The sequence below is a fragment of the Pleurodeles waltl genome, chromosome 7 (assembly GCF_031143425.1).
Source record: "Pleurodeles waltl isolate 20211129_DDA chromosome 7, aPleWal1.hap1.20221129, whole genome shotgun sequence".
Taxonomy (NCBI): Eukaryota; Metazoa; Chordata; class Amphibia; order Caudata; family Salamandridae; genus Pleurodeles; species Pleurodeles waltl.
The window spans coordinates 70,321,653-70,393,741 of record NC_090446.1 but is presented as its reverse complement, the minus strand read 5'-3'; positions in this window follow the sequence as shown (position 1 = coordinate 70,393,741).

Here is a 72,089-nt window from a genome sequence, read left to right as displayed (position 1 = left end):
AGCAGCTCTGTTGACAGTGAACCTGATGACCAGCCCGGACCATCGGGGACCTCTGGGCAGTCGGTTCCCCTCACCCAGACACAGGCCACACCAGACCCGACCCCCTCTGCCGACACCAGCACAGCTCCCACCCAGCGGGCCCATGCCTCTGTCTCTAGGACAGCTCAATCAGCGGTGTGTCTGCCACTACAGGGCACCCAGGCTAACCCGACACCCCAACAACAACAGGGACCTGGGGGCAGTGGGAGCGGGCACACCGGCCAGGGGACAGAGGCCGGGGGAAACCGGGCAGCTCGGAGGGCTGCTGTGCGACAGGGGGGGGAGGAGAGGCCCAGGGAACCCACTCTCCAAGAGGCCCTCACCACCCTCATGGGGGCCTACCACCACTCCCAAGAAACGATGGCGACGGTACTGGCCAGGTTCACTGAGATCCAGGCACAGCAGGAGGAACGCTACATGGGGTTCAGGGAGGAGCTGAGAATCATCGGGACCGCAATGGGGACCATCGTCCTGGCCCTCCACAGGATAGAGGACGCGTTGCGGGACCATGGTGCACCACACAGGGCCCCTGTCACTAGGCCGGACCAGGAACAGCCTACCACCTCCGCCGGCGCTAGTGGACAGGAGGTCCCAACACCTCGACAGCCCCCCAGAACCCCACCTCCTGCTGAAGAACAACCACCCCGTAAGAGGAGCCTGAGACCAAAGAAAAAGACAGAGTAGGATGTCAAGACCCCCGCCAGCAGGACATACCCCCTCAAGTCTTCCCACTGTCCCACATTGCCACCCTGTCCAACCATGAACTGCCTATGCTCCATCCTTCCACAGGCAAAAGAACTATGCACCTGTGAGACTGAGAACTGGACTCTGCCATGGATATTCCTCCCCCCCCACCCATCACCCTTAGAATCACATGTACCGGTATCTAGCACTGTAAATAAATCACATTTTGCACACAAACCTGTTTTGAGTCATGCTGTATTATTAACAAAGGGATAACATATTACTGTTCAATTTCTGTTCTGTCAATTAGTCATGACAACATACCAATGTCAATACGCTGTATTTCATGGGCGAACCAAGCAGAAGTCAGGTACTGAGTCAGACAGCACTGAGAAGGGAAGGGAAAGGCATAAATTAATAAAAAACATCTGTGGGGAACTACAGAAAGTATAGATGCAGGAGGCTAGAAGCAATTGTGAAATGGCGTGGGTGATTCTTACCTGGGTGTTACTGGAAATACTGTTGTATCACTCTGTCCCTATTGTCTGTGTCGTCCTCAGAGTCTTCCTCCTCTTCACTCTCCACAGGCTCCACGGCTTCTACAACACCACCATCTGGACCATCCTCCTGCAGGAAAGGCACCTGGCGTCGCAAAGCCAGGTTGTGAAGCATACAGCACGCCACGATGATATGGCACACCTTCTTTGGTGAGTACATTAGGGATCCACCAGTCATATGCAGGCACCTAAACCTGGCCTTCAGGAGGCCAAAGGTTTGCTCAATCACCCTCCTTGTACGCCCATGGGCCTCATTGTAGCGTTCTTCTGCCCTTGTCCGGGGATTCCTTACTGGGGTCAGTAGCCACGGCAGGTTGGGGTAACCAGAGTCACCTATTAGCCACACACGTTGTCTCTGTAGCTGCTCCATCACATAGGGGATGCTGCTATTTCGCATCACATACGCGTCATGCACTGACCCTGGGAACTTGGCATTTACATGGGAGATGTACTGGTCAGCCAAACAGACCACCTGGACATTCATCGAATGATAATTCTTTCTGTTTCGGTACACCTGCTCATCGTCTTTTGGGGGTACCAAAGCCACATGGGTCCCATCAATGGCACCAATGATGTTGGGGATATGTCCAAGGGCATAGAAATCACCCTTCACTGTGGGCAAGTCACCCTCCTCGGGGAAAATGATGTAGCTCCGCATGAGTTTCATCAGGGCAGACAACACTCTGCTCAAAATCTTAGAAAACATAGGCTGAGACATTCCAGATGACATGGCCACTGTGGTCTGGAATGACCCACTGGCCAAAAAATGGAGGACTGACAAAACCTGCACCAGAGGGGGAATCCCTGTGGGTTGGCGGATGGGGGACATCAGGGCTGGCTCCAGCTGGGCACACAGTTCATGGATAGTGGCACGGTCAAGTCGGTATTGAAGGATTATATGGCGTTCTTCCATTGTCGACAGGTCCACCAGCGGTCGGTACACGCGAGGATTCCTCCTTCTCGTCCCAGCGGACGGTGCCTAGGAAGGACAACATGGAGCACAGAGTCAGCCAAACCACAGGTACGTACAGACAGCTTGCACAGTTAAAGAATGGCAATGGGTTGAAAGGCGTGTATGTGTGGCAATGCAAGGCCTAGGCCTGTGTGTCGCAGTCAAAATTAAGCCATGTGGGCCCTTGAAATGGCGGCTGCCTGACCTGTGAAGTGGGACAATGGGATGTGAGGTCACTGCGCTGGCGGGGCACACCGTGGCGGTAGGCGGTCGAAGACCGCGGCGCAAAGCCGCATTGGTTAACATTGAAGCCTATGGGTTTCAGGAGCCAATAACGAAGTGCGCCGGCGGTCGCGGTACGCACCGCCGCGGACGTGACCGCCATTTTCTATCTGCTTAATCACTCGAGACCTGATCATCCACAGGAGAGGACCTATACTGCAAGTGCTGCTGTGACCTTGGTCTGGAAGATACAATGGCTGCTGTGACTGGGGAAAGGGCCCCTGCCTTCACGTCTGAAGAATTGGACAAGCTCGTGGATGGGGTCCTCCCCCAGTATGCGCTACTCTACGGTCCTCCAGACCAACAAGTGAGTACCCCGGGTGCTAATGGAATGGGCTATGCCTGTGTGGATTGGGGTGGATGTAAGTTGGTGGGGTGGGGGGCGAATGAGGAGTGCAACGCCCGACAGATGAGAGCATGTGCCATATGGCAAAGTGGGTGGGGGGGGGCCAATTACATCTAACATGCAGGCCATTGATGATTTCCTCCTTTCCACCCTGTACATGTCTAATAGGTCAGCGCCCATCAGAAGATCGAGATTTGGCGTGCCATCGCCAAGGAAGTCCGGACCTTGGGGGTCCAAAACAGACGGGGCACCCACTGCCGCAAGAGGTGGGAGGACATCCGCCGTGGAACAAGGAAGACCGCAGAAACACTGCTGGGGATGGCCTCCCAACCTAGGAGGGGTGCCAGTCGCACCATGACCCCCCTGATGTCCCGGATCCTGGCGGTGGCCTACCCTGAATTGGATGGGCGCTTTAAGACATCACAGCAGACACAAGGGGGTGAGTATCAGCACATTCTCCTATCTTTCTGCGCAGTGGAGGCGTCTGGTTGGGGGAGGAGGGCTGTGGGTGACATTAGGCCAGGGTGCTTTCTGTAGTGTAGTCCTCTCCCTTAGGCATGGCCCTGTGCCCCCGGCCCCCACCTCTGTAGGGTGACAAGTACAGCCATTGAAGGTCCAGCATCTCCCATGTGCGCGTTTGACGTCTCTTGGCCTGTTGTCTTAGTCAGTAGTACTGAGTAGTGTACCCCGAATGCGCGGCTTAGTGCATTAGGCACCTGTGTCTGTCCTCTCCGCCAACGGTGTTGCCATTGCATGCACTCAACCTGGTCTTCTTTTTTCTCCCCCCACCCTTTCTCTTCATCTTCTTGTGCATGTGTGCATTAGCATCATCAGGCGGAGGAGATATGGCATCGGAGCACGAGGGAGCTGCAGGACACAAGGCCCCGGTGGGCCCAGGAACAGACACCGAGGGCACCAGTGATCCGGAGGGCGAGGGGAGCACCACGACGGGGACCGCTGGTGAGAGCAGCGAAAGCGACACGTCCTCGGATGGGAGCTCCCTAGGGGTGGCGGCAACATCCGTGCCCCCCGCCTCTACAGGTACAGCCGCCACCCAGCGCACCAGCCCGCCCTCCCAGCAGCCCCTCAGTCTTCGCTCCGTGCCGGTTCGCCCAGGAAGGCGCGCGTCTCCTTCGCCAGGCACCTCAGCCCCTGCCCCTGTTGCCCCTGCTGCCCTCAGTGCGGAGCTCATTGACCTGGTAAGGACGCTCATTGTTGGGCAGACGACCCTTCTGAATGCCATCCAGGGTGTGCAAAGGGAGGTGCAACAGAGCAATGCGTACCTGGAGGGCATTCATTCGGGTCAGGCTGCCCATCAACAAGCGTTCACTGCTCTGGCCTCAGCACTGACGGCAGCCATTGTCCCTGTTTCCAGCCTCCCTCTTCTGACTGCCTCCAGCCTGTCTCTGTCTCCTGTTCCTCAGCCTATCCCATCCACACCATCAGACCAGCCTGCACACACCTCAACACCCAAGAGCAGCTCATCCAAACACAAGCACCACAGATCCCGCAAACACTCACCCGAGCAACACCCAGATGCAGACATGCCAACAGCCACTGCCACCCCTGTGTCCCCCTCCTCCTCGTCTCCCTCCTCCCTCCCTGTGACGTCTACACTCACACCTGCATGCACCCCAACATCAGCCAGTGCTTCCATCACCACCTCACCCTCCAGTACAGTCCACACTCGTGCAGTCACCACCCCCACTGCCATGTACACGTCCCCTGTGTCCTCTCCCACTGTGTCTGTCACCCCCTCTTCCAAGACACACAAACGCAGGCAGCCACCCACCCAACAGCCATCCACCTCACGACAGCCTACAGCACCAGCACCTTCACCCAATGACAGCACACCTGACTCTCCTACAACCACCTCCTCTACCTCCACTTCCATCTCCACTTCTCCTACCCTTTACCTTGGCCCTAAAAAACTTTTCCTGGCTAACCTTAACCTCTTACCCCCCGATGACCTCCCCCATCCATCTTCAAAGAGTCCCAAGAGCACCGCAGCCACCACCAGCCCAGCTTCGGGTGTCACTGTTGTGCCTGGGTTCTGGAGCCCACCCTTTGCCAGCAGTGACACATCGATCAGCAGCAAGGACACGTCCAGCCCCCCCCCCGGCAAGAGGACCCGCAAAACCAAGGACCGCCGTGCGAGGACCGACAGGGCTGCCCCCAAGGAGCAATGTGCGGCCACTTCACCACCCACACCATCTGGGGGAGGCAAGGGCCCGAGAGCCCCATCAAAGGAGCGGAAGGGCAGCAGGAGCGCGGAGAAGGTGGACCCCACATGCCACATCCCAGCTGGGAAGGAGGACACTAAGGAGGCCAGGAGTCCGTCCCCGAAGGGTCCAGAAACGTCACGGTCCGAGGGCGACTGAACAGGGAGTCCAGGCCAGGTCTGGCTCCCTTGACCTGCTGGATGAGCACCGCTGAACAGGGCCCGCGGTGCAGAAGAGTACCGCTGAACAGGGCCCCGCCGTGGAGGTAGGCACCGCTGAACAGGGCCCGCGGTGCAGAAGAGCACCGCTGAACAGGTCCCCGCCGTGGAGATAGGCACCGCTGAACAGGGCCCGCGGTGCAGAAGAGTACCGCTGAACAGGGCCCCGCCGTGGAGATAGGCACCGCTGAACAGGGCCCGCGGTGCAGAAGAGTACCGCTGAACAGGGCCCCGCCGTCTCAAGCACCGCTCCGCTGGACCCTTCCTCTCAAGCACCGCTCCGCTGGGCCCTTCCTGTCAAGCACCGCTCCGCTGGGCCCCGCCGTCTCAAGCACCGCTCCGCTGGGCCCTTCCTCTCAAGCACCGCTCCGCTGGGCCCCGCCATCTCAAGCACCGCTCCGCTGGACCCTTCCTCTCAAGCACCGCTCCGCTGGGCCCTTCCTGTCAAGCACCGCTCCGCTGGGCCCCGCCGTCTCAAGCACCGCTCCGCTGGGCCCTTCCACTCAAGCACCGCTCCGCTGGGCCCTTCCTCTCAAGCACCGCTCCGCTGGGCCCTTCCTCTCACGCACCGCTCCGCTGGGCCCCGCCGTCTCAAGCACCGCTGAACAGGGCACCGCCGTCTCAAGCACCGTTGATGGTTCATTGTGCCCACCATGCCTCCTCCTTGACCAGTGGAGACTGTCATCCACCTGATGGACTGTGGCTTTGCACTCCCCAGGATGGTCCAGTGGGCCATCCACCCACTGCAGAGACTTGAGAGACTGTGGCTTTGCACTCCCCAGGATGGCCCAGTGGGCAGCCCACCCACTGTAGAGACATTGAGAGACTGTGGCTTTGCACTCCCCAGGATGGTCCAGTGGGCAATCCACCCACTGCAGAGACTTGAGAGACTGTGGCTTTGCACTCCCCAGGATGGCGCAGTGGGCAGCCCACCCACTGTAGAGACATTGAGAGACTGTGGCTTTGCACTCCCCAGGATGGTCCAGTGGGCAATCCACCCACTGCAGAGACTTGAGAGACTGTGGCTTTGCACTCCCCAGGATGGCCCAGTGGGCAGCCCACCCACTGTAGAGACATTGAGAGACTGTGGCTTTGCACTCCCCAGGATGGTCCAGTGGGCAGCCCACCCACTGTAGAGACATTGAGAGACTGTGGCTTTGCACTCCCCAGGATGGTCCCGTGGGCATGGTGGCTCCTCGTGGATCTGGCGTCGTGGACTCATGTGGCTGTGGTGCCCCCCCCTTCCCTTCCCCCTGAGGTGCCTGTAGTTTTTACATCTGATGCCCCTGCAGTGTTCTCTCCAAAGGACTCAGGTCTCCTGTGTGGGCTTTGCCCTTGTTTTTCAAGACTTTGGCCCACGGACATGCTGAATTCGTAGGATGTGCAGGACTTGGTACTTCAGTTATACACTGATGTGTATGTCATTTGTTTTGTTGTGGATATCTTTCATGGTTGTACGCTAATTTTCTGGACCTTTTTGGTACATAAATATTTATTCCAAATATGATTATGTCCTAGCATTTTTCAGGGGTGTTTGGGTGGTGTCACTGTGACTTGGTGCTCTGCATTGGTGAGTACATGATTGGGGGGGGGGGGGTCGCATATGTGTGTGCCCGTAACCTTTCGTCCTCCCCCTCCTGTGTGTCGTAGGTGCAGTACTCACCGTTGTCGTCTGCGCCGGACTTCGTACTCGTGGTAGATGAGAAGGTAGACGAGAGCAGGTAGGATGTTTAATTCGGGTTCCATGCTGTCCTCCGTACTCGTGGAGTGTGTTTTGGTGAGCGTTTTCCCGTTCGTAGTCTGTTTCCGCCGTGTTTTTATCGGCGGTGCTCCCGCCCCGGAGAAGGTGGCGGATTGGTGAGTTATGATAGTGTGGGCGGTACATTGTCTGCCGCCTGCCTGTTGGCGGTGACCGCCGCGCTGTTTGTCTGTACCGCCGCGGCGGTCGGAGTGTTAAGTTGGCGGGCTGTGTTGGCGGTTCCCGCCAGGGTCAGAATTCCATTTTTTGGACCGCCAGCCTGTTGGCGGGTTGGCCGCCGCTTTAACACCGACCGCCAGGGTTAGAATCACCCCCAAAGTCATTACAAACAAAAGAAAATACATATTACATTGAAAGGGACCAAATACAGCAAAGGAACAACCAAGATGAAGGTATGAAGCGTAAACACATAACATGGAAGTGAGTAACACAAGAGAGCAGTGAGTGGCTAACTCTGGGAGGTGAAAAGCAAGACCAAGACCAAAGTTTTACAAAGTATTACAGATGCACAGCAGGCAGAATCAGGCATCTGAAAACGAAAAAGGCTAAAGACATAAAAAAATAAATTTCACTGATGGCTACAGCACGGCTGTGTGAACTTTTGCTAAAGAAACAATTTTTTAGAATTCACGACTCCTAATTATAACCTCTGGATGCAAGCAAAGTTGGTCACAAACCTTTTTCCACATCCTCTAGTTCCTTATCTTCACACAGTTTCCTACAGTGCTTCATATGTGCGGGGGGGGTCATAACTTTTCTAAGAAGCCCTCAACTGTTAAATACCAAGGCTGCCTTGTCTTGATTCCACCTCCTGCCACTTTCTTCCACTTCCCCACACTTTCTGTCAGTTTGTCCCACTCTTGAGGATCCCTCTCCGTCCCTGCTTTCACCCTTGGTCACATTTTTCCCATCATCTTCCTACTTCTTTCTCTTTAATAGCTGTCTCTTTCATGCTCTGGGTAAAAGTTTGACAATGAAAAATAAAACCCAGATCCTCAAAACGAACCGCTGATGTCCACCACTAACAACCACAATTAAATCGAACGTGCCGTATAATTTGGTCCTCTCCTGCTGCATAATGCCAGTGGCCCTGGGTAGATCTTGCACTTCAGGTGAGAGTATCTAGAGAGTTTAATCTAAAAGTTTTTGACATTTGTATTATACTGGCGAAATACAAAATTCTCAAGGCAGTCCCATTGTTGGTATCTCAAGTGACTTTTAAACATAGGGTGCGCTCTTGCATTCAAATTTCATGCAAGATATTGTGAAATTACTTTAAAATATTTTTATGTAATACTTTCAAAGTTTCACAAAATTTGGCAAAAAAATGCAGTTTAATGCAACTCTAGTTTAATGAAGAAGGGTTACATGTTATGAATCAGCAGCTGGTTCTGAAGAATATTTTTGTAAAAAGAGAGTGTGACTCTTTCAAAGTAGCATTTGTGCACCTGAATATGAAGAAGTGTTGTAAGGCCATCTCCAAGATGAGCTGAAGGTGTAACAATCAACCGGTGGTGAAGATTAGGTCCTACTTTCAGTATCACTAACTGCTTCTCTGTTGAGATTGAACAGAAAAGGGATTTACTCATTTGTGGTAATTTGTGTGTTGGAGCAGTGTTGGATACTGTGCCACATGTGTCAGCCTGTGCTCTCCAGAGTTTAGGTATAGGGTTCTACACAGATCTAATTAAAATACATATAACATAGAGAGGTTTAGTTTCACTCCAGGGTTATTCATTAAATAGCCTCCCAACTGTGGAGCACATGACTCTGATTTAACCAGTTTCCTAAATCTAAGCTAATCTTCAAGACATTAAAGTATGTCTGCCCATCAGAATTTTCTTTTTCCAAACTGAGAATCCCTTGCTGAATGATGAGGTTTCTTTTAGGGAGGGAGATGTTTGAGCCTTTATCTCAAAAGACCTTATGGACTACTGTCTGCACTTTGGACTGCATTCACTACACCAGCAGTACCCAGTGTAGGCCTCCCAGGTCAGGATTGATTCAGTCTCTGGACTTTCACTGTGGAAGGGTGCTGACCGCCTGTTTTTTGACCCGCTGTGCTCTTTGCATCAGATAGGCAGGTGAACGAGTAACAGAGAATGGGCACAGCCGCGCCATGCCAGGACAACTGGCCTTATAAATAAAGGTCTTGTGATTGTGATTAATTGGTTTACAGTGAATAATATTCCTTTCAAGTCTGTAATGCTATTTGCTGCATTGAAATTACATTCATCCACAACCAGTTGCTATTGTAAAAGACATAAAGGTTCTTTGCCACTGTGGTTTTCACACTTGTTTAATCCAAAAACTGCAGACAAGGGAAAGGGAGGGTGATGAAGAATCTGGATCCAGAACCAACACTTTCACTTAGTCCCCTTCAATGTAAATTTACTCTCCCACATCCACACATATAAGTCACCAAGATGTTGTGAATGGGTCATCGCCCCCAATACCATTTGTCTCACCAGCAGGGTAACTTCAGCAGATAAAGTATAATCCAGATGGTGTCCTGAGAAGAATCCAGCTGGTGGTGGCATATATACATTATGGAATAAAAGGGAGATCTCTGACCATTGTGGAGCACCATACTCCACTGAGCTGATCGTTGAAAGGTACATCACCAATTGACTTGCTGCATTATATTTTGCATGATGAGTTTTACCCATTCCATGGTCTCCTCAGGAGTGCAGAAAGACACTAAAACCTCCCAATTAACGAATCATGCTGAAGCCTACAGGCCTAACAAGACCAGACTAATGTCAGCTCTCTATCTCTTTCCCAAGACAGGATTATCCCTAATGACTACATCAGCTTCCTTTTTATAACATGTGTGACGTTCAAGGGGATCCATGCATTCTTTATACTATATTTTCTCATCCTCTAAAAACGTGTAATTGGGTAAACAGGGCACTCCTATATACCATCAATATCACATGGGCTGCTTTAACACCATGTACCTGATGATTACATTATTTTATTTTGATGAAGTTACCAGTTATAGTTAGAATTACCGCAAGTAACTATAACTCATGCCCTAAGGTAACTGTAATTCGCGCCCCCGCCATACACAGTTTTTTCGTCAAAAAGTTTACTGCAAATATTGCATTGATATTATCGATGATGTTATCAAAGATGTCATGAGTGCCGTAATTTGTGGTGTAATTAGCAGTGCATGACAAGGGTGCGAGTTAGTTACCTTAGGGCACGAGTTATAGTTACTTGAAGTAACCTTTGTTTTTTTAAGTGAATTTCTATGTTTTTTTTAACGTATACTAATTTTCATTACTATACGTTAATCCAACCACCAAGGGGAATAGCCTGCGACCAGGCCCTTGGGCCACCCCCCAATAAACACCCAACCTTGCACCATGCACAGCCATAGCCCGTGTGCAGTGGAGGTTGCCTGCAAGACCTGACCTGCAGCCAGACCCTACAGCCAACCCCCCTAACCACCCAACCCCATGCTGTGCACGGCGCTTGGACCGTGCGCAGCGGGAGTTGGCCACAGCCTCTCTGGGTGTGAGAATAGGTGTGAGAGGGTGTATCTTGGGGTGAGTGGCTGTGAGAATGTCTGGGTGTGAGAGTGCTTACATTAGTGTTTTGGTCTCTGCTTCAGTGTGTGCCCGGGTCTGTGAGTGGGTGGATGTGAGAGTCTGAGTGGTTCTGAGAGTGGGTGCATAACTATCTGAGTGGGTCTGTGAGTGAGTGTGTGAGTGGGAGAAAGATTGAAAGAGAGAGAGAGAGACAGAGAGAGAAAGAGAGTGAGAGGGGAGAGATATGGGTTATATTAGGCTATGAGGTATGATATACTTAGAATGAGATGTTTCTGCACGGTTTGAATAGAAACATTTATTTGTCATTTAAAAACAGTAAGATCGGCCTTCACTATGAGCCTGAAAAATTTGCACTTAAAAAAATAATAAAGTTGGGTAACGACTCCTGCTGGACTTGAACTTTCAACGCTCAGTGTTAAAGTATGTGACCTTCTCACTTGAGCTATTCTTTTTTTTTTAGCCCTTTATAGGCTATCTGGGGTTGTGGGGGGGGGGGGGGGGCTCTAGGCACCCCCCGCAGTCCCCAACTCTTCTTCTTCTTCTTATATTATTCCATGCCCTTTATGGGCTATCTGGGACTTTGGGGGGGGAGCCTCAAAGCCTCTCCCACGGTCCCATTGCTCCAGCAACCAAGGAGATGCTTTAAGTAGCAGCTTCCTGGTTGCTGAAGCAAAGCTTTCATTTCTGTTCCCTGCACGCACATCTGCGTGCAGGCAACAGAGATGAAAACTCTGCTTCTTGACAGCAGGACCTGTTTGACAGGTCCTGCTGTCAAAAAGCGGAGTGTTTGCTGTGACTTGGCTGCAGTTGTCAAAGCTGCACCCAGGCACAGCAAAGAGCTATGTCCCAGGGGTGGGCACCCAGGGACATATCAGGACCCAGCCCTGGGGGGTGGTGGTCCTCAGGGCCATCATTGGCTCCTTGAGGTGGGCCACGCAGCCTTCCTCCAACAAAAATAACCCCAGAGAGGCGGTGGTACCACAGTTTTTAGAGGGCTGCAATGGTCTGTGGGTTGAATGTGGGCCTATACAGTGATGTCCTTTGTTTGTGTTTGTTATTATTTAAACATATGTTTTTCATTCCCACTCCATCCGTGAGCAAGGCTATGGCAAAACGCGTTGGATGGGAAATCTATTCCTGAATGAATGAATTTACAGCATGACGACGGTGTCTCGGCTTTCCTTATACGTAAGGAAATATATTACTGTTGTTGGAGTTTCCAAAACCCGGCTGGGACTCCTGCGCCATAGCTTCCACATTGCACTTTGGCATATATATGTATGTATATATATATATATATACATATATATATATATAACCTAGTGGCGGTCACCACTAGGTATTTATAGTTAGGACCATGTTTCCATAGAAAAAGCATTTTTTGACTTTCCTATATCTTTGGCACCGTGATTCTTGTTGCGCATGGAAAGTTTCCGGGTGATCCGTCAAGCGGGGGCAGAGAAAAAGACAGCTCAAAAGACATTGCATTTCCCATGTTAATTCCCATAGGATTCTTTAGACACGACTACAGGCCGAACCAATGGACGGAATTACACCAAATTTGGCAGAAAGTTAGCTGTTGGTACGCAGATTACGTTTGTGCTTATTTGGTGTGAGTCTGTTCAGTAGTTTTGAGATATTGAAGGGAAAATACGTTTGTATATCTTTGGCCCCGAATAATTCACGAAATGTGCAAATGTTTCACAAATATGCGTGTGAAAAGAAGCGCTGCAATTGACTTACTGCAACCTGACTACAGAGTTGCGCCCGCCATTTTATTTCACGAGACTCCGTTCCTGGGGGTGAGTATCCAAACTGAAAGTGGCGTAAGGGGTCAGGGTGAAGGTTCCCTGACCCCAGCGATGTGATATAGGTGTGTTTTTGGTGCAAATTATGGGTTTAAAACAATTTTGTATCACCATGCACGATGTTCGTGAATATGGAAATATTTGAAAGAAAAACCACAGACTCATTCATACACTAATTCATTCACTCATACATGCACTCAGAGACTCATGCATCCACACACCCACTCATGCACCCCCTCACACCCACTCAGACTCACACATCCACTTTCAGACCCACTCAAACACTCATGCACTCATGCACAGATCCACTGACACCCTAAGGTAACTATAACGTGCGCCTTCACCATGCACAGATAATTACTCTACATGTTATCTCACTGATGAGATCTTGTATGGCATTGTTGGTATTATCACTGCAACATTTGAAATAAAATTACTGATAAGAAAACTGTGCATGGCAAGGGTGCAGGCTATAGTCACCTTAGGATGCCTTAGGATGCAAGATTTAGTTACTTAAATGAACTCTCACTATAACTGCTGAATTTCTATGGTTTTGTGCGAGTAAATTCAGAACCTAACTATAACGTCCCTGTAACCTTTGTTTTTTCAGTGAATATATATATATATATATACATATTTTAGAGGGGTGTGGAATTTAATAGTATATATACTTGTCCATGGGACAGGTTGCTTTATAAATCTACTTGCCCTCTAAAAAAAATCCACTTGTCCCTCTGGTGCCACGTAGTGGAGCGACAAATTATGTCAGCAATTTCTTTATATAAGAGCTTTGATTATAGCATCTCTGATTATGCCAGGGCTCATACTATAGTAGAGTTTAAAACTAGCAATTCCCTTACATTGCCATCTTTCCTACTGGGGCTGGACACAGTGGTAACTAATAGTTCCAGGATTGGGGTGCCCTCTTGTGTCTGTGCAAACCTGCTATCTTGCATGTTTTAGGGGTTTTCACCAGCGCTTCTCTAATCTTTTTCCATACTTAGAAAAGTTGGAAATTTACTGCTGACAAGGGCAGCCAACGTTTCTTCCACTGTTGAGGAAAAAGTGGTTGGAGAGAAAGGGAACTTGTAAACACTCAACAGATTTTCCCTTAATCAAATCTACATATGCATATTTGCTCATACTAAAATGCATCTCCCAAATATTTTGTAGGAGTATGATTTCCTGGCCTACTTCTGTAAATTCTTGTCAATTTGTGAAAGCTGTAAACCTGCCCTAATGGAAGAACATAAACCATGGGTGCACTTTTGTGGCATTCTTTAAGAAGTGGGCCCATAATTAGGTCTGGCTTCATTCAAGACCTTTTTTTAAAATCAAAATTCTATTTCTTTCTTGAAATCTCTATCAGCTGGCTTCACTGTGAGTGACAGAACTCTACTCTTTCACGAAGAACATGTTCCTGGCAATGTTCCCAGCAATGTTCCAGCAATGTTCCTGGGATATTCATTGACAGGAACATTGTGGTAATGTGTACTTTTTGAGAACAATTTCTGTTTTTTTTTTATAATGCTTTTATAGTCTTGATAGCCCGACATCTCCCACAGCTATAATGTTGTACAAAACCCATACCAAAACAAGACCCGCTTTGACAAAACCAAAACGCTGACCACCAATGGCAGAACTATTGGCTTTGCTAATGCTTGTTTATCTCCATGTTTTCTATAATCCTATTGAGAGTTGTTACCCTAATTTTACATTTTGAATGTTTTTGAAAATACAAGCATATATTAGCACATTATACTAAATGATGATTCGAAGAAATGGTATTTAACATTTTGCAGTAGTTTAGCAAAACATTTTTTTCCTAGTTGCATTTTTGTATACAATTTATTTTGAAAGAAAGAATCATCAATCTTGCTTTCAAGATTCTGTAAATAATTGCATCTAATCAGAGAGTATTATCTGTAGCCTCATATTGTTAAACTTTGCAAATGTGTGTTCACTTTTATTTTACTGGAACCACTGTCAGTAGTGCAGTCCGAGCTTACAACATTTCCTCAGAGCACTCACCGTAATAATAAAGGCTTTGCATTAATGAACCATAAATACAAGTTTGAATAACATTTACATATGAATACAAATATTACCTTAACTGCAGACAGTGCCCTTCCCTGATCCATGTTGTACTTTAAACTGGCAGACAAAAGGTTTGTGCTTCACGGGCTTGAGCCTACTTGTTCCAAGGACAAAATAGACATGAAAACCTGTTGTCCTTGACCCCCAAACAATATGTCCTGAGAGATGGGCTATAGGAATTCCACATTCCAGATATGTATATATATACAGTATATCTACAAAACAACAGATGATGGATGTGATGCTGAACAATGTAAAAAGTTTATCCCCAGTCACAGATTAGGGTTTAAATCCATTTTCTTTGCTCGCCAAGCCATTCCAATTTGGGCCCAACCATATGCATATCAGTATTGACCCTGTTCCCCATGGGAACAGTCCAGCCCAAACTGCCAAGCTAGGTCCCCTCTGGACCAGAAACAAGCATCCTGGGACATGTTTTGGGATATCATCAAACTGGGTTGTCGTGGTGGGCAAAACAATTATGGATTGGGATGCGGCCCAAGCGATTGTCAGTGGCTGACATTAATTCAATAATTCCATCATTCCATCAATAACCTTGTTTTTGCATGTATTATATATATATAAATATATATATATGTATATCAGGAATCATTTGCTTTCATGCCGCCACATAGTCGGGTCTTGGGGGGAGGACCCAATGAGAGACCTGTTCTTTTTGAAGAAAAAAATTATTATATATATATATATATATATATATATATATATATATATATATATATACATATATACATACATACACATATATATCAAGGCACTTAGATGCGGGGTTGAGACTTCTAATCAATAGTTACTAATGTAAACTTACCTCCCCAATATTTGTGTTGTCAATATTTTTGCTACGATATTTCTGTAATTGATATTCTTACATGCAACCATATATTGGGACAGTCTGACCTCTGAAGCAACCAAATTACAACCAAATTCTGCAGTCTCGCAAGACTGTGTATCTACAGACTTCTCTTGCTTGTACTTTTCAGCTGATATCATTGTTCAGTCGTACTGCTTGTGAGAGCCCACCATTGCAAAGCTTAGGAATATAGTCAAGAACAAATCATGCAATGTAGTGCTTAATCTGCAAAATAATAAGTGCAGGCCGCAGGTTATGTGACGAGGCTGCTGCAGCTTGCAAAAGTAACTGCCCATGTCAACACTGGCAAATGCCAGCGCTCCCTACTTACCATCACACGTCAACAAATGTGAAAATTTGGAGTACACAATGCGAGGCACAAGTCCTTAAAAAAACTTAGTGGGGGGACTAACCAAGTTAGGCAATATGAAAGTGACATCATTGCATGTGACATCACAGCACATGACATCGCATGTGGCGTCACAGGAAGTGCCATTATAACCCATGACCTCAGAGGAAGTGACATCACAAGAAGTGATATCAGATCTTAAGGCCTCGCACATATATTTAGCAGGTCAATTATGAGGACATTTGCGCACAATGCAATATTTACCAAATTAGATTTGCGCTGGAGTTGTGCCAAAATAAATGACGCAACCCTGCCACAAATTCTGGGCCTCAATATATACACTTATTTTTTAAAACTCTGCCACAAAGAAATTGGCAACAAGGAGAAACACAGCAGTATATCTGTTTTGCTTCATTGGTTGAAAAGTATGCATTTTAAAATCTCTTATGGGGTTAAGGCACCTGCTGCATAGATCTTTGTGTGCCCAATAAATCTCAGGGCTTATTAATAATATTAATAATAATAACAACAGTAAGATAATTCTGTAGTTTAATGCACTTGCTGGAGAGATCTGTGTTTTATCTAGTCTTAGTTTTGAATTAAAGTAGAATAGAGGGATATTATGTATCCTGCATAGCACATCTTGTGACACACAAATTAAAGATTTTCATTTTGTGTAGATGGGTAAGTGGGTTACTGCTTTTAACACAGAGATCTTTTTGTTATTTTCATTTTATAAACTGTAATCCTTCGAATATAGCATAGTGAGCTATGAAGGATATGTGACTCCTACACCTTGTAACCCTCAATTATGTAGTTCATACATCCTGTACGTTGATTTAAATACATATGATTTGTTGTCAATGTAAAATGTGTATGCATGATGGAAAACGCTCCAACACTCTGGATTGGGATGAATACCTCTAAAAAATAAATAAAATAAAATAGTGGTATTTAAAATATTTGTGTAAATACTGGACAGACCAACACATCTGACAATATTACAGTGTCATGCATATGTCTTATATACAGGGACTGAACAAAGCCAAAAGCATGGCTGTTAGAAAAAGGGTCTTTGATTGGCAGTCATATTACCCCCTGTTCAAGCAAGGACCCTCACTCTAGTCAGGGTAAGTCACACACAATCCAAATTATCCTGTGCCCACCCTCTGGTAGCTTGGCACTGAGCAGTCAGCCTTAACTTAGAAGACAGTGTGTAAAGTATTTGTGAAATAAATCATGCAATAACACAGTATAATCACCACAAAATAACACCACACAGATTGAGAAAAAATATAGAATATTTATCTGAGTAGATTAAGGCCCAAACGATCAAGGATTGATAAATACACATTGAAATATCAGTGTTAAAATGATAAATAGAGTTTTTAGTTCTTAAAAAGCAATGTGTCTCTTGCAAGCACAAAGTACCTGGTTTGCGTCTAAATTATCCGCACGGGACCTCAAAGAAGGAGATGCGTGGAAAACTTGGAGGTGTGTGGTGGTTTCTCCTGGCACATACAGATGATGCATCAATGCTTTTTCATGCAACAAGGGCTTTGCGTTGATTTCCGGGGCGCAGACTTGGATCCTTTTCGGGTTGCGGGGTATTTGGATGCCCCCGGGGGCGCTGCGGAGAAATCCTGGGCATGCAGGGCAAAGTCACAGGAGCTGCGTCCATCCGGTGGGCGAGGCGGGGAAATTTCTGTGCACTGCAGTCACTGAGTCGATTCCTCTCGCAGGAAGTCGGGCTGCATCGTTCCGGTTCGGCTATGTGTCGATCCAGTGGGCTGTGTGTCGAAGTTCCGGTCGCAATGCTGGCGCTGTGTCGATCTCCACTCGAAGAGTTGGGCTGCGTCATTCTGGTTCGGCATTGCATTGATTTTCTCACTGCAGGGCAGGCTGAGCGTCAATTCCGGCAAGCTGTGTGTCGATTTTTCACCTGACAAGGAGTTCTTTGAAGAGATGAAGTCTTTTCGGCCCTGAGACTTCAGGAGGCAAGCTCAATCCAAGCCCTTGGAGAGCACTTCTCAGCAGAGCCAAAGGGCAGCAAGGCAGCAGGGCAACAGCAAGGTAGCAGTCCTTTTCAGCAAAGCAGTCAGGTGAGTATTTTGGGCAGCCAGGCAGCTTCTCTTAGCAGGTTGCAGGTTCTGGTTTAGAGTTCCTTTCCTGGTAGGTAGAATTGTCTGAGTTGATAGGGTCAGAGACCCGGTTTAAATACCCAAATGTGCCTTTGAAGTGGGGGAGACTTCAAAGAGTGGCTTAGAAGTGCACAAGGTCCCCTTTCAGTTCCATCCTGTCTGCCAGGGTCCCAGTAGGGGGTTTGGCATGCCATTGTGTGAGGGCAGGCCACTGTCCTTTCAAATGCAAGGCTCAGGCCCTCCACCGTCCCAGCCCAGGAAGACCCATTCATTATGCAGATGTGTGCAGGTGTGACTGAGCATCCTGTGTTTGGGGTTATCTGAGTGAAATGCACAAGGGAGCTATCCACTAACTTAGCCAGATGGGGATTGTAAGGCACAGAAGGATTTAAGTGCAGAGAAATGCTCACTTTCTAAAACTGGCATTTCTAAAATAGTAATATTAAATCCAACTTCACCAGTCAGCAGGATTTTGTATTACCATTCTGGCCATACTAAATATGACCCTATCACTCCTTTCAGATCAGAATCTACAACTCAAACAGTATATGAGGGTAGCCCTAATGTTAGCCAATGAAAGGAGCGGGCCTCACAGCAGTGAAAAATGAATTTAGGAGTTTTACACTACCAGGACATATAAACTACACAGGTATATGTCCTGCATTTTATCTACATAGCACCCTGCCCTATGGGTCACCTAGGGCATACCTTAGGAGTGACTTATATGTAGAAAAAGGGGAGTTTAAGGCTTGGCAAGTCCTTTAAATGCCAAGTCAAAGTGGCAGTGAAACTGCACACACAGGCCTTGCAGTAGCAGGCCTGAGGTATGGTTAAGGGGCTACTTATGTGGGTGGCACAACCAGTGCTGCAGGCCCACTAGTAGCATTTAATCTACAGGCCCTGGGCACATGTAGTGCACTTTACTGGGGACTTACAAGTAAATTAAATAAGCCAATTGGGTAAGAGCCAATGTCATCATGTTTTAAGGGAGAGAGCATATGCACTTTAGCACTGGTTAGCAGTGGTAAAGTGCGCAGAGTCCTAAAACCAGCAAAACAGTGTGAAAAAAAATGGAGGGAGGCAGGCAAAAAGCTAGGGGTGACCACCCTAAGGCTGACAGGTCTAACAATGCCTCTCTTAAGTGCCTGTGCAGTAATAACAAGATGTGAGCCTTTGTTTCCCCTCCATTGCATTTGCATCTGACGATCTGGATAGGTTCCAGCCAGGATACTCAACAAAAGGAGGCTTGACGGCCCCTCAACTTGGTCTTTGTTTTGGGCTCAGCTGGAATTTAAAATAACAAAGTCCCAGTGCAGCCTACATTTTGCTGCTGGGAATGAAAGCAAAAAAACATGCAGGCGCTGTTGACTGTGTCCCACTGTATGAAAATTACACTGGGACGAGTTTGGGATGTTTCTGTGGGGTCCAACTTCTTGGCAGAGGAGACGGCATCCACCCTGTGAAAAGAGTCGACTTAGTTCGTCTACACCTGTGTACTCTCGACTTGTGCCCTGATTACATGACATACAATGTTGTAAAAGTGGTGTGGGCGAGCTATTGTTATGTTTGTTAATATATATATATATATATATATATATATATATATATATATATATATATATATATATATATATATATATATATATATATATATTATTTTTTTTTTTGTTAAATACTGTGCTATGTGCTCTGCTGCTACCGTGTGGTAGACTGTGCAAACACCGGTGCAAATTGCACAAGTGACCAAAAAAACAGGGTGAAATTTTAAATAATCCCACAACTCCACGCCAGCCGTTTCACAGGCTTTTGATTGTGACATGGTCTGGCGATTTCCTGCCCCCAAAATCTTTTCGAGACATCTTCAAATAATTTCTTAGGTGGAGACAGACATTGAGAATGATTCCAGCCATTTTTGGACAGACAAGAATGAGAGCATTATCCAACATCGCCACCTAGTGTAAACCCTGGGACACTGACATTAAGGCTATCCGAAACGACAGGCGATCCATTAATTAATTGATCCATTAAAGTTAGGTCCTCCCGACCTCCTGTGATTTCAGAAGTAATGATCACACGATGGTCTTTGAAGCACTTCGATGTCCCGCAGCAGTGCTATTTAGCAGTCCCAGAGGAGTGCACAGTTTTTTTCGTGACTGTACCTTTAAGTTTCTATTCAATACCTTCCTTAAGATTATTAATTTTAAAATGAAGAAAACGATGTTTGCGATCCGCCCCTTAGACGGCCATTTTTACGGCTTAAAACGGTTCTAATAAGTTAGAAAAAAAAGTTTCATAAAATACGAAAAATGAAGTACAAGCTGTGGATTCGACTTTTGATGCAATTTTCCTTAATAAATTCCAAACATGTATTTCCCTAATTTAAATGTTGAAGGTATTAAGAACAGAATCACCAGTCGGTTAAATACACCAGGTGCAATGAAGGGTTTTACATGCCAATAGATAAAAAATGATAAACTATATTATGACTGCACTTGCCTATATCTTTTCAGCTAACGCTTAATTTGCCTGCAGTTCCTTATAAACAACGGAAAGTGTTTTAGTTTTGAAGCTTGGAAAGTACGCGAGCTGAAAATATGCATATTTTGCTTTTTACGTGTCACGGCGCTTCAAACATCTTTCATTGACATGTCATGGCGTCTTTTTAGTGCAAACTATCTTTTGAATAGGTCAAAGAGCCTGTTGTGCATATTTTGTGTAAAGCATGAGACTAAGGGCCAGATGTATGAAAGCATTTTGCATTTGTAAACGGTGCGAATGCCCATTTGCGAATGCAAAATGCCATTTCAGAATGTATGAAATACATTCTGAACGCAATTTTAATGAATCGCTAAAATTGCGACCCTCTAAATTAGAAATCGCAAATAAGGATTCCTTATTTGCGATTTCTTAGCACATGTATGAAGCCATTCCTAAATGTGATTTTGGCATTTGGGAATCGCTAATTACCACCAAGTTGAACTTGGTGGTAACCATGTGCAAAATTTAAAAATGCATTTAACATGCATTTTTAAATTGTACATGTAAAGCACACATGCCCTTTTGGCATGTGTGCACCTTACATGTTCACCAAAAAACTTTTGGGGTGCAGCAGAGGGGGCCTTAGCCCCCCAGCACCCTGGGGTTTTGCATTTCTAAAATTACGATTTCTGGTTTAGAAATCGCAATTTTGGAAATGCAAAAAATTCGTAGATATGGGCCAACAGGCCCATAACTGCGAATGGGGCCAGTATCGCAATTTGCGATTCGGTAATAGCATTTGCGATTTTTGAGAAATCGCTTTTACCGAATCGTAAATGTGATACATGGCACTTTGCGAGTCGGAAATAGCGATTTCTTAAAAATCGCTATTTCCGAATCGCAAAGGGCCGTGATGATACATCTGGCCCTAAGTGCACAAAGCACTGGCTCGGACTTTGAATCTCTGATCACCACTTTTTGTTCTGGTAGGTGTGGAACCTGAATACCGACTGATATATTGTGGGACACTACAGGGTAAATACATCTTGAAGGTACCAGATATGGAGTTAGGAATGGTAAATCCATACTTCTATATATGCACTTACCTCTCCATATTGTGTCCCTCTGTGTTTTGTGCACGTTAGTCTGCCACAATATTTTCCCACTAGGTATTCACACAACCCCCCCCCAAAGTGCAACAATCTGGTAGGGACTCATAAGCGCTAACTACAGAGCTGAGACCAGCTGTACGCTGGTGGCAGTAAGGGTAGGATTGCAGAGGTGTGGGAGGAGGTAACGTGGGGATCACTAGCTCCGCCCCAGCATCTTTGGGGTTAGGCATGATTTTTTTTTGGGGGGGGTGGGAGGGGTCGGGTACTTGTGAATAACAGGAGAGCAGGAGCGTGCCAGGTCTGCGTGCAGGGGGTGGCCCAGGTCCTAGAGAAGTAGCAAGATAAGGCTTGTACACCGTTGTTTTCTTCCTAATGTTGTGTTTCTGGTTTGAGCTGATTGGTTCTGCAAGAGGTGTGTAGCCCCCCATGCATGCTGGTGGGGGAATCCAGCAGTGCGGCAGTGCTCCTATTATTGGCATCTTTTGCTAAAATGTGAATGCGGGAAAACATCAGGATGTTGGATGTAAATACAATGTTTCAATCACTGAATGCATTTGAAGTTTCTAATAAAATCCTCCAGGGTTCCCACTTCTCTGGGAACCAAAGTTGGTGGATTTCCATCCAGTACAAAGTGAACACCGAAACCTTTACCCTTCATGCCATCAGGAGGACACTGTACTTAGGAGACCAGAGACAGATGAACAGACCACTTACCCAGCAGAGTCAAGAAACAAGTACTGGTTGATCGAAAGTCACTGGACTGTCAGAGTGTTTTTCTACAGTATTAGATTAATAAAGGGTTCTTGGTGACAGAGACCTACAGGTGTTGTCATACAATTGTTGCGAAAGTCTTTTTTCAGAGAGAGATAACTGTGGTACTGGATTTCTTAAAGTGATATCGAGCAGCCCAGAGACGATTAAATCTCCCTCCTCAGGCAAGAGATGTGAATTCTGCTTCCCTGACCACGGATGGAGACCCACTGTAAAGGGTGGTTGTGGTAATCAGACAGAGGGACCCTTGAGTCAAGGGTTTATTTTTTGTTTCAACAAAAGTTTATTTAACTTCCTGTTTTCTATCAGGAACCAGTTTGACGTGGGTGGTGCGCTTTCTATTTATGTATTTATTTTTGCTAAAGGACTTTTACATTGTTGTCTTGTCAGAAGAAGCTGCTGACGCCTCAGTGTAAATGTCTGTTATCCTAAGGTGCTTATATCCCGACTTGAAGAATGCCTTAGGGTGAGAGTGGATCATTTTTTGGAATCTTGGAAGTTTTTTTTGCAAGAGTTGTGGTTTGTTGGCGCTTTCGTTCATGCAGAGATATTGCGGGTAAAGTAGCAATGAAAGCCCTTGGGTGGCTGGGTTTGTGCTTGTTACCAATTTAATTCTTGAGGTATTATTTTGGGTAAAGTGCTAATAAATCTGGTGTAGCATAAATCATGCTTGTTCTGAGGTTGCTTGGGGTCATTGCGGCTTCGTGTTACAAAGTATCATTTTGGGTAAAGAAGCAACTGGAGTTGACGAGGCGATGAACAGAGGATTGTGATGAAGATGCTCAGAGGCTACTTTGCAGTTTTTATTTCCTTGTGAAGTATCTTCTAGTGCAGGTTTCTCCAACATTATATGTAATAAGAGCTACTTATTTCTAATGAAAATCATACTGAGCTACTAATGTTAGTGTTGTAATAGTTACCACATCAGACAAGATTATATTAGTGGCCACCCCATGCAAGATTATGAGCAGTGCTCACCTAACTGCTTCAGGAAGGGCTGCCCGCAGTGATGTAGGAACGCTTATTCGATTTGGGATGCCTCTACATGGCATTTACATAGCCTTAGCTGCATTTTCCTTCACACCAAGGTAAATATGAGCAGTATGTCTCCCCAACACCTCTCACTTAAATATCAGCTAGAAATATATTTTGTAAATCCACCCATGTTTCTAAAGTAATTAGGGTATTCGTTCTGAAAATACACACATTTTCATCTCAAACGCACAATTTTTCATTTTAGTATACATTTATGAATTGAGCCAAGCAGTCAGATCTCTATCAGTAGGCTGTGGTGACACAGGAGAGCTACTCACAGGGATCTACTCATGGGAGAAGCCTGTTCTAGTGTATGCTACAAGTGCTGTTAGTAAGTTTCCCGTGATGCTAAACGGAACTAGAATCCAGATATCAGCTGTTGTTCAAGGTTAAAATATTGAGTTATTCTCTCAATTTAGTTTTAATAAATTGAAAGTAGTTCCTTATCTCATCCAACATCGTTATTGGTTACAGGTGTGCACATGTGGGTAACATTTGAAAGACCCACAATAAGAGTGTAACACGTTAGCGCTAAAAGAAATCTGAATACAACATATCAGAAACCTTAAGGCAATGTTCCCATTTTCTCCATTCCCTGACTTGTGTCCATCTGAAGGCAGTTCAGATAATTCTTGGTGGTGACACATTGCAGGACCCAGTGGATCCATCACTTTCAAAGTTTTGCTACATCTACTTTGAGCAGGTCAGTGTTATTGATAATTCATTATAGCTACAATATCATTGATACTAGGGGGACACCTACCTGAAAGGGCACACACTCGAACAGCATGGGAGCCTCAACTGCTTTCTTGACCAGGGTGTGGTTATGGGCCGCGGTCCGAAGGGTCACAGTAAGTTTCATCTTCTCAGTCAGGTCACTTATGTGAATGCAGACCTTCTGCTGCTTGGATTGCTGGAGGAAGGCAGGTATGATCACAGCATAATGCCTGGTGGTGGAGAAAAAACACAGTCTGATCAGGAGATTCACTAACAGTGGATCACAACTGTTCTTGTAAATAGGAAGGGGTTACCTACTTACTTTATTATACCTCAATATGCCCTTAGGTTTGTCATAGATACCAGGAGTGATGAATAAACAAATTGCTGGAGGTCAAATGGGCACACTTGTCCCATTTGTCCACAGCAGCTTGCGGATGGGCCCCAAGTGTCTTTCAATTGAATTCCATCCTGCTGGAATCACTATCATCTTGCCCTGATTGTAGCCTGACTCAACAAAGGAGAGACACCTGCCCTTATCCTCCTTGATCTCTCAGCAGCCTTCAACGCTGTCTCCCACCACACGCTCATTACCTTCTTCATGACATAGGCATCCAAGGAACCGCCCTCAAGTGCATTCTCTCCTTTCTAATCGACAGAACACAACAAGTCCATCTTCCACCCTTCACCTATGAATGCAAACCATTCATCTGCAGAGTCCCTCAAGGCTCATCGCTCAGCCCCACCCTCTTCAACATCTACATATCCCACCTTGCCAACATAGTTAGATCCCATGGACTCAACATTATATCCTACGCCAATGGTACACAACTCATCCCCTCCCTCTCTGAAAACTCCACCTCCGCCAGAACCAACTTCCATCAATGCATGACCATCGTCACCTATTGGATGAGGAATAACTGCCTCTAGTTCAACACAGACAAGACTGAATTCTTGATCTTCAGCAACATCTCCCTCTGGTATGCTGCCTAGTAGCCCACAGAACTGAGGCCCACTCCAACTTCAGCTAAGCATGACAGAAATCTCAGTATCGTCCTGGGCTGCAAACTCACCATGATGCTCCGAGTCAACATAGTGTCATCCTCCTGTGCATGTTACGTAAGATTTTCAAGTGGCTTCCCCAAAATGCCCAAGCCCTCATCACCAGTCAACTGGACCACTGAAACACCTTCCATGTGGGAATCAAGGCCCTTCTAGTTCAAAGACTACAGACCATCCAGCACACCACAGCAAGGCTCATCCTGGATCTCCTTCATTGTGCACCCACATCACCCCCACCTCCGTAAACTCCACTGGCTCGCAGTCCAGAAGAGATGCCAGTTCAAGCTCCTCATCCACATGTTCTTAGGCCCTGCACGACTCCGGACCCTTCCACCTCACCCACTGTTTGAGATTTCACAAACCCTCCAGACACCTCCGCTCTGCCTCCCTCGTGCTGGCCCATACCCCCTGCATACAATGCAGCTGAGCAGGACAATGCACATTCTCCTACCTTGCAGCCAAAGCCTGGAACAATCTCTCCCTGCACTTCTCGACCTCTCCTACTCTACAGGAGTTCAGTAGGATGTTGAAAACCTGGCTCTTCAGCTGAGATCCTGGATCCTGCCAGTGCCTGGATACCCTCACGGGTGACAAGTTGCACTCTACAAGTTGACTGATTGATTGATTGTGGCACCTTCCTGCACAAAAACAATCCTGAAAGCTGTTCTCTCAATGTGTGCTGCAGAATGCAGCACACATGGAGAGTGGAAAAACAAGGAGAAATACAAATATTTCTCCGTTTTACGCCACCCCTGGGGAGGTGTAAGGTTTTGGCGCTGGCCTTTATGTGATTAAGTAAATCTGGGGCAGTGTTAAAGTCCATGGGTGTTGCGTGGGAAAACCAACTGCAACACCCATGGAGCGCACCCCCGGCACAGAGTAAGGCAACACAGAAACTTGCGCTCCTTTGCCTTACTCCATATCTATGAGGCCATGAAAAGCCATGCAAGTGGCTTTGTGTGGACTCATAGATATGGTTGAGAGGCTTGCGCCGCCAGAGCGTACAAAAACTGACATTCTGGCATCGTAAGCCTCTCATAAATATGCCCCTTAATTCCTATCCTACCCTTCAAATTGAAGAACCTAATAAAGTGCAAATTGTTCAGAGAGGGTGGCACTGTAGGGGTAAGGGTTGAATTGCCACAGGAGTTGTGAATTACTGGTAGAAGGTGTGGAGTGCACGATAAAGGTGAGAACTGACTGAGGTGTGCAGTGACAAGATGTGGATTTCTTGAGGAATGTGAGATCCCTCACTCCCTGCACTGTACACCGGGCCGCAGAGTGTAATTAGGAACAGGCATCTCTAACGTTACAAGTGTAATCAGGGACAGACGCATCACGTGCCAGAGAGTAGCGTGGGTATGATGCGTGCCACCAAGAGTGTAATCAGGAGGATGGTCCCTCCCACTTACAGATTTTAATCGGGAACATACCCTCCTCTCCCTCACCTCATAGAGTGTAATAAGGGAGAGAGCCTTCACCTCTTAGAGTGCAATTAAGGACAGGTCCTCACCTCCCATAGAGTAAGCAGAGAGACCCTTCACATCCTGGAATATAATGAGGGACAGATCCCTCAGCCTCCAGAGAATAATCAATGAGAGATATTATCATCATCTATGAGAGAGTAATCAGGAACCTTTGGTAATCAGGGACATCCCCTCACTTTCTAAAGAGCAATCAGGGAGATACCTCTCACCTACCAGGTTACAATGAGGGGCGGAATCTTCACCTCCCAGAGTGTAACGAAGGGCAGTCCCCTCAACTTGTGTCCTCTCTTCGAAATCAAGCTGTTCTCTTTAGTTTTTGGGAACAGTTGAAATCATGGCTTTTCTCTTATTCTTTCTAAGGTGTCCTGCCTCTTAGTGATCTTTTCTTCCATTATGTTGTAGTTCACAGCGGCAAGACACCCTCAGGTAATCGCGCTCTTTAGAAATCTGCTCATTCATTCATTCATTCACTCACGTAGTGAGGGATAGATACCATACCTCTCAGACAGAGTAACCAGGGACCTCATCCTCAACTATGAGAGAAAAAACATGTATAGATATCTCACCATCCAAGGTGTTTTGATGGGGAGACCTCTCATCTCCCAAGAGTGTAATTAGAGACAGTGCATTCACCTCAGATCACTCCTCTCCCAGAGTGCAATCAGGGATACAATACATTCCTCATCTCCCAGATTGTAATAAGGGACAGTGCTCTCACCTCAGATTACTCATCTCCCAGATTGTAAAGAGGGACAGTGTGCTCATCTCACAGAGTATAATCAAGATCAGACTTTTCTCCAGAGTGTAATCACAGATACATTCCTAATCTCTTTAAGCGCTATAATGGACAGTCTGATTACCTTCTAGAGTTTAATTAGGGATAAATTACTAATTTTCCATTGTAAAATGAAGGGCAGTGCCCTCACCTCAGACACTCATCTCCCAGAATGGAGTTAGGGATACATTCCTTATCTCCCAGAGTTCAGTGAAGGACAGTGCCCTTACCTCACAGAGCGTAAAGAAGTTCAGACTCCTTATCTCCAGTGTGCAATAAGGATGGTCTACTCATCTCACAGTGTAATCAGAGATGCAGTCCTTGCCTCACAGAGTGTAATGAAGGCCAGACTCCTTATCTCCAGTGTGCAATAAGGATGGTCTGCTCATCTCACAGTGTAATCAGAGATGCAGTCCTTACCTCACAGAGTGTAATGAAGGTTAGACTTCTTATCTCCAGTTTGCAATCAAGGATGGTCTACTCATCTCACAGTGTAATCAGGGATACATTCCTTATCTCTCACAGTGTAATCAGGGACAGTGCAGTCACCTCCCGAAGTGTATTCAAGGACAGGGTACCCATCTTCAACAGTAATCAAGGATACACTACTTATCTCCTAGAGTGTAGTCCAGGAAAGACAGACAGACATCTCCACTCCCACAGTGTAAACAGGGATAGCTTCCCGTTTAGTGACTGACATCATTATACGTGTGCACTACATCTGTTGAAGGCGGGTTGGGGCTGATCCTGCCCATCAATATTAAGAGTGGGGCAAGACATGGCCCACTCCAGAATGTAGGAGGTGGTTTTGCAACCTTTGACATTTGCAAAACTGGACTGTGATACATTGGCCTTATTGGGGAAGCATGTGCGCCTGCTGTCAATTCTTGTAAAAGATGCTTGCCCCCTCAAAGTGTCTACTGTTTTTGAAATATATGCCAATTTAAAACTGTAAGGTTCAAAATGACATTACAAAATCAGATGTCGATTACCTAAAAGTGGTGAGTAGAGGGAAAGAGTCCGAGAATGAAAATAAGCCAGAAACAGACAAGTTATGCTAGACATATCCCAGTGAGGGGTGGACTGGGCATAAGGCAGAGCAGAGGCATTGTTCGAAGGAGGGATCATCCAATGAAATTGAGATTAATTTAGAGAACGATTGATTGCCATGCAAGGGGTGGATTGTGTATTAAAGGTGGAGATTGCCCACTGGTGAATTGCTTTGGAAAGGTAGGACTGGCCCCTGAAAATTATGACTTGCCAAATGCAGGCATGGATTGTGCAGAGGAGTGTGCCTTGCCTTGAAAAGTATGTAGCCGTCCATGGAATCTGTGAATTATAGACAGAGAAGGTGAACTGCCTACAGGTGAAGTAAATTACCAGTGGGAAAGCATAGGCAGAGGAAATAAGTGAGCGGGGGTGCTGCAGTGTGCTATCAACAACCATGCAGATGTTCAGCAGGTGACTGAACAATAGAGATGCATTTACATTTTGATTTCATCCCGCTGCCTAGTTCAGAAGTCAGGCTAAGGGCCTGATTTAGGGTTTGGCGGATGGGGTTACTCCATCACAAATGTGGTGTATTACGATTCCATAATAACCTATGGAAATTGTAATACGGCTGATGGGAAATTTGTCACGTTTGTGAGAGAGTAACCTGTCCGCCAAACTCTAAATCAGGGGGCGTGGTGGGGCCACAGCGGAAGATGGCCGCCTAACTCGGGAGCTCTGCGCTGCGACGGGCTCGGGATGGCGGCGGGGGCGATGCGGCTGTCGCAAATGCATTTTTAAAAACCTCTGAGGCTCTCTAAACACACCAAGCCTCGGTCCCTAATGAGGGGACCCGAAAAAAAGTAATGGGGAAGACCACCGCGCAACTCGGCGGTGAAGGCCTGGCTGAGGGGGCGGGGCCACGTCCTTCAGGAATAGGCCGGTAAAAGACGGAGGCGGCGATCCAAAAAGTTAACCAGCGGTCTTGTAGTGCTGCATTATCCATCTACCCTCCATACCCACCCCCTCACTCCCCCCTTTCTCTCCCCCTGTGAACGGGAGTCTGCATCGGCAGAAGGGGAGGTGACCGCCCGCTCCAGAAATACGGGGCGACGGGACACTGACACAGGCCCGTATTGCCTGGCCCTTCCTGCTCAACTAATGGAGGGCCCGCAAGCAATTTGGCACAAGCAGGGCCCCTACCTGGAAAAGGGTCCCCCCCGGAGAAACCACTCCTGAAAAAGGCAGACTGGACACGGCGTAGGGGAGTGCGACGCTGAAACGCGACCACCCACCCTCTTCCTAAAAATCTTTAAAACCCCAAAAGACTGGCAGCTCAACAGCGACGAGATTAGACCTGCGACATAAGTAAGCAGAGGCCTATGCCTCCCACCTCTACCCCTTAAAACATCTCTATCTCAGGTCCTCCCACTACAGATATTCAACATTGATGAGTAGGACCTGTTCTATTCCCACTTCAAGCTTCTCAATGGGGCACTATAATCACCTGACGATGTTACCTTACCACCTGGTCCCCACAATTTCGCCGGACCAATCTTCCTGTTGCCACTTTTCCTCATGCCCCTTAACGCAGCTTCCCTAACCGGCGCCATTGGAGGACCTCTGCACACCACAGAAGACACCAGCTCCGCACAGAAATAAAGAAGGAGGACCGAGTGTCGACCGGCCTGTGCACCAACAACCTCACCAGTCCCCTGGAGGGGAAAGCGGCCTGGGCTCTACAGGGCTTCTCCTACAAGCTGGCCTTGAGATGCCCGGTGGCAAGACAGGACACAAATCCACAGGCAGACCAGCACGACAACTGCTATTTTCCGAGGCACTCCAACACAAACGTCCTGTTTCCCCCATAGTGGGATCCCACACACCCTCAACTCCTGCACAGCCTCCTACGATGTCTGACAAGGAACAGCCTACAACCATGGACCGGATACTATAGGAGATCATCGCTGTCAGTCGCCGGAGAGAGGGGATGGACGCCTCCATATCCTCCCTGACCCTGGAGACCAAATCCATGCGTTCGGACATTGAAGGCTTCCAATCCAGAGTGACGGGATTGGAGCACCGCATGGTGACCCTGGAAGCTCACGTGACTACAGTCTAGGACAGGGATCAGGACCTTCTCTACCTCCGGAGTAAAATAACGGACCTGGAAGACAGAAGTCGAAGAGATAACATCCGCCTTTTCAGATTTCCGGAAAACGAGGAGGGGTCAGATGTACAGGCCTTCCTTGGCTCTGTCCTCCCCAAGTTGACTTCGCTGACTTTTGATCCGCCACTGGAATTTCAGCGAGCGCACAGAGTAGGTTTGAAACGCCCTGACGGGGCCTCAAGACCCCGCCCGATCATCGCATGCCTGCTACATCACCAACTCCTTCAAGCAGCACGAAATCATGGACCTTTTCGGATGGAAAAATATGAAATCCGCATAATGGCTGACTATTCCAAAGACACCAACGAACGCAGGAAGGCCTTTCTGTCCCTAAGACCTCGACTCTGCCAGCTGGAGATGAAATACGGCCTTTTTGATCCAGCGAGAATGTGGTTCACCAAAAATGGAGTATCCAAAGACTCCTATAATCCTGAGGACTTGAGAATTTTTGGACTCCTTTCAGCACCAACCCATGGACTCCATTACTTTGACCCGACCGCAAGACACCCTGGGGGACATCAGTTATACCCCTTCCCCAGGATTGGAGCAGGGAGGAGTGGAACGGTATGACCCCGACAGCTGTCGTAGAGGCAGAGACCTGGAGAGGCTTACCAGGTCACATGACGATAGGGGCCAAATCTTGCACGCTGTGCCACTCCACTCCCAGCTCTCGGAGAGGGACAAATCCCGCTCACCCCTGAAACCGGTATCTACCCCCCCTGAGGTGGAGGTCTGACACAGCGCCTGTATGAGACAATGGCGAGAGCCTTGGAGCACGACCATCGCCAAATCGACAGACGGATGAGTACCTGCCTGGACTTTGTTTTTCTTTGTTGTTGTTGATGATGTTGCTAATATGTTCCTACCCCTATAACGTAACTTAATAACGTAATATAAGATACCTCAAGTCTACTACCAAGTTTATGTTACCTGCACTTAGACTAGACCTTGTTGACATTCACTGTTTATGCATAGGCCAGGGATATGCCTTATAGTTTAATGCCTTACATGTAACATTATGATGTCGCGTCGTAGAGATGTTATCTACGACCTGGCAGCCTATAGATACACTTTTAAAGTCTCCTCCTGGCCCAATGTTAACCCTCTCCTCCTGCCCCTCTCCCCCCATCCTCCTCCCTTCTCCTCGGGGCCCCTCACCCGCCTACCCCTCCCCTCCACCCTCCCCCCCCTACAACAAATCATCTCTATGGTACAGGCCCCCGCATGACAGCGACAACTAGACCTAGCGGTTTCTTGTTCAACTACGAGGGGTATATTAATAATATATATCCCCTGACAGCAGAATGACCCTCCGTTACGCACGGCCACACCCCCCCACCACAATAACAAGATGCTACACTGCCAATAGCTATAGATACTTTACACCCTTTCTTCCGCTCCATTCCCCCACACAGGACAATAAAACCCTTTACCACCACCTTCTCCTCTGTCCCTCCGCGGCATCTCCATAGCATCCCTCCTCCCTCTGGAGATAGAGGGTTCCTTAAGAGGCGGCAGCAGCGGCCGTCCCCCGCCTCCCCGGCCGGGGCCTTGTCGGCGGCGCAGAGAGCTCCTATAGGATCCGACCCGCAGTCTACAGATCTACTCCCAGGGGACATTGCCCCCTAGCTATCCTAGTCTAGCTCTCTTCTCCTTATTCCTTCCCCCTTCTCTACCTTCTCCGTCCCTTCTCTTTTTCTCGTCCCCCCCCTTCTTCTCCCTACTATCCCTCTACACTAATCACTTCCTTTCCCCTCTACCCCACTTTTTCCTCTATTCCCTCCTTTCCCTCCCTCTCTTCTCTACCTTCACTCACCGTCTTCTGAAGGACCACTCGACGTCCACCAGCTATCCCCCCCACACCACTATACTGCTCAGCGACACTGTCTCTGCTTCCTACGGTAGAGGAAACCCTTTCCCCTACCCACTGAACTGCTAAGGCCTTACCTCGCTATCCATCATGCCGGGAGCCACCCCCCGCGTGACACACCCATTACGGATCCTCTCCTGGAATGTGCATGGCATGACGAATTATATTAAACAAAAGAAGGTGCTGTCCTATCTCCAATCAAAAAGGGCGGACATACCTCTGATTCAGGAGACACATCTCGACAGTACGGAAACTAGAAAACTTCGTCGGGATTGGGTAGGAAGGGTTTTCTTTAGCTGTTGCCCAGCAACCCAAGAGGTCTGAAAAGGTACCCCCCGCAAATATGGAGTAGCGATACTACTACGTAGAACCCTTTCGGCCACAATTATCAAAACATGGGACAACCCGGAGTGGAGATATGTACTCGCAAAACTGAGGGTGGGAGATACTTTTCTCTGCGTGGGCTCAGTTTACGCACCGACCGGTACTAAGCGACCTTCTCTCCTGCAACTAAACCGCCTCCTGACCGAAATCGGGACCACCCGCCACATCATAGGGGGGTGACTGGAACCTAGCCCGGGATGCCATATTAGATAGGACAGGCCCCATAGATATGGGCAACAACCACAACAGGGCGTTACTGACAGACGTGACCACCGATGCGGGTTTAGTCGATTACTGGAGACTAATCCATCCAAAAGACAAGGAATATACTTTCTTTTCACCTGTCCACGGCACTCAATCTCACCTGGACTACTTTTTCGTATCACACACTGTAATTCCCCAACTTCAAGACACCAGTATATTAGATAGTGGGCTTTCAGATCATTCCCCTATTCTACTTTTGATCCAAATGGGTCTCACATCCCCTGGCCGCAAACCATGGCGCTTCGCGGTGCACAGGTACCGCTCCCCTCAAGGGAAAGAACAGCTGAGGACTCATGCATCCACATACATGGCCGACAACACTGGCTCTGTGGCCTCCAAACGGGTTCTCTGGGCGGCGGCGAAGGCAACCCTGAGAGGCAATATGATGCGCGATGCAGCACTGGCTAATAGGGACAGGGTGACTCGCCAACGGACCCTCGAAAACGACATTCAGAGCCTCACTAAACAATACGCCGCCCAGCCGTCTCTCACACTACGTCGCTCTCTCGAACAAGCCCGAATGGCACACAACGAGCTTTACAACTCGCAGGCAGAATACGCATTGCAACGACTACGCGGCCGCCACTACGAGCAAGGCAAGAAGGCTGGACGGCTTTTGGCGGCACAGCTCAAGCAGAGCGAAGCCGCCTCCGCTATCCAGGCCATAACGTCCTCTTCAGGAGAAGTACTAACGCGCCCACAAGATATCGTAAATGAATTTGCGGCCTTTTATCAACATCTTTACACCTCTGAAACAGCGGTGAGTGACGCGCAAATCGAGTCCTTTCTCACTGCGGCCAACCTACCCCGCCTCTCGGAAGCAGGCCAGGCTCTCCTAGAAGGTGAAATAAGTAGGGCAGAAATAGCTCAAGCCATTTCAAATCTCCCCTACCACAAATCTCTGGGCGAGGATGGCTTCCCTGCAGAATTTTACAGATGGGCAGGAGAAGAGGCGATCACTGCTGTACATGAGCCACTCGCGGAGGCATGCCAAGAGGGCTCCCTGGGTGTATTATCCAATAAGGCCACAGTTGTTGTCCTACCCAAACCGGGTAGAGACCCCCTACTCTGCGGCAGCTATCGACCTATTTCTCTCCTGAACGGTGACATCAAACTCTTGGCAAGTGTCTTGGCGGCACGCTTACGTAAAGTCATACCGTCCTTGATTCATAATACCCAGGTAGGGTTTGTACCAGGCCGCACCTCCAGAAATCATATGCGCACTCTGTCATACTCTATACGAATCCTTAAACATGGCAGAGGTTGCCCTGGCCCTGTCCCTCGAAGCAGAGAAGGCGTTCGACCGCATCCAATGGCCCTACCTGTTCGCTACTATGAAACACTTTGGCCTCAGAACAATTCATCTCCAAAGTCCGCTTATTATATGACCACCCCACGGCGCAAGTTAACTGCGGGGGCCTCCTATCGGATCCGTTCCCCATTGGAAGGGGTACGAGACAGGGTTGCCCCTTGTCACCACTCTTGTTCCTACTAGCAATGGAACCCCTGGCAGCCACCATCCGAAACTCCCAGCAAATATCAGGAATCCCCCTTACAGGCGGAACCTCCAAAATCTATCTCTATGCTGATGATATCTTGTTAACCCTGTCTGACCTGGAGCGATCCCTACCATTGTTACTCTCAGTCATAGGTGGCTTTGCGTCCCTATCCGGATATCGGGTGAATTGGCAGAAGAGCGAAGCACTACCCCTCTCACGAGTAACGACGAGGGCAGCAATCCACGGTCTCCCTTTTAAATGGACCCCGACTCGCCTCAAATATCTGGGAACGCTTGTCAATCGGGGCCTGGAGCACAAGGTTAGGGATAACTTGGACCCCCTTGTATCCCGGATGAAGCAGGATTTTGCAAAGTGGTCACTATTGGGTCTTTCCATGTGGGGTAGGGTGCAGGCGGTCAGAATGGTCACCCTTTCGCGCTTTACATACATACTGGGCATGATTCCCCTACCTGTGCCCCTCCCCTCGGTCCGGATGATAGATGCCTCAATAAGAATTTGTTTGTGGCCCCATATGCCCGAGCTTGACGCCGGCAAAAATACTTGCGCGGCGATCCTGCGGAGGTTTAGGACTCCCCTTAGTGGATCAATACTCACTAGCCCTACAGCTATCGCAGTTTGCTTATATGCTTCCCGGAACTCTGGACCCTCTGCAGTGGGTGGCCACAGAGAAACTCCTATGGGTCCATCACGAAGGGCTAGGAGGATTATACAATGAACGTCCCCGGCAGCTCAATCCAGTCCTCACGGCAACAAGCGCGGCATGGCGAAGGGCTCACCGCCTACTAGGAGTGCATCCCTTCTTACACACCCAAGCCCCCATAGAGGGTAACAACAGCATCAAAATAGGGGGAACCATCCTAAGATGGCCTCAATGGAATATTGCCGGTATCTGCTGTATAGCTCAAATCATAGATGGGGACCAGCTCCGGTCCTTTGATAACCTAAGAGAGGAGTTTGACATTCATAGTAGTCACGAATGGCGTTGTCTACAACTTAAGCACTGTCTGCATAAAGTACTGGGAACCCTCTCATGGGAGGTCAACGCCTCACCAATTGTCGCCTATTTACAGACATGGGGCCGTCATAGAGGTGTAATGGCCTGCTTATATGAAGTACTAGCAAATCATCTTTACTCGCAACCTCTTCTTGTAAGGTTGCGCCTTAAGTGGCAAGGCTGATTAGGGACCACCTATACCGAGGAGGACTGGTCAGATATTTTGGAAAGCCCTCGACAGAGGCACCCTAGAAGCCCGACTGAAGTTTTGCCTCTTTAAAGTCCTCCAAGACTGGTACTGGACCCCTATGAAACTCTTTGGGGCGGGTCTTATACCACACGCGAACTGCTGGCGCTGCGTAGATTCTCACTGCGATATACTACACATTTTGTGCCACTGCCCATCGATACAACCCTTATGGGATGCTGTGCACCACACTCTGGCAGACTCCCTTTGGATACCGCACCCGATTCCACTGCCGCTCATCCTTCTCCATGACACGCGCCCATGCCACGACCACAGCAGCGATTACTACATACGGCACTCGCCACAGCCAAAATTTGCATACTCCGACACTGGAGATCCAGCACCGATCCAACTCCGGCAGAGTGGATGACCGCTATGATCCAAACCGCTACACATGAATGGGTAATCTATAATCTACAGGACCAGGCGGCCCTGTTTGCAGAAGTTTGGAGGCCTTTCCTAGTAGGACCTTAACTGACAAAAGCCTTTTCCCTCTTGACACCCATCCCCCTTACTACCCATCCCTCCCCCCTTCCCACACCAGCTGGTGGACAGCCGACAGACGACAGCTTGGTCCCCCCCCTTTCCCTCAGTTCCCTCTCGCTCCCCATCTCGCCAATCTCCACTTCCATTCTCACTTCCTGTGTCAACGCCCATCCTCTTCTTCTCCGACTCCTAGACCACTTATTTCGGGCAGAATCCCTCAGTTACATACTGTTTTTCTATAGTCTCGTTCTTCTTAATCCTCCTCAAGTCGAAGTTTCCTCTCCCTCTCTTCTATCCAGCTCCTATTAGCCTGACCAGTGTAGGACTACTAGACCCGTTCCCAAGAGGTTAAAGCTGTCAGGGAAACCCGTCCAGACCTCCCTCGATCCCTCCTCCCCTCAGTCAACGAGGGGTGAGCCCCAGGGCACAGGAGAGGCAACAGCAGATAACTTACCCATATTGTACTCCATATACAACCGACCCACAGAATATCTGCCCCTTTCGGCTATCTTTTAATCATCAGGAAAGATATCAACAGAATGCGCCGGGGAATCACTCTCCTGCCGGATTGTATTACAGGCCAACGACAGTGTGCATAAACATCTATAAGTTGGAGTCGCATACCTTCAACATCCCGTGATATACACTCTTATGAGCTTACCCGTCCTGATCCCCCACCCTCCCTGGTCACTTGAATAAAAGCTGCAATTATGTCCTGAATCACCGCTCAACCCCCCTTACCATGTCCACATCCTGGATACTCCACACTTAACATCTTGGACCTCACGCATTACAGTATACATAAGTTTATATAATATTAAGGAAATTATCAACATACTCTCTAATCCACCCTGGCTCGCTGACCTAACCCTCCCCCACCCCCCAGTTTTCTTTTCACCCCTACCACTTCCCCCTCCTCCCCTCTTTTCCCTTATCTATCTCCATCTCTAATACATTTTTCCACCAGTCCCCCTGTACCTATCCCTATCTCCCCCCACTTAACATTATTTTTCAGTCTATTTTACTCAATGTATTTTATATCGCCTCAGATGGCAATTAACCCTCGCATGTTAATCATAAAACTAGACCTGTTATGAAGCATATGGGCGATATCCCGTACTCTGTAATATCCTTTAATTTTCAATAAAGAGCTATCAAAAAATAAAAAAAATAAAAACTCTAAATCAGGCCCAAAGTCTTCTGATAAATTGCTTTTTCTTTTGACCATGGAGATTAGTGTTTACTTTTCTTTCTTGGGCTGCATGTTAGGAGAATTTTGTAAACAACTATGTGACAATCTTGCTGGCTACAGGGAGTGTGAAAGGAAAGGCTGCAGGATGTCATTAGTTCTAACACACAACACAACTTAAAAACCTGTAAATGAACTGTACAAATAAGTATAAACAAAACGTTTTTGTAATTTTGAAATATGATGGAAACAAAGATTCTATTAGGATCCAAATAAATCAATACGCTTTACTTGGTGATGTTCAAATGAAAAATATTCGCTGAAACCTGAGTTGCACACACTGCTGTTGGCGCGCGGTCCAGTTTTGCAGGTCACACTGTACGTCTGTGCATATTTAGTGGCGATTTCAATAGAAAATGTGCTGCCTGTGAATGACAGAGGCGGAGGTGTGATTTCTCACAGAAGCACTGCGCCCCCAGCGAAGGTGTTGGCTGCAGAGGGAGGGTGTGGACCGCCTGCAGAATGTGTGAACTGTACGAAAATGTGAGTTGTGCAACGAAGGAGGGAATTGCTTCGAGGTGTGAATTCTCAGAAAAGGTGTGAAGGTGTGACTTTCCCACAGAAGATGTGAAGGGCAAAGCAGATCTTAATGTTTGAATTGCACATACCTATGAACTGTACAGAAATGGGTATGGTAAGTGAAGAAGACAGACTTATTGAAGGGAAGGGTGAAAATATTCTCAAAAGGAGTGATTAACGGGGCTGGTGAGGGCTGAAAATGCTCATCCATACTTCTCAACATATCTCTGACCCATCATTGGGCCAGTCCCTTTTCCCTTGAACTTCCTCCCCCACAGTATTGTTCCCCCACCGCTCCTTCATCCCAAGGAGTGGCAAGAAATAAGCGATAAGGTACATATAATGCATATGTGATAACTATATCTAGGAGATACATGTCATCTGTGACATGTGTGAGCATCTCTGTCTTTAGGTTTGACAGAAGCAAGTTAGATGTCTCTCAGAGCCTGTGCAATCTATATAGTGATGGACGTTGACCTCAGCCATTGGTTGTTCTAAGTGTCACTGATCACATAAATGAGCCACTTGCTGCTTGTAACTGTCATTCATGACTGAGGGTTCTGCATTACACTAAGAATTCAGCCATGCACCAGTGACAGACTTCCACGTAAGGATGTGCATCCTCTTTGTTTTATAAGTTTTTTTTTTTTTTTTCTTTATCAAGACAACGAGATCAAATGTGCTATTAACATTTGGTTATTAATGCAACATTCTCGAGAGTGCTTACAGGTGAGAAGAACGCCCAGGAAGCAAAAACTAGGAGCTGGAAACCTGATCCCTGGACAGTGGAGAATTCCTGAAAGAAAACTGCCTCTGAAGAGCCAGCAGGCTGTATCAGTCAGTCATTTTTAGGTGGAGCACACGCCCACCGCAACAAAAATCCTTTGTTATCATTGGTAAAAGCTTTACATTTGTCCCTCCTTAGGGCAGTTTTGTTACCGCCTTACAAACTGCTCGTGTTACATGGATAATTGCAAGATTTCTGATACGTTTGACTGGAGCGAACTTCTTTTTCTTTTTGTCTCTCTGCTTTGCGCGCATGCTCATGGTGGCCATGGTGCTTTGAATCGGCTCGCTAATATCAACTGTTTTACCTTTTTATTTTCAATTTAAGTGGCAAGAAAATTCCAGATGGGAATTTACAACGCTAATAGCTCTAACTCGAGCAAACTCGAGACCCATTGCATTGCAAATGCTTGTTCAGGAATGACTCTGACAAGGCTGTAGGGTTGGAGCTGCACAAGGCAAATGAAAGGTGCAGGTCTGCACAGTCCAGACATGCTGGGGTGGAGTCAGTCGCATGTGATGCACTGCTCTCAGAGAGCTGTAGGACTAGAAAAGACTTAGGGTGGGATTTCAATTTTAGCATGCTGTTATTCCACCAGAGAGATGGAGTAACTACCCCCATGAGCCTGGTGGAGGTCCTGACTGCCGACTTCATAAATGATACCAAGCTGGCAGTCCTTCATAAAGCACTGGCAGGAACCGACGCATCCTGTCAATGCACATCGCTGTGTGGTGCAGGGTTGCTTCAACATGACCCAGCCCTGCACTATACAGTTTTATTTTTTTTATTTTGAAAAAAAAAACCACAAAATGGGTATTTAAAAAAATAAATACAAAATAATGCTCCCTTCGCATGGGAGTCATTTACCATGGTGTGAGGACCATTATTTACTTTTTTCTTTCCCTTACCACCAGGAGGTGTCTGACCATGACTGACAGTAAATTAGTTAGCGCTACTAGTATTGTAAATTCCTAACTGGACTTTTCTTGCCAAATAAGTTGAAAATGAAAAGTAAAACAGTTGACATAAGCGATCCGATTAAAATTGCCACGCCCACCATGAGCATGAACGCAAAGGAGAGACACAAAAGGAAAAATAAGTTTGCTCGCAGTAAAGATATTGGCAATTGTGCAATTATCCATGTAACAGGGTCAGTCTGCAAAGCGGTAACAAAACCTCCCCAAGGTGGGACAAACGCAGAGCATTTGCCATTGATATCAAAGGATTTTTGAAAGGCAAGCCGTGGAACGAGTGAAAGTGATGGGTGTGAGGTGGGCGTGGTTAAAAGCCCACAATACTTACAACAGGTCAAAGCGCTTGTGCGCTCAACCTAAAAATGGCTACACGCCCATGAAGAAGCAGGTGTAGGGAAGATGATCAAATATTTTAAAAGTGTGAGAGACACACAAATAGGCAGATGTTGTAGAGAGATACACAGTAAGGCACCTTCACAAATGCATCATGGCTGACACACAGGAGGCGCCCCGGCGTATGGACAACCATGAATGTTGATTCCAATGTGGTGCGTGCAGAGTATTGGGGGGGCGGAGCCAGTGCTGTACCCTGTCTGTGTGTGTGAAGCAAGGTTACACCCCCTTGCATCCTCACCTTACTCCTTCCATCATGAACACACCTTGCCCCTTCCACTGTCTGGCGTCCGTCATGCGCATAGCGCCTTTTCTCTAATAATCACCTGCACACAGTACTGCATGTGTAGGAACGGCGCTAGTTTCCATAACACCAGGAGGATTATAAGGATTTCGGGGGCTCTGGGGCAAACGTATTTTGGGGGGCCCCTGTTCGAAACTGTTTCAAAGGTATGGCCTAGTTTTGGCTCTTTCACGCCCCCTTTGCCCACTCCACAGGCACACTGGTCCAAATTCCAAATCTGTTTGCATCTAACATTCAGAGACAGTGACCTGTTTTTTCGATATTATAATGCAACAGACGCTAACTAAAGTATTGAAAATAATCTTTGTGGCCCCTTCTCTTTTCTCATATTTGAGGTCCTGTTTTGATCTAAAACAAGCTTTTTATGGATGTTGCATTGTATTGAAAAACACACATTTCTCTAAAAATGGTCAGTAAGAAACGCCCATACATTACTGTACTAAAAATTAAATTAAAGTCAAATGGCACTTAAAGCAATCGTTTTAGGAATTATTCAAGGTCACCAGGACAAGACTGTCTGCAGAACAGAGATGGCTCTACTGAGGGGCCCCAACCTTCGGCCAGTTTGCTCCTGCCTTAAAACGTCTCTGCATAAGACAACGAAGAAAGTGTGCGCCTCCTCTCGAAGAACAGGTGCAACACCTGAGAGGAAATACAGTACAGGCAGAGTGCGCCTCCCCTCGAAGAAAAGGTGCAACACCTGAGTGGAAATACGGGCAGTGTGCGCCTCCCCTCGAAGAACAGGTGCAACACCTGAGTGGAAATACGGGCAGTGTGCGCCTCCTCTCGAAGAACAGGTGCAACACCTGAGCGGAATTACAGGACAGGCAAAATCCTCTCGAACAACAGGTGCAACACCTGGGCGGAAATCCAAGACAGGCAGTGTGCTCCTCCACTCAAAGAACAGGCACAACACCTGAGCGGAAGTACAGGATAGGCAGCGTGCACCTCCTCTCGAAGAACAGGAGCAACACCTGAGAGGAAATGCAGGATTACCAGCGAGTGGGAAAGAAATACCCATTACTGCTACGGTCGTGTCCACACTTCAGTGAATTATTCAAGGTTGCATCTTTTCTTCTCAATATCTACCTGAACATCCTCTTTACATTTTAACAAATTCACTTGCCGCAGTCGTTTACAAAACTATTTTACTGCCATAAAACGCCAGCAGCTTCTAAGGCACGGCAGTGCATTGCCCAGATAACAGTATTTATTTCAGCCTCTCTGATGGCCCAAGGCTTCTCACCGCACGTGTTCAGGGACTCGCGCCATATTGTTAGAACACATTTCGATTTACTTGAAAAATGGTTAAATGTAATACCAGTAGTTTACAACAGGACTCCCAACGCCCCAGGCGTGGGTCACTTGGGGACAGCTGTGAAGGCCCTGTGCCACAGGAGGGGGGCAGACGTGGGTTGGTGCCCGCAGTCCCTATGACACCGTGGCGATTGTATGGGGGCAGGTGCCTACCACTTAAATAGGGTGTTGTGTTCACATACCCAGTACACCCAGGTCAGGCATTGCACGGGACTCAGGAAAGAACTCAGACTGGATACCCACACACAAACCATGTGAACAGAACAATGACTGAGTGTGTAATGAGGGTCTCCCCTTTCATTCACCTTAGCAGTGATGCCTCAGCTGAGAGCCCAGAGACTGAATGGACATGTGGCCCGAGCTTGCTTTTACAGCTCCGGAAGGTGTTCTGCCAACTGAGAGAGAGGGGGGTGGAGAACATTAGGGGGCTAGGGGAATGAGTAGAATGTAAATGAAAATCAATCCCAGCCCTGAATAGGGATATTTCCGAGAGGCCAAGTTCTGAATGAGCACAGACCCATACACCGCCTCCCTAGCCCTCCCTTGACTGTCTGCCTGGAGACCCCGGATAGCGCCATTCTATTGCGGTGATAAGCGCTGTGTCTTACGGTTCTGCGGAGGCGTCTGTGGGGACTAGAAGAAGCGCCCAGAGAAGCAGTAGGGAGGCCTTCATGGTGCCGAGGGAGCTGCGGCAGGTCCGAGAGCCCCTGACAGGGGCGCGAGAGGGTGCCTTATGTAGCCTCGACTCTCTCCTGCAGGGAGGTGGGGTCGGCTGAACCCACCCTGCGCTCTCCTCTGCAGCGGGCCACACGCCAGTGTGGGTGAGAGGGGTCAAAGTGTGCCTGAGGTACAACAAACACCGAGTGCAGTGACCCCGGCTGGAGCTGACTGGTGTCTGAGGATGAGCTAAGAGGTCACTACGAAGGAGAAGTGGGCACCGGGACTTATTTTTGGGTACTTAGGTCATAGATATACTTTTTTAGCGCTGCATTTGCGTCATTTTTTGACGCAAAAGCGGCGCAAACTTACAAAATACAATTGTATTTGTAGGTTTGCACCGTTTTTGCGTCAAAAAGCGGCACTAAAAAAGTATAAATACGGTCCCGTATTTTGAAAGTTTGCGCCACTTTTGCGTAAAAAAATGACGCAAATGCGGCGCTAAAAAAAGGATAAATACGGGCCTTTAGAGTTATTTTTCATCATCACACCCTGACCAGAGAATGTTAGGGAGGAGAGACAGACTGAGAAGTGAAGGAGAGACAGAGGAGGCAGGGATGGAAAAGAACCTGCAAGAGTGAGATAAGGAGACAGGAAGCCTAGAGTGGTGGAAAAAGATACAGGAGGTGGAATGAACACGAGGCGGCGCAGTATTCAGCAATCACACATTCAGCCCGGCTCTGTAGCCAGTGCTTTAAATGGGCAGGTGCTATCTGGTATGGAATACCTGCACTTCTTTAACGCCTTAGCTGCTGAGCCCTTCCCTCCCGTGCTGAGCCCTTTTTGGCTGTATGGGGAAGTTCGTGCTTAGGTCGCCATATCTTTTTGTCCACATAAGGTATCCATGGCAAATTTATGTCTCTTTTTTCCAACACTCTGGGGATTTTAAAGGTACCCAAGATTTGTGATTCCACTGGAGGGGACTGAGAAAATAGACAATATATTGCTAAATGTAAGGTTTTTTAAAAAAATAGGAAAAAAACTGCTCTCAATAAAAGTGTCTATTTTGTTCATAAGAATGGCATCAACAAACGGTTTTCTGTACCAAAGTCACCAACTAGCTACCTTACATGCAGAGCTGAATAAAAAAAAAAAACTTTTTTTACCACAGTTTTGGCATTTTTCAGAGAGCTAGTTATTTTCCCTATTATGTGTGCTTTCAACCTACTAACAGTTTATGGAGGAAACCAGTGGGAAACCCATGGGTGATCCAGGAAAGCTATATATTTCTGAAAAGTGGACAACCTTTCAAATTCAGAAAGGGGTCATATGTATAGATGCCACAAGGTTTTTCCAAAAAACTAAGGGCCTGATTTAGGTTTTGGTGGATGGGTAACTCCGTCACAATGATGAGAATATCCTGTTCCCCCCAAATATAAATCCCTTTATATCCTATGCGATTCATATTTTTGTGGAGAAGATATAAGTTACCGTTGTTCCTGAGTAACCCTTCCACGGAAATCTAGATCAGGCCCTTGGAACTGACTGTAGGGTGTGGTGAGCACCTATGGTGTTATCACCTTATACCAGGTCCAGGTGTCCCCTGTTAGTGAGGTGTAGACAGTGTCTGGGAAGCCACGGCCACCATAAGCATGAGCGCAAAGGAGCAACACAAAAAGAAAAAGAAGTTTGCTCGCAGTCAAATGTATCAGAAATCATGCAAATGTTCGATGGCCAAGGTGGGAACAAAACCACCCCAAGGAGGGACAAACGTAAAGCACTTACCATTGGTAGCAACGGATTTGTGAAGGGCAGGGCCACGAATGATTGAATGTGATGGGCATGCAGTGGGCGTGGTTAAAAGCCCATTAATAGATTACAACACATTAGAGCACGTGAGCGCTCAACCCAAAAATGGAGGCTTAAGGGATAAACCTGTTGGAGTGTACCTTTTAAATTAATATTAATGTGAGAAGCTTGCATAATAATGTCTAATAAAACTGCGTAGAAAATGTGTTAGTGTAATGTTCGCGTTTGAAATGTGCCCACGGGGAGTGGCCACCAATGTATACAATGATTAATTTAACTGACTAATGATGAATTACTAATGTATTAATGTGTGTTTTTGTATTGGTATTAAGAATTATTGCATTAGGTTTTGCTAAAGTAATCACTAGGCCTTAGTTAGCAAGGGTCTGGGCCTAGCTGCCTGGTCTCATATTAAATGCGTTTTTCTAATGTGCAATGTGCTGTTTTACTGAAGGACATGAATCTGTACTTTTCCAGAAGCTAGAGATGTGTGTGTAACCGTAGTAAATTCTTTCTCATGAGACACAACTTGCTCAAGGAGACATTCTTGCTGAATGCAACAGTGTAATTCGCACCAGGTACAAGGTCGTCTAGACTAGGGAGAAGACAATCAAACTACTGACTGGAACAACAAGTGTAACTTTTCTTACCTGACATTCTACCCACTGAAGACGTCAATTACAGGAGCCAATAAACTGCATGTGAACTGTCTTAGGTGAAAATTCTATTAAGGTGATCGACGGATTATTGGACAGAGATAACGATGCACCAAATATTGTCCAATTGGAAATTTGGGGACTTGTTAGACAATTTCGATATAACAACGTAACTCAAGAAGAAATCAGCCATTATCGGACTTCTGCCCCTGCCACTACTCTGTCATTCTTTGTTATTCTGAGAGACTTTTGTCTTTTACTCTAAACCATCCTCACCTTGTTCTCTTTGCCTGATATTTACTTCTCCTCCTTATGAGGGAAGAGCTTTTGCCCTACTTTGGTGAGACTTTGCTGTTTATCCTGGCTGATGGCGAATCGACTGAGGTCCTGAGGACGAAGACTGAAACTGTATGCTGCCCTATTCGGATGGGTAACTATCTGATGATGAAATTGTAATTGTCTGTTTGCCTTTTCTTTCTAGGTACCAACTGCTCTTTTGATAGAGGCCATAGTTAGATGTTTTCTAAATTCATGTTACTAAATTGTCTTGCATGAAGCCCAACAGGCTGATGCTAAGTTGTGGTTAGTTAAGGAGTTCACTAATACTGAATGCAAATGGACAAATGACTGAATTCTTGCTTTGTTGAATAATGTACTAATGACACTCTGCTAAAGTTGATCCATGTTGAAGTCGTGCTTTGTTCTGATGTTCATGATCTTTGCTTTGATAAAGTCTTATTCAAGTTGCCATATTATAGTGCTTTTGATGTGCCTATTGTAATTGAGACTACTAAATATGATGACTTTAGATTGTAACTAATAGGGAATAAATATCTTAACTCTTACTAGATTTGCGTGATTATTCATGGCTGAAGGGTCATGGGTTGTTTGATTCTTATTAAATGTTATTGATTAATCAGAATTGATTAGTTATTGTGAATATTGATGAGGTTATTGATCCATTAATTGAGATGCTAATGAGATATCTTGTCCTAAGGAGTCTTCAATCAGGGTCAAAAGATTAATTGGCCTAAAACGAGTCCCCTTTTAAATAAATCATCAAGGTTGGGACGCGTTATCAGTTCTCGTAGCAGAGGATGGTTAGGCCCTTTGGGGGCCCTAGGAGGAGGGACCATTGGCTGGAAATGGTTTTTGAGATAATGCAAATTGGAGAGATGATGTTCCCCTAACTCCCAAATGACTTTCCCGGAATCTCGGAGCTTTGCCGAAGTGAGTAGGGTATGTTCTTGGCGATCTAGTGATAGTGTGAATGAGATAGGGTTTGCGCTTGCACAGCTTATGCATACTGCAGTTGAATTGTGAGGGTTGTGAGAATTTTAGGCCAGGTAATAGAGGAGTGTGCGTACTCCGCAGTATGAGAGTAGGGAAGTCGGCGAACTTCATGTGAGTGTGGCACTTTGTGCTAAAAAATTGTCCACTTGGTTGTTGGTGATGTACGGACCCTGTGTGGTCTAAGACTCCGGAGTATATTGATAAGTGTATGAGACACTTGGTTTCTGTTGTAATTTGCGCGGTTTAATAGGTCAATCGGGCGTGGTTGACGAGTCGAGTTTAAGTCAAAGTGAGTGAGTGAAACCTTCGATGGAGATTTGGTAAGTTCTGAAGGGCACTAGGACGAGCCATTGACAAGTCGAGAGTAGAATTTGCGGGTCAAATTTTGCTTGCGAGTGCGGGATCTGAGAAGGAGAGAGTAGCGGCCGAGGCTTCAAGTGAAATCTCCGTAAAGTTCTGAAGCGATTGTGTTACCCTTCCTGTAGTAAACCGGCAAATTTGAGTTTTGTTAGTGCTCGCAATATATTGCATTAGTTTTGTGTGAATCAAGAGTGAGGAAGACAGGCCGCAAGACTATGTCAGCTGCAGTGTGTGTGAGTGTGACGTCATTGGAGCCGCGCTGGGCTAGGTCGGTTAGTGAGAAGGGTCGCGCACGGATTGGCAGCCGTCCGTGAGAGGCAATTGATTGAGAAGGTAGGCGAAGAGTGTTCTAGGAAATTAAAGTCACTTCCTGATTCAATTGTAAACAAAATAAGAGATGTAAAAATGAAGTTTTTCAAGGCTTTAAAGAGCGCTTTGAGGGGAGATGTGTACATTACCGCAAGTGTGGGGGAGCCTACACCGCCAGAGGATACGCCGGCTCATGCCGTAATGGAGGAGAAGGGAGTCGTGCCATGTCTTTGGCTAAAGCAATGGTGCAAATTGACAGAGAAAGATGGGTGTTTGGCGTTCCCGGAGAATGGAACGTTCAATATAATGGTTTTAGAGAATTTGCGGAAGGCATTAAATGAGCAAAAGCCACCTCTGAGGCCAGCACAGTTTGAGGGTTTAGCAATTTGGGAACTGATGGCCATACTGAGGAAATTCGATTTTTAATACGATCGTATCGACCCGCCATTTTGTGGCCCGCCGCCATTTTATGTTGCCTTCACTCAGGCAGCACAGCGAACGAAGTCCATTCTGCCTTTTCTGCTTATTCTGCAACATGGTGTTCAAAACAGCCTTCTGCCTCTATCTTTACAAGGCTGGTATTAAGGTCTGACCGAGTACACTAATCCCTGTCTGGTTTTCTAATCCTTGTTTCAACTATCTGTAGGCTCACACTATTCTCCGCCGATCTTATCTTATCGTCTGGCCTTCGCTGTCCTTTGCTAGTATTCTCTCATTTCACAACTGTCCTCCAAACGCACACAAACTTATCACACCACATGCAACTTCGTTGTGGATCGGTTAATGAATTAGTTCAAGGGAGGGGTGACAAACACAGCTGGAGGGGAGGCAACCTTAAGTCACTTGATACTTTGTTTTCCAATTCCTTCTATTGGTGCTGTCTTGTTTTCCGACATTTCTATTGGCTCTGTTCTATCTTTACGTTATTCTTACTGGCTCCTTTCTATGTGTTCTGGGAGTGTATGTAGTTAATAAATGGTTTTTATACGGTATATAAGATTGTGCGCCACAAAGTAAAGTGGCAGTCTCCTGAGAACATACCTTGTGTACTTCTTGGACAACTGTACTAGCTGCAGCTAATAAAATCTGATCTTTTACGCCTGACAGAGTGTCCCGTGTCTCTGTTAGTTGAGGCAGGTGAATCCAAGGAGATTTCAGGCGTACCCTGCGCCGCCAGGCCCATAAGGTTCTGGTTCTTCAACTGGCGCCCAACGTGGGGCGGCTTCAGCGGTACCGGTTCTGCCTGAAGGTCGTGAGGAACCCCGCAAGAAAATTCTGGAGGAATCGCGAGCCACGTCAAGCGACCCCTGTATGTCGAAGTGGTCCGAAGGTCTTTTTCAGCGCGGTTACTCCTTCCTGACGGCTACTGACGACTGCTGCCCTGACTGCCGCCCTGCCTTGGCCCTTTCTTTGATGATGTATGGTAAAGCGAGACGATAGACGGGCCTCTGTTGGTGTAAGAAGACATCCTTAGTTAAGTATTTGGTGGGTCGCGCCCACAAATTTTGGTCTTTGTTTTGTCCTTAGGTCCTTAGATTTGGCCATTGCAGTGGCCAAAGCCGAGGGGTAAGTGCATTTGTGCTGTGTAAACTGAAAGTTTTACCCCCTTGATGTTTGTGAACAGCCAGTAAAAATCGTGAGATGTCTGGTCTGACTAAGTTTGGAAAACTTTGTTGCTTTGGTTGTAATAGGGACTCCCAGCTTGAGGACTCCTGTCCGATTCCTTCGGTTGGAACTCCCACATATGAGCTCTATTCTAAACATGGTGTTGGTCCTATTGCCTTTAATAAGACATGGACCCGATATACAAAGAAAGATGGTGTTTTAAAATGGCCAGAAAATGGTAGTTTCGAAACTGATGTGCTAGATAATTTAGAAGCAACGTTATTTAAAAGAAAAGCCCGGCCGGCAATGTTTGACTCTTTTCGCCTTTGGCGTAAGGAAGCCAAACAGAGAGAAATTAAACAAGCGAAACGAGATAGGAAAACACAGGGAATGACGATTATACAGGCTGCTCAGCAATTCAAAGATGATGAAATAGATAATGCAATGGAAATTTCAGACAGACAGCATCGAATGGCAATAGATAAATGCTATCCGACGTTGCCTATCTCTTCCCTTGATAAGAGAAAAGATTTTGAGGAAGATTCCTTAATGTCCCACTTATTGAAATTGCCTCCGCCCTATGTACAAGGTGCTAATGCACCCCCGATGTTACAGCCTGTTCAGCCGCCAGTTGTGCTTCCGCCTGCTCCAGCTTTTCCACATTTGCCTCCTCAAGTATTGCCTATGCCAGCTTTGCCTTTAACTCCTTTGCCTTCTGCTCCTTTGGCAATTCCTAATGCTCCTTTAGTTAATTCACCTAATACCTTGTCCCCTATCCTTATGTCAAATTCTCCATCTATGCGTAAGCGATTTGCAGATACTGTCTCTGGTCTCTTATCACCTTTCTTTGAAGCTTTAAACGTGTCTCCAGCTTTTTCTCGAAGACAGTCTCGTAGTCAATTCCCAGACTCCGAAGAGCGAGAAAAATTGGACTCACTTGCTTGTAGATGGATCAAGAAGGGTCCCCAATATAGTACGTCTGATATTATGTCCACCTTTCTGCAATGGAATGCACCTACGCAGAGATATGTTTTTAAAGTTATGTGCGATACTCTCGCTAAAGAATGGGAGGATATGAATTTGGGTTCGGTCCCACAGGATCTGTTAGATGTTCAGGCTGACTTTGACAAAGGACTTATTGTGGGTCCTAAGGTTGAAAACGCTGTCAGAACACTTATTTCTTTCAGATCCCTATTGTTCTCACAGACTTTTCCTGATTCTGATCCTTCAGTTAGGACAGCACTGAAAAACTATCCCATGAGAGAGGTTTCTCCAATATGGAAGGAAGAAGTTGCAGCAGCAGGTGCTAATCCAGCTATTCCTGCGCATTTTCAGCGCATATGGATACATGTCCCCTGGAAAAGGTCTGAAGTTTTAGCACTTAAACAGTCACTACCAGATCCACGCAAAAATCCTGCTGGTTACTATAAAGAGTTGTCGCAAACAGTTGATGCATGTACTATGAATCTAGCAGATATTGACATGTTGATGGGAAATGTAGTTCCACAGACAATATGGGCTAAAATTCGTAGAGAGGATCACGCTCAAGAATTAGGCGGCGATTGGAACGCTATTATTGCCGCAGATAGAGGTCAAGTAGGTGGTGCAAAGCCCGACGCTTTGATCTCAGAACTCCCTGGTAGGATTATTACATTAATGAAAACAATGATGCCTGCTTTGAGAGTTAATTGGGATAAGCTAGCAGTATGTAAACAAAAGAAAGATGAAAGTGTTTCCGATTTCTTTACCCGATTCGAGGAGACATTCATTGATCACAGTGGTCAAGATATGGCTACAGAAGGGGGACAGCGATTATTTGTGGATAAGTTCGTATATAACTTGCTTCCTGAACTATCACACAAGCTAAAAGACTCCGAGAGTTCATGGGCAGTTTCTTCTTCCGCCCAGATATTGGCTACTGCACAATATTATGAAAATAGAGACAAAGAAGAAAGGGAAAAACAAGAGAAAAAGACGAAAGAATTAAAAACTAAAGTTCTCTTGCAACAGGCTTATCCTCCTCGTTATGTTCAGCCTCAGTTTCAACAGCCTCCGCAGTTTCAGAGGTTGTATCAAAAGCCTGAACCATTCATTCCAAGACCTTTGCTAGGTCCCAATCAATGTGCTTATTGTAGGGAGGAAGGTCATTTTAAGAACAGTTGTCCGGCATTGTTGCAGCGTAATGGAGCAACATCTGCTTCACAAGGTCGTGGTGGTCTTCAGTCAGCAAATAGAGGTAGAGGTCGAGGTGTGTTAACCCAAGAGCAGCGTTCTTTTGTTCCTCCAAATTCCGGAAATTACTTTGACCAGCAAAATGTTAGGTCTACACAGTATTACAGTGAGGATCAGTATATTGAAGGAGGGAATGAAAGTCTTCATTTTGAATAGGACAGCCATGGACAAAGTAAGGGGGTTACGTCAATTCCAGTGGATCAGAATGGACCTTATGTTAATGTCACTACAATGGGTGTTTCAGAGCCATTTCTTTTAGATACTGGTGCCATGAGAAGCTCTATCATTCATTCTAAACTCCCTGGCGCACCTTTGTCTGGCTTAACGAATGTATCTGTAGGATTTTCTGGCGCCCCTGTTCGCAATCCAGTTTCTTGCCCTTTGCCTGTTTCAATAGGCCCTTATGATTTAGAAGCTCCGCTTCTTCTGACGAATGGTTGTGGTGAAAATCTGTTGGGTTTAGATCTATTAAAAAGAATGCATGCTACGATATATTGTTCACCTTCTGGTGTATACCTCACTCTAGGACAGAAAATGACTAGTCCAATGTACTTATCAAAAGATCAATTCCCACCTGAATTGCTTTCTCTTCCCGAAACGCTTTGGGCTACGGGTCCGAATGACGTTGGTTGTCTTGAGATCCCACCTTATGTTGTTACTCTTAAACCCAATGCTGAAATGCCACGTATTCCGCAATACAGAATCTCTACTGAAGGTGAGAAAGCACTTCTGGAAATTGTCCATGATTTGATTCAGAAGGGTGTGGTTGAGGAAACGAGAGGAAATACATGTAACAGTCCTGTTCTTCCGGTTCTTAAACGCACTGATCCTTCTCAGCCTCCTGTTTATCGTTTTGTAATTGATCTTCGGGAGGTAAACAAGATTGTCGTACCGCAGTTTCCTGTAGTCCCAGATATCACTGCTCTGTTGACGATGATACCTTCTACAGCGACTTGGTTTTCAGTTATTGATCTAAAGAATGCTTTCTTTAGTATTCCCATCGCCGAAGAGAGTAGAGATATTTTTGGTTTTTCCCTCGGAGGCCGAAGCTTCCGGTTTAAACGCGCACCTCAAGGTTATTGTGAAAGTCCCTCTGTTTACAGTCAAGCTCTAAAATGTCATCTTGATGCCTTTTCCTTACCGTCCGGTGCTGCTCTCATTCAGTACATGGATGACTTATTAGTTGCAGCTGATTCAGAGGAGATTTGCAAAAACGTGACCGTTGCACTGTTGCGTCATTTGTTTGATCTGAATCACAAGGTTTCTCCTTCTAAATTACAATATGTCTGTCGCGAGGTGACTTATTTGGGTCATCTCTTGTCAAAGGAGGGACGGCGATTGACCCCCGAACGAATTCAGGCAATTGCACAAATGTCAGTGCCATCCACACAAAGAGAGGTACGTGCCTTTTTGGGCATTACTTCTTATTGTAGACAGTGGATTCCGAGTTTCTCTTTATTGGCTAAACCGCTGTTGGCGCTAACTTTAAAAGATACGCCTCAGCCTCTTCCGTGGACTGACGAGTGTCAGAAGAGTTTTACTGATTTGCGTATTGCTTTGTGTTCTGCTCCTGTATTGGGTACTCCTGATTACAGTAAGCCCTTTACGCTCTATGTCCACGAAAGAGAGGGTTGTGCATTGTCAGTCTTAACGCAGCGTTTTGGAGATCAACAGCGACCATGCGCATATTTCTCAGCTACGTTAGATCCAGTAGCTAAAGCATTGCCTAGTTGTCTTAAGGCGACAGCGGCAGCAGCAATTTCTATTCGACAATCTGCTGGAGTAGTGCTAGATAATACTCTCATTGTTATGGTGCCACATGCAGTGGATACTTTACTAAATAGGACAAAAACGCAGCATCTTACGAGTGCTCGGTTGTCCGGATATGAGCTGACGCTTTTGGCTAGTCACATACACATCAAACGATGTAATACCCTGAATCCAGCTACTTTGTTGCCTCTTCCAGAAGAGAGAGATGTCTCTGAACAGCATGATTGTTTTCTCCGTACTGAAGAAGAGACTAAGGGTAGAATTGACCTAAAAGACACGCCATTAGTGAATCCAGATGGAACACTATGGGTAGATGGTTCTTGTTTCAAGCTCCCGAATGGAGATACAGTTTCAGCCTACGCTATTACTACTTTGCATACGATTGTGGAGACAGCACGCATTAGACATAATTCAGCTCAGGCAGCTGAATTGATAGCCTTAACTAGAGCGTGTGTGTTATCCAAAGGAAAAAGAGTAAACGTGTACACTGATAGCCAATACGCTTTTGGTGTAGCGTTTAACTTTGGGCGTTTATGGAAGGAAAGAGGATTCTTTACTTCCCATGGTACTAAGATACAACATGGTCAATTAGTGACTGAACTTCTTGAGTCACTTACAATGCCTACTCAGATAGCGATCGTGAAGTGTAGTGCACACAAAAAGATTGTGGACGATGTTGGTCGAGGAAATGCATTTGCAGATGAGGTAGCGAAAAAGACAGCCAGAGACAACACAAGTCGAATGTATGTTGCAGGTCCCGCAAACTGCGTAAGAGAAAAGGGAATGTGTGAAGATACAGTAGAGAGTGTGAAATCAATTCAAGGAGAGGCTACGGAGAATGAGTTGAGAAAGTGGAAGGAAAGTACAGGAATGTTAGATGAGATGGGATGTTGGGTTGAATTATCAGAACATCAACGTTGGCTGTTACCAGATGCTTATGTACTACCTGTAGTTACTATGGCACATGGTCCAGCTCACCTAAGTGCAAAAGGAATATGTAAACTTCTGGCTCCAGTGTGGCAAAATGAGGGGATCCCAAAGTGTGCAAATAATGTGGTAAAACATTGTATTGTTTGCTTGATGTACAATCCGGGAAAGGGAACCCCAACTCCAGCAGGTCATTTTGCTCCTCCAACATATCCATTTGAGGTGTTGCAGATCGATTATATTCACATGGAACGATGCAACAACCTCAAATATGTTCTGGTGGTAGTATGTGCTTTTTCTAGATGGGTAGAAGCCTACCCTCTGAAGGACAATACTGCTTTATCAACTGCCAAAATACTTTTGAAAGAATTCTTCCCTAGGTTTGGTTTGCCGCGCATTGTCTGGAGTGACAATGGGAGCGAATTTGTGGGTCAAGTCATGCAAAAAGTTTGTGCAGGTCTTGGCATAAAACAGAAGTTCCACGCGGCGAATCACCCACAGTCGGCTGGTTTAGTAGAATGCTACAATGGAACCTTGAAGCTTAAAATTGCTAAGGTGCAAGCTAGCACAGGACTTAATTGGCCTGATGCTTTACCATTGGCTCTTCTGTCCACCAGAACAGCAGTACACTCTCGTTTGGGGCTTAGCCCTTACGAAGTGATATTTGGTCGCCCAGCTAATGTATGGGGAGTTCCTCGCCCTAAGAAATACTCAGACTTGCCATACCCGATGTTGATTGACTACTTGCATGACCTTACAACTAAATTGCGTGTTCTTCATCAACAGGTTCAGAGTGCTCTACCAGAGGCTTCCACAGACCCAGGTCATTCCATCCGACCAGGTGACTGGGTCTGCACGAAAAATTTCCAACGACAGAGAAATTTGGAGCCCAGATGGAGAGGGCCACGCCTGGTTCTTCTGACCACAAGAACAGCAGTTAAAGTCGAAGGAAAGAAAAATTGGGTGCATGCCGTGCACTGCAAGAAAGTGCCTTTGCCCTTGCCTTTCGATCAGTGGGTCCGTAGAGGCATCAGTGACTCTGAAAGTGAGAAAGTTCCGCAATTTGTACCATTCAGTGATGCGCGTCTAATTGGAACACTTTCTGAGAAAGAGGACGACGACATCCTCCAAGAAGCAATACCATCGCATCGTCGCTTGAACACGACAAATCCAGGAACATTGTTTCAAAACCAGACTGCCTCTGGACAGGAACGCTATAATTTGAGACCAAGACCAAAGAACTTGTAAATTTCTCTCCTATGTAGTACTCTATCCCGGTTGCAGGGTCACGGTAGGAGTCTTAGTTACGACCTGAGTAAGTGGCAATAGGCCTGCAGGACCTCACAGTGTCATAGGACGGTAGATAATCGTGACTACAGTGATTGAGGAAGATTGCCGTGAGCATCCACTTAGAAAGATGGAGGCTACATTAGATAAAAGAGAAAGTAAAAATGTAAAGAATAATTGTAAAGAAATATATAGTCGTTGTAGTATTGCTCTATGCGTCATTATATTGTCGTGTATTCTTTTGGCATCTGTAAACTGGATCATTATTACTCTGCAGCAAAAAGTTGTCTCTTCTCCTACCTCTACATCTTCTTCTACTATCTCTCCGCACCTATTTCACACTCTTCCCCAGCATGAACTCATCAGAAGAACTGAATACTTTAACAATTCCTTCGTCCAGTTGTTACATCAACATCAGTTAGTGATCAATACAACTGACTGTTGGGTGTGTGGACTCATACCACATACGGTAGAAAAAGGAATGCCATATTTAGTTCTTCCATTTTCCTATGAAGGTTCCGCTTGGGCTTATTTTGTCATTTTCAATAATGCATATCAAAGTAAAATTAAACAACCTGTCAGTTCACATAGTGTTGGTTCAGATTTCAGTCATAGTTTATTGATAAAGGGAATGGTAGCTATGGCTAAAATCATGGAAAAAAGTGAAGCTTCCATAGATGAAAGAAAAGCATATACCAATTGGAACATAACTAATTACATTTCCAGCCTCAATGATAAGGTTGAGCAAGGAAAATCTCCTCCGATACGGGTCATACCCCAACAAGGAAATTTCTGTCTGCAAATAAATGGTAGAACTCCAAACACCAGACAAAGAGAAAGTTTATGTTCCCATACATATGTTTATTCAGCCCTGAATTCACTGCCGTTAGTACCATCTCAAGGTACATACTTCGTTTGCCACGATAGGGCTTATACATGGTTGCCAGCTGATTTCTCTGGTACTTGTTATATAGCCTTTCTTCTTCCCCCTACATACACCGCTCCTGCGAACCATCATAAAAATAGATATGGCAGAGGGATTGTGGATTCGAAAGACACAGCAGGACAAGAGGGAGGAGATTTCCTCAAAGGATTTCTTCCCTTCTGGGGTCCAATGGCCAACAGCAGAAATATAAGGCAATTGGTTCGTGTCGTAGAAACCACCATAGACATCACTGTAGGAGCTTTAAGTAACATTACAGCTGAACTACAGGCTGATCGTCTTATGACCTTGCAGAACCGTGTTGCCTTAGACTTTGTTCTTGCGGACCGTGGTGGAGTATGCAAATTGATCGGATCAAGTTGCTGTATTTTCATACCTAATGACGCTCCGACAGTATACCAAGCTATCTCTAAGTTACACATAATCTCCGAGTCGATTCATCAGGACGAAGGAGATTGGTCCTTTTCAGAGTGGTTTTGGGGAATACTGTCCAAATGGGGTTGGAAGGTATTGACATTCTTTGGAGTAATTTTAGCTTTTATATTCTCTTGTTGTCTTTGTATGCACTGCGGTCCTGCCATCTGTAACCTATGTGCTACTGCATGTATTCCCAAACCCAAGTCACAAAGAGCAGAGAATATCAAAATGATGGTACAGCAACAGCTTGATGACCTCATGGCCATAGACATCGACTCAGATTAACATGAGTTTGTGTATCTTGCCTGAGTTCTGGCAAAAGGAGGGTCTGAGGAAATTCGATTTTTAATACGATCGTATCGACCCGCCATTTTGTGGCCCGCCGCCATTTTATGTTGCCTTCACTCAGGCAGCACAGCGAACGAAGTCCATTCTGCCTTTTCTGCTTATTCTGCAACATGGTGTTCAAAACAGCCTTCTGCCTCTATCTTTACAAGGCTGGTATTAAGGTCTGACCGAGTACACTAATCCCTGTCTGGTTTTCTAATCCTTGTTTCAACTATCTGTAGGCTCACACTATTCTCCGCCGATCTTATCTTATCGTCTGGCCTTCGCTGTCCTTTGCTAGTATTCTCTCATTTCACAACTGTCCTCCAAACGCACACAAACTTATCACACCACATGCAACTTCGTTGTGGATCGGTTAATGAATTAGTTCAAGGGAGGGGTGACAAACACAGCTGGAGGGGAGGCAACCTTAAGTCACTTGATACTTTGTTTTCCAATTCCTTCTATTGGTGCTGTCTTGTTTTCCGACATTTCTATTGGCTCTGTTCTATCTTTACGTTATTCTTACTGGCTCCTTTCTATGTGTTCTGGGAGTGTATGTAGTTAATAAATGGTTTTTATACGGTATATAAGATTGTGCGCCACAAAGTAAAGTGGCAGTCTCCTGAGAACATACCTTGTGTACTTCTTGGACAACTGTACTAGCTGCAGCTAATAAAATCTGATCTTTTACGCCTGACAGAGTGTCCTGTGTCTCTGTTAGTTGAGGCAGGTGAATCCAAGGAGATTTCAGGCGTACCCTGCGCCGCCAGGCCCATAAGGTTCTGGTTCTTCAATACGCCAATGGCAAAATACATTCGAGAGGAGAATTAGGAAAGCAGAAAAGACACTAGCGGAGGGTAGGTGGGATAGCGAACACAGGATGTGGAGACAGGAGATAATAGATGGAGTTAGAATGTTTCCAGCTATAACCCAAGAAGCTGAAACGCAAGGGGGTAAAGCCACCTGTAGGATGGACAAGGGCTCTGGAAAGGAGAAGGAGACTAAAAAGTCTTGGGCAGATGCAGATTACTCAGATGATGATGAGTTCCTTAATCAGTTGTTACATGATCAACCGCCACCATATGCCATAGATGATAATAGACAGAGTACTAGTGCAGGTCCTACCATTTCGACTCAGAATCAGGGGACGACAAACGCGGTACAGGTAACTACCGTTGCAACACCAGTTCCGGTACAGAATAGTGTCAGTATGTCTACTGCATCAGAGGTGCAGACATAGTTACAGCCACCACCAGTTCAGAGTCAGAGACTTTACCCTGATGTCCCAATACTAGAGACTACCACAAATTTGATGGTGCCGCCAGATCCGGCATATACAAGACTAAAGTTGGTGCAGATTGAGCCAACTCCACTTCTACTGCCCCAGCCACAGCAACAGAGGGTTCTGAGTTACACTTCGGTCACAGGACCGCAGTTGGCTACGGCACAGATAATGAATCAGAATATGGGAGCTAATGTTCCACAAGCTTTGGGAAATAGGCAGGCCCCAGCCGCCATATCCTTACCTATTACAGTCGGTCCACCAGTGCCATTGTATGCGCAGGCCAAGCCTAGCATATGTGATCAGGGAGTAATGACACAAGACATGACAAGAGGAGGGTTTGTAGGGATCTCTCAAGGATTAAAACCAGTGGAACAGACAGTGGACAGATCTAGGTCCTTGTTAGACTTTAGTCCGATTGGGGTTCCTCCAGATGCCATGAGACAATCAGGTTTGGGACTGCTGACTCCGCAGATCTCAAGTGCAAATGTGCCGCAAAAACCAGTAATGCAGGCTGGAAATATCTCTTTGCAAGGGCTGATGGCCCAACCGCTGAATGAATGGTTAGACAAGTTAAATTCACCACAGACTACCCCTGCGATAGCAGAGCGGTCAGAAAGAGAAGAGTACCTAAATTTTATGAGACTGGGCATGGAAGCAGCTGAATTAGTTGAAGGGAGCAAGGGGGTGAATAGGCTAGAGTCATACACTGAAGCTGAGTTGAGGTACTTGTGCCCAAAAATAACCAAAGAAGTGAGCAAAGTGCACCAGAGGTTGGTGAATTTGGCAGATAAATATGGCATAGACTTAGACAATACGAAACATCTCAAGAGGAGTTACAGGTTAGACTTTGAGCCAAAGGATTTTGATCACATGAGGTCTACTGGGATGAAGGCACACCTTAAAGAGATTCTGCAGTGTGCCCAGATTTGGGGAGCCTTAGAGAAATGGGAAGGCAGATGGGCAAAGAAAAGGGAGAAGAGGAAAAGTGATTGCCTAGAGCCACAGCAGGCAAAGCCAGGGTCGGACACCGGTCCGATATAAATGTTACCAATGAGAGAGACGGCAGGAAGTGCTCTTGTCCATGTACCATGGTCAAGGGGTGACATTCTGTCATTTATAAATGATTTTCCCTGGCTGTGGGAGAAGCCGATAGAATGGTATCAGCAGATGGACAGGTTTGTGAAGCTTGCAAAGTGCCTTTGGGAAGACCTGAATACCCTTTTCGAGATTATAGTCCCAGCTGATTTATGGCTTGAGTGTAAGAGAAGTGTGGATTGGCCAACAGCAGAACCGGCAAGGGATAAGGTTACAGGGGCACCGTCTCCTGATGTGATGAGGTACTACTATAAGGTGATTGAATTTTTGAAGCAGAAGGTATCGCCGCAGAATATTGATTTGCAAAAGATTGATCGAACGGCACAAGAGGGTAAGGAGTCGATACATGCCTACTATGAGAGATTGTTGAAAGCGTTCAAGCATTACAGTGGTACAGAGGTCATAGATCCGAAAGACATGAACCACCTTGTGTTTAGGTTTGTTGAAGGATTGAGACCCGAGATTAGCCAGATGATTAAGAATCATTTGATCTGTTGGCAAGCGAAGCCGATTGATGAGGTGCTGCAGTATGCAAAGTACTGTAGTGACGAAATTGAGTTGAAGCAGAGAAAGTTGAAGGAGAAAGTGCTGGTGATGCAAATTAAGGCAGCACAAGCAGGGATGCAGGGAAATGGAGTGCAACAGATGGTGCAACAGCCGCAGGGAAACGGAATGTTTCAGATGCAAGTGAGAGGCAGAGGTCGAGGAGGTTTTGTGAACTGTGGTCCAGATTTGAATATCGTCGCAATTCAAAATGATGTGCAGGGGATGAAGAAGGTGTTACCTTGTCATGCTTGTGGGGGTGTCGGACACTGGAAGCGGGAGTGCCCGATGATGGTGCAGGATGGTGTTGGTCAACAAAGCAATGATGTCAATGCATTCCAAAATGTTAAATGGCCAAGAATGAGAGGTCCAAATCCGAACTTTCAGAATAACATGGTTCAGATGCAGGGTCTTCAACCCATGCAACAGGTGCAAATGCCACGTATGCAACCATCGCAGATGCAGCAGGTGCAACAGCAGGTTCCCTTGGTACCTAGACAGCAAATGCAATTGCCCTTAGCACCAATGGGACAGCAACAGGCGATGCTTCCTCAACAGGTCACAAGTAAGGAAATGAGTCAAAATAACACAGTACAACAGTTCCCATTGTGTGGTGAGAATGGAATAAACGATGAATAGTCGGATGAGAGTTCAGACCGTAAGGACTGTAGACTTCCAGCGTCCCTAGAAGTAGATCAGAGAGGACCTTATGTGCAAGGGAGGGTGATGGGTCACAAAGTGTCATTCTTGGTTGACACAGGAGCTACATGCTCTACAGTCAGAAGTGCAGAGGTTCCGAAGTTGCTACTTTCAGGACGTACAATAAAGGTAGTAGGAGTGGCAAACCAGCTCCTGACTAACCCGATTACAGATCCAGTGCAGGTTGAGATTGGCACTTTCCAGGGATTGCACAGATTTGTGGTTTGCGATTCCAGTCCTGTGTCCCTACTGGGAAGAGACTTTGGGGGTTATTACAACTTTGGAGGAGGAGTTAATCCGTCCCAAATGTGACGGATATACCACCAGCTGTATTACGAGTTCCATAGGATATAATGGACTCGTAATACGGCTGGTAGTATATCCGTCAATTTACCGTCACTTTTGGGACGGTTTAACACTTCCTCCAAAGTTGTAATAACCCCCTTAATGTGCAAGACGAGGTGTTCTATCACCTGTTCCAACGAAGGGATTGAGGTGCAGACAAATAGTGATGATGAAGGGGATGACGGGCAGATCTCCGAGCCCGAGACGGAGACCACAGATGAGGAGTACCCTTTGATAAGCTTCTTCCCAATGTTCGCAGTGACTGATCTGCCCGCTGATCTGCAGGGGACGGTTACAGAGAAAGTGTGGGATTTGACAGGAAAGGAAGTGGGATTGATAAAAGGGGTAGAACAAGTTAAAGTCACTGTGAAGCCAAATGCTGTGTTCCCCCAGGTACCGCAGTATCATATGGCTCAAGATATCCTTATACAGGTAACGCAAATAATTGCAGACTTTGTGAAGCTAGGGGTTCTGAAGGAAGAGATGAGCAGTCCATGTAATTCACCAATAATGGGATTGAAAAGCTCTTTGGGAAAGTTCGAATTGTTCAAGACCTGAGAAAAATCAATGACATAGTGGTGAAATGTTGCCCAGTAGTGCCAAATCCATCTTCGATTATGTTCCAGGTTCCGTGTGATGCAGAATGGTTCTCAGTTGTTGATTTGTCCCAAGCATTCTTTTCTGTGCCTCTTCATGAGGACATCCAGTTTCTTTTCAGTTTCACATTTTTGGACAAGGTGTACAGTTGGTGTCGAATTCCTCAAGGGTTTTCGGAATCACCTTCCATCTTCAATCAGATATTGAAGAGAGATTTGGAGTCATTGGAATTGCCTTTTCAGTCGGCTCTAGTGCAGTACATTGACGATTTGCTAATCGCATCCAAAACAAGAGATGATTGCAAGTATGATACCATTGCCTTACTGAACCACTTGGGGAAAAATGGACATAAGGTGTCCCCCAAGAAGTTGCAATACTGTCAGAAAGAAGTGAAATACTTAGGTCATCTGATTGAGAAAGGGTCGAGGAGAATGTCCAAGGAAAGAGTGACCGCCATATTGCAGATGAGTCCCCCGACGACCCAGAGGGATGTTAGGATGTTTTTGGGAATGGTGGGCTACTGTTGCCAGTGGATCCCGAATTTCTCAGTCATCTCCAAGCCTTTGGTGAGACTGACGGTTAAAGAGGATAAGGATGGCCCAGATACCCTAACTATGCCAGAAAAGGAGATGAAGGCATTCATCGAGCTGAGGGAGTTTAAGTGTAGGGCTCCAGCTTTAGGTATGCCTTATTACACAAAGGGGGTCATTCCGACCCCGGCGGGCGGCAGTAGCCGCCCGCCTGGCGGGAACCGCCAAAAGACCGTACCGCGGTCAAATGACCGCAGCGGTCATTCTGACTTTCCCGCTGGGCCGGCGGGCGATCGCCAGAAGGCCACCCGCCGGCCCAGCAGGAAAGCCCCTTCAACAATGAAGCCGGCTCCGAATGGAGCCGGCGGAGTTGAAGGGGTGCGACGGGTGCAGTGGCACCCGTCGCGATTTTCAGTGTCTGCACAGCAGACACTGAAAATCTTTATGGGGCCCTGTTAGGGGGCCCCTGCACTGCCCATGCCAGTGGCATGGGCAGTGCAGGGGCCCCCAGGGGCCCCACGACACCCGTTCCCGCCATCCTGTTCCTGGCGGTATTTACCGCCAGGACCAGGATGGCGGGAAGGGGGTCGGAATTCCCATGGCGGTGCTGCAAGCAGCGCCGCCATGGCGGATTCCTTGGGCCAGGGGTAAACCGGCAGGAAACCGCCGGTTGCCCTTTTCTGACCGCGGCTTTACCGCCGCGGTCAGAATGGCCCAGGAAGCACCGCCAGCCTGTTGGCGGTGCTTCCGCGGTCCCCGGATGACCGCCAGGGTCGGAATGACCCACAAAGTCTTTTGTCCTGTTTTGTCATGAATGTGATGCTTGTTCTTTGTCTGTCTTGACACAGGTCCATGGAGGTGCAAACCGACCAGTAGCATATTTTGCAGCTACTTTGGACCCAGTTGCAGCAGCCTTACCAGGTTGTCTGTGTGCAGTTGCAGCAGTTGGTCAAAGCCTCACACAGTGTGAAGGCATAGTGATGGGACATCCTCTTACAGTTATGGTCCCACACTCGGTTGAAATTTTGCTAACCTGAACCAAAACGCAGCACATGACAAATGCAAGATTGACAAAATATGTAACGATTATATTGGGGTCTCCTAATGTAACTTTGAAGAGATGTACAGTACTGAACCCGGCAACTTTGCTTCCAAATGAAAATACAGAGGTCGAGGATACTGATGATGTAGAACATGATTGTCTTGAGGTAACAGAACTGTGCACCAAATCGAGGCCTGACATTAAAGACACCCAATTGGAAGAACATTACTACATTCTCTTTATTGATGGCTCATGCTTGAGAGACTCAGTAGGAGGACTGAGAGCCGGATATGCTGTGTGTACAATCATTGGTATCCTAGAAGCATCTTGGCTTGAAAGAGTATACTCTGCTCAAGTGGCTGAATTGGTTGCTCTTACTAGGGCATGCCACGCTGCTGACAAGCTGAAGGTAACAATCTATACTGACAGCCAATACAGATTTGGAATTGTCCATGATTTTGGCCAATTGTGGTCACAGAGGGGTTTCCTGACCTCTTCTGGTTCTCCAGTGAAAAATGGTGAACGAATTAAGGAGTTGTTGCACGCGATTCAGTTACCTCTTGAAATTGCTGTGGTAAATTGCAGAGCTCATTTGAAATCACAAGACTTTGTGTCAATGGGGAACAGATATGCGAATCAAGTCGCAAGGTTTTGCGCATTGAAATGTATATCGTTCAAGGATCAGTGGGAATTGTTAACTGAAACTGAAAATGAGACATGTACAGGTTACGCATTAAGGGTGGTTGACACATTGGAGGAATTGAAATTGTTGCAGGGACGTGCCAGCAGAGATGAAAAACGCACTTGGCTTAAGATGCAATGTGTACAAAGACCAGGTGTCTTGTGGGTTTCAGATGAGGGGGAAATGGTTTTGCAGAACAGTCTTTTGTCACAGTTTGAAAGGTTTTACCATGGTCAAGCACATATTGGGAGAGATGCCATGATCAGGTTGTTCAAAATTGACTGGTTTAACCCAAAGATCAGACAAACTGCAGAAGTGATCTGCCACAGGTACATCATCTGTCAGCAGATGAATGCGGGGAAAGGGACAGTGGTGCATTTGAGCCACATTGGGAGAGCAGGAGGTCCATTTAGCAGAATGCAATTGGATTTTATTGAGAAGCCTGTGTGGAGGTCTGAGATACGTGTTGGTGATTGTGTGTATCCTTAGTCACTGGATTGAAGCTTACCCTACATGCAGAAATGAAAGTCTCACAGTAGCAAAGCTGGTGCTTAGGGAATTGATACCACGTTTTGGGTTTCCGATCTCTTTAGAATCAGGTAGGGTCACTTCAACAACGAGGTGGTAAAGCTTTTGTGTGCAGCATTGAACATTGAACAGAAGTTGCATTGTAGTTACCGTCCTGAAGCATCAGGATTAGTGGAGCAGATGAATGGTACCCTGAAGAATGGCAAAGACGTGTGCAGCTACAAATTTGAAATGGCCTGATGCATTGCCCTTAGTGCTTATGTCAATGAGAAACACGCCCAACAAGAAAACAGGACTGTTCTCCTCATGAAATTCTCATGGGCCGAGCTATGAGATTGCCCCCAGTACCTGCAAATACTCTTGTGAATATCACTGATGATATGGTGTTGGACTACTCCAAGGGTCTGACTGACGTGGTCCGCTCTTTCTCTCACCAGGTGGAGGCCACCACACTGCCACCGATAAATGATCCAGGTCACAATCTGAAAGCTGGTGACTGGGTTGTCATCAAGAAACACGTGAGGAAGTCGTGTTTGGAACCACGTTGGAAGGGGCCATACCAAGTAATACTGACAACAACTACTGCTGTGAAATGTGCGGGACTTCCAAACTGGATTCATGCTAGTCACATGAAAAAGGTGACATGTCCAACTGATGAGGAAATTGAATTGTCGAGAATAAGAGCAAAAGAGAAGGAAATCTCAGGGCCGAAGAGTAATCAACGTGGTCAATTACAGGAGCCAATAAACTGCACGAGAACTGTCTTAGGTGAAAATTCTAGTAAGGTGATCGACGGATTATTGGACAGAGATGACGATGCACCAAATATTGTCCAATGGGAAATTAGGGGACTTGTTAGACAATTTCGATACAACAACGTAACCCAAGAAGAAATCAGCCATTATCGGACTTCTGCCCCTGCCATTACTCTGTCATTCTTTGTTATTCTGAGAGACTTTTGTCTTTTACTCTAAACCATCCTCACCTTGTTCTCTTTGTCTGATATTTACTTCTCCTCCTTATGAGGGAAGAGCTTTTGCCCTACTTTGCTGAGACTTTGCTGCTTATCTTGGCTGATGGCGAATCGACTGAGGTCCTGAGGACAAAGACTGAAACTGTATGCTGCCCTATTCGGATGGGTAACTATCTGATGATGAAATTGTAATTGTCTGTTTGCCTTTTCTTTCTAGGTACCAACTGCTCTTTTGATAGAGGCCATAGTTAGATGTTTTCTAAATTTGTGTTACTAAATTGTTTTGCATGAAGCCCAACAGGCTGATGCTAATCTGTGGTTAGTTAAGGAGTTCACTAATACTGAATGCAAATGGACAAATGACTGAATTCTTGCTTTGTTGAATAATGTACTAATGACACTCTGCTAAAGTTGATCCATGTTGAAGTCGTGCTTTGTTCTGATGTTCATGATCTTTGCTTTGATAAAGTATTATTCAAGTTGCCATATTATAGTACTTTTGATGTGCTTATTGTTATTGAGACTACTAAATATGATGACTCTAGATTGTAACTAATAGGGAATAAATATCTTAACTCTTACTAGATTTGCATGATTATTCATGGCTGAAGGGTCATGGGTTGTTTGATTCTTATTAAATGTTATTGATTAATCAGAATTGATTAGTTCTCGTGAATATTGATGAGGTTATTGATCTATTAATTGAAATGCTAATGAGATATCTCGTCCTAAGGAGTCTTCAATCTGGGTCAAAAGATTCATTGGCCTAAAACGAGTCCCCTTATAAGTAAATCATCAAGGTCGGGACGCGTTATCAAAGCTGACCATGTGTTGTGTGGATGTGGATTGTGAGAGTGAATGAAGGATCTTTCCTCCTTCAGCCCAAACCACAGTCTAACCTTGTAGGTGACCTTCCCCAAGTTTTCATCTTTTAAAATTTCCTTTGTAGAGTGTCATGGACAAGATATGTCTTTGTAACACCTCTGTGACCATCTGAATCAATGACTCTTAGGAACAGTATGCAAGGCTAGCAAGTACCAACACATTATTTCAAAAGTTTTATTTTTAGATCCCGCAAAATGTAACATTGCCCTGGTTAAGGTTTTTCGTCATTAAGATCTAAAGGGCGAAGCTTGTTTCACTTTCTGCTGGACACCGGAACAGAGATTGCCTGAAAAGTGATATTTCGATCTGTAGCGTCCCCAAACTGTGCTTAATATGATGATCTAATTGTTGACTCGGGGTAAAAAAAATGCAATGAAAATAAACACATTTAGCATTTTGCCAGCAATTCCTTAAAGGCATTCAAGCCGAAGGTGAGTATCTGATTTGGAATTATCTATTGAGAACTCTGGTTTCCTCAGAATGAAGGTTCTTTACTCACCGTAGTTCTAAGTGTAGGAAAGTACCATCTTGCCTGGCATGTTACCCCCATATTTCACTGTATATATGTTGTTTTAGTTGTATGTGTCACTGGGACCCTGCCAGCCAGGGCCCCAGTGCTCATGAGTGTGCCCTGTATGTGTTACACGCGTGCACTATACATATGTCACGACATATGTATAGCGTCACAATGGTAACTCCGAACATGGCCATGTAACATGTCTAAGATCATGGAATTGTCACCCCAATGCCATTCTGGCATTGGGGAGACAATTCCATGATCCCCCGAGTCTCTAGCACAGACCCGGGTACTGCCAAACTACCTTTCCCGGGGTTTCACTGCAGCTGCTGCTGCTGCCAACCCCTCAGACAGGTTTCTGCCCTCCTGGGGTCCAGCCAGGCTTGGCCCAGGAAGGCAGAACAAAAGACTTCCTCAGAGAGAGGGTGTTACACCCTCTCCCTTTGGAAAAAGGTGTTAGGGCTGTGGAGGAGTAGCCTCCCCCAGCCTCTGGAAATGCTTTCATGGGCACAGATGGTGCCCATTTCTGCATAAGCCAGTCTACACCGGTTCAGGGATCCCCCAGCCCTGCTCTGGCGTGAAACTGGACAAAGGAAAGGGGAGTCACCACTCCCCTGACCTGCACCTCCCCTGGGAGGTGCTCAGTGCTCCTCCCGTGTGCTCCAGACCTCTGCCATCTTGGAAACAGAGGTGCTGCTGGCACACTGGACTGCTCTGAGTGGCCAGTGCCAGCAGGTGACGTCAGAGACTCCTTCTGATAGGCTCCTCCAGGTGTTGCTAGCCTATCCTCTCTCCTAGGTAGCCAAACCTCCTTTTCTGGCTATTTAGGGTCTCTGCTTTGGGGAATTCTTCAGATAACGAATGCAAGAGCTCATCAGAGTTCCTCTGCATCTCTCTCTTCACCTTCTGCCACGGAATCGACCGCTGACTGCTCTGGAAGCCTGCAAAACTGCAACAAAGTAGCAAAGACGACTACTGCGACCTTGTAACGCTGATCCGGCCGCCTTCTCGACTGTTTTCCTGGTGGTGCATGCTGTGGGGGTAGTCTGCCTCCTCTCTGCACTAGAAGCTCCAAAGAAATCTCCCGTGGGTCAACGGAATCTTCCCCCTGCAACCGCAGGCACCAAAAGACTGCATCACTGGTCCTCTGGGTCTCCTCTCAGCACAACGAGCGAGGTCCCTTGAACTCAGCAACTCTGTCCAAGTGACTCCCACAGTCCAGTGACTCTTCAGTCTAAGTTTGGTGGATGTAAGTCCTTGCCTCCCCACGCTAGACTGCTTTGCTGGGTACCGCGTGATTTGCAGCTGCTCCGGCTCCTGTGCACTCTTCCAGGATTTCCTTTGTGCACAGCCAAGCCTGGGTCTCCGGCACTCTAACCTGAAGTGCACGACCTCCTGAGTTGTCCTCCGGCGACCTTCCTTTGTGACTTCGGGTGAGCTCTGGTTCACTCCACTTCGTAGTGCCTGTTCCGGCACTTCTGTGGGTGCTGCTTGCTTCTGAGTGGGCTCTTTGTCTTGCTGGATGCCCCCTCTGTCTCCTCACGCAATTGGAGACATCCTGGTCCCTCCTGGGCCACAGCAGCATACAAAAACCCTAACCGCGACCCTTGAAGCTAGCAAGGCTTGTTTGCGGTCTTTCTGCACGGAAACACCTCTGCAAGCTCCTTCACGACGTGAGGCATCCATCCTCTAAAGGGGAAGTTTCTAGCCCTCTTCGTTCTTGCAGAATCCACAGCTTCTACCATCCAGTGGCAGCTTCTTTGCACCAACAGCTGGCATTTCCTGGGCATCTGCCCACTCCTGACTTGATCGTGACTCTTGGACTTGGTCCCCTTGTTCCACAGGTACTCTTGTCTGGAAATCCATTGTTGTTGCATTTCTGGTGTTTGTCTTCCTGGCAGAATTCCCCTATCAGGACTTCTGTGCTCTCTGGGGAACTTAGGTGCACTTTGCACCCACTTTTCAGGGTCTTGGGGTGGGCTATTTTTCTAACCCTCACTGTTTTCTTACAGTCCCAGCAACCCTCTACAAGGTCACATAGGTTTGGGGTCCATTCGTGGTTCGCATTCCACTTCTGGAGTACATGGTTTGTGTTGCCCCTATCCCTATGTGCCCCCATTGCATTCTATTGTGACTATACATTGCTTACACTGTTTTCTATTGCTATTACTACATATTTTTGGTATTGTGTACATATATCTTGTGTATATTTGCTATCCCCATACTGAGGGTACTCACTGAGATACTTTGGCATATTTTCATAAAAATAAAGTAGCTTTATTTTTAGCATAACTGTGTATTGTGTTTTCTTATGATATTGTGCATATGACACTAAGTGGTACTGTAGTAGCTTCACACGTCTCCTAGTTCAGCCTAAGCTGCTCTGCTAAGCTACCATTATCTATCAGCCTAAGCTGCTAGACACCCTATACACTAATAAGGGATAACTGGGCCTGGTGCAAGGTGCAAGTACCCCTTGGTACCCACTACAAGCCAGGCAAGCCTCCTACACTAAGCTATCAAGGCAAACGTTTGCACAACCCATCAATAATTATTGACGTTTCTCTTTGTAACAGAGGTTTCCCAAAATATTTTTGCAGGGCTCCAGCACCCTCCTTCCACTGCACCTGCGATGGAACATTCCACAGGCGGCCTGACCCACTTCACACACTGTGGACAGACCGTTCTTCATTCCAGCTGCCAGGAGCTCAGAAGCAGAAGATCAATGTTTATATTGTGGGGATGTCTCGGGCACTCGTCTTTTCTGGCAAGGAAATTGCTGTCCATTGTTATGATCCGGAATTTCACTGGAAATGAGGAACAGAGACAACCTTTGTTTGGGAAAGTGTTCATTAGGTCTCAGCTATGCACTGCCAATGTTGCAGACAGAGGCATTGTGTTAAGATATTGTACTCATGATTGTAAATAGGCCAAGATTCCCTCTCCTGGGAACTGAAGGGGTACACACCGCACCCCCACTCAACCTTAGGAATAGCTATTCCTTAGTCACCCTCTGGCTAGTCACAAGCCATGCTCCATAAAGCCACCTAGAAACGAGAATACTTTGAGACATAAATCACAAAAGGTCCTGGACAATTTTTGGTTACACCCAAATTGCAGGGAGCACAAAAGTGAACCAACAAAAAGCTACTGATCCCACCATTTTATTATGGTCATAGATCTCCTCTTTTGAATACAGCAACATTAAATGTAGAGCCCAATAGTAATCAGAATAACATTATTTAATTCATTTCATATTATCATTCCTTATACACCACTACGTACAATTTAATTTTCCTTGCTTACAATCTTTGCTTGTATACATAAACATGTAAAGACATATCTCTTTAATACATTCATGAGGTAATTTCCCTAAATAATCATCTTCTAAGCAGGAATATCTGCTCAAACTCATGTATTATGCCAACAAAAGTGTGTATGACTTTCATAACATGTTTTTTTCATACCCCTAGGAACAGAGTCCATGTCAGTCTATGTCACTTTCTGTCCTATACTGCTCACTGATGCAGCCTGCATAGGTATGAGCCGAAATACCTATACGTAGGCTATTTAACAACATTACTCCTATTCAAAGAGCAGCATTGGCCTCAAACAGCTGCACAAGCATTACCAGTTCTATGTATCACGTATAGCACCTAACCCCTTATAATTCCACTTCTCGGGAACCATTAACCATAAACAAAAAAACACAAGCTCAAGGGAATGCTTTAAAATTATCCACAAAAATTACTGGACTTTCATATTAGTCTAATGTTCATCATAGTCCAATAGACAAATAATTCATCATATTCAGTTCATCAAGAGGCGCGAGCCATAGTAAATTATCCAATTGATTGTATTATTGTTCATCAAACATCGCAATCCAGCCCAGACAACGAATTTCATCCTAAAACAGACTTCATCAGGGCTGCAAATAAACATACATGTTCAATTTTAAAAAAACATCCAAAAAACTGTAACCATGAAACAACATCTACACATAATAACAAAATGAACTTTGCGGCTACCCCCATCTACAGAAATGAGACAGTAACAATAGAACTCATGTGTATACTCAGTGTGTTACACTCTATCAATAACACAGTACTAGGACAATACATCAGTCAATAATTTACATTTAATACTGTATGCAATTCATTCCCTTTCATCACAGAGACACAATTAGGAATGCAAATCAGGACATAGATCTATATCAATAATTAACAACTACATTTCCTCTAAACTAGAAACTGCATGCACCTAATGGGTATATTAACCCCAATAATGTTGCACTACAATAATTTGCACTACAAACTAATTCCATGAGTAGCCTGCTACTTGTTTGTAGAGTGTTCCAAAGCCTCATCGGGGTAGTAAACACTAATGGACATATTTACGAGACCCGTGCGCTGCCGAAGCGTCAGTGGAGCAGACTGCAGGACCATATCTATGAGGTTACGCAAAGCCACTTTGCGTGACTTTTCATGGTCTCATAGCTGTGGAGTAAAGCATGGCAGTGCAAGTCGCAGCATTGCCTTATTTTGCAGCGGGGGGTGTTCCATGGGCATTGCGGAGGGATTTCCCACACAACTCCCATGGGTTTTGATGCATTCCCAGATTTTCAAGGACTTGTAAACCTGGAAATGTGTCAAATCTTACGCCTCCCCAATGGGAGTCGTAGCAAGGAGAAATACCTTTATTTATTATGTGTCCTATATCCTGCAGCACACATCAAAAGAAAAACATGCCTCTATGGATTGTTTCTGTGCAGGAAGATGCCCCTTCCTGCACTTAAACACTCCTCCCAACAATGCAGACAGTGCCTGTGCTGGCGCTAGGCTGCCAAAATGGCGCTTGCGTGGAGGGAAAAGACAGGAAGGCGCTGTATTTTGTAAACGCAATGCATTCCTTTCCCTGTGGGATGTAGTCTAACCCATATCATCTCACTACCTCTGTGACTACCTGCCTCTTTATCTCCTCCAGTCACAGTATGTCTGCCACTTCTGCCTCTCTCTCTGCCCGCTGCCCACTGAGCCATCCTGCCTGCCCCTGACCGGAAAGGGTGGTCTTCCACCTGGTGGACACCTTCTCTCTCCTCCCACTGGCTGAGCATCTCTCTACCTTCCCCTGATCACTGTAAGAGTTCCCTTCCTCCCCTGCTCACTGTTTCTTTACCACTTCTCTTGCTGAGCCATCATGTGTAGGCTGCTCAGTATTCTCCACTTCATTTCATTAGTAAAGACCTGATTAATTGAAAAGCATCACAAATTAATTGAAGTTTACACTTCTTCTGGGAAAACAGCACAAATCATCAAACGGGAAGTTGAAACATTTGCAAAAAAAAAAATTAAATCTGGCTTTAGTTTTGAGGGTTGTATTTCTTCCTGCTCCTCTGCAAGAAAAAATTACTGGTAAAACCAATAGTTCTGGCTTTGGCTACCTGCTAGATTTTGCATTATGTAAAATTAATAACAATAAAGAGAATGGAGCGGAATGTTAAGCAAGCGTCACACTTTTCACTTTAATAATGCGTGTTTCATCCTATGCCCCCCCAAAACAACAAAAAAACTGTGCATGCCCCTTCTCCGACAGCAAAAACAAACACTGGTAAAACCAACAGGTGTATGACCTTCGCAAATGTGCTGTGCTTTTTAATTTCCTTTTGTAAATATATTCAGTATGCGAAAAATATACAGCATGAAAAAATTTGAAAAATATAAAAAATATGAAAATAAAGAAGTTGTCCAGCAGCCCACACACACGAACCCTGGCACATAAGCACTCTCATTTTAAGGTGACGTTGCACATGGATTAGCATTTGCAATTTACAACGCTGTCACTCACAGTGCCAGGAGAGCCAATGGGTGAGATTAACCATACCCAGTGCCATAAACTATGGTGGACGGAAGCAAAATGTACATGATGCTTAAACAGATCAATGCATGAAAGGAGCTGACCGAAAGCCCCTGCAAGTATTGCAAACATGTAT